The sequence below is a fragment of the Rhinopithecus bieti genome, unplaced genomic scaffold, assembly GCF_001698545.2.
Source record: "Rhinopithecus bieti isolate Rb0 unplaced genomic scaffold, ASM169854v2 scaffold_13710, whole genome shotgun sequence".
Lineage (NCBI taxonomy): Eukaryota > Metazoa > Chordata > Mammalia > Primates > Cercopithecidae > Rhinopithecus > Rhinopithecus bieti.
The window spans coordinates 2534659-2606747 of record NW_016807962.1 but is presented as its reverse complement, the minus strand read 5'-3'; positions in this window follow the sequence as shown (position 1 = coordinate 2606747).

Here is a 72089-nt window from a genome sequence, read left to right as displayed (position 1 = left end):
AGCAGATACAGGTGGAAAGCCTATGACATGCCAAGCACTGAGCTTGCTGTCTATCTTCACCCACTGATAGCACAGAGGCAGTCAGGCATAGGGAGAGACCATCCTAGGCTTGGAACAAGGATTTAATTCCTTACTCCACCAAAAACCTGCACGGCCCCCCAGGCAGGTCATTATTTCTCTCTGTGCTTTAGTTTCTTCCTTTGTAATAGGTAGAACCAGCTTGTCTCAAAGGTCCTTCTCAGGCGTCACTTGTATGGAAACAACAGGGAGGAAGGCCTTCTAATGGAGAATCAAGGGGGCCTTCCACCCCCATCAAGGAGGTAGCTCTGGGCTAAGCAGCCTCGGGTGAAATAAAACTCTGCTTTCAACTGAATTTGCCAGTTTTTCAGCCAAAAAATAATAATAATAAGTATCACAACTACAAGCTGCTCCAAGCCAAGCTGCCCTTAAACAGATAATCGGATTTGCATAATTGGGTGCTGCTAAGGTTTAAATAATTCATCAACATGGCAGGCTCTTTTTAATAGCCAAATAGAACTGCAGACTTTGGGAAAGGATCGATGGCAATCCATGTCCCAGGAATGTAAGCTGCATCCTCAGGGCAGTCAGACCTGCCGGGTGAGGTTTAGAGCCTGGACTCTCTGCTACCTGGTTCTCTCCTCTAACAAGGAGTTGAACAAGGTTTTGCTTTTCTTCTTCTGCAGTACTGACGTGTTAGGCAAAGCTTGTTCACAGAGTTGGGGCAAAGGGAAACCTCTGAGTCCCTTTGCAAAAAGACAAACTATCTAGAGAGATTTAGATTCCAGCAGAATTGTTTTGGCAAGACCCAAAGTGAGGGCCAATGGGAACCAACTTGGAAAGAGATAATTTCATGCTATCTAGAGATGCAATTTCTGGTCATCCCTTGATAGTTTGTGTTGCTTCACTTGTCAATGTTCCTCAGTCAAAAGGTCACCAGGAACATACTTGTAGTCAAACAAAGTTGACTTCAGCGTTCATAACAAAGGAAAACGCATACCATAGGGAAACCATAAGGAGTCTCAATGAGAGAGTGCTGGGAATGAATTATTATGGGATTTGAACCTCTGTTAGATGATTTATGAAGAGTTCCAGGAAGTGGGGTTTACTGCATTGAATACTGTCAGCAAGTGGGGGTAATGCTACGACTGGGTACCTTGATAAATCTTATGTAAAGGGATGGGGAATACAGCAAGTCTAAAACTGGAATAGCTAAAGAGGAACAGTCACTCATATTAGCTGGAAGAGGGAGTTGGCCCTTTTGTGATTTGCACAGTGACCTTGTTTTTGTCTATGTACAGACAAGATTATGAAGGGGTCTTGTGACCTCATGACCATCACACACAACAACATCAGACCTTGTCTGATACTGGTGTCTTCTGAGGTTGTTTATGTCTGACAGGAGAACACCATAGGTTATGTTCTAAGAACACTGACAAGGTCTGATTGTGAATTCCAGGCCAGATCCCGGATACCAGAGGCTGTTTTTCTCTGTCCCATCGTCATATAAGAAAAGCAGTTTTATCACTTTACCACCTATGGATGCTGACTCAGAATGTTCAGTGCCAGCTTTGTTGTCTTCCCCTGAAACTTGTTCCTTCTCCAATGCTCTCCCCACCTTGATCAATGATGTTACCATCCGCATGAGAACCCAGGTGAGGTAGCTAGGCAGTATCCTAGCCTATTTCCTCTCCTTTACCTTCTATATTTAATCCCATCACCAATCCTGTTGATTCTGTCTCAAGATTAAACTCAAACTTCTAGAGGTTTTGTTGTCCTTGTTGGATTTTAACTGCCCAGATCAGCAGGAGGCTGTGCAGATAAAAGCAATATAAGTGATGGGAAACAGAAGTGATGGCATGGCCTCTGTCCCCTTCTCCACCAGTGCCTTGGATAAGTCTGGTGTCCCAGAAGAGCAAAAACATAGGAGAGAAGCCAAAGAAGATGTCAGTGCTCAGGCTGTGTGGAAATTAGGGTCCAAGCAGTCTGGCTTTGTTATCCTGGTCATTGTGGTGGCACAGAATCAGGAGAGAATCTTCATTCCCCGACGCTACCAAAGGCTGCCATGTTCCTCTGCTGTTCTCTTTGTGCAGGGCTGCTAGAAGGTAAGGGCATGCCAAGAGAGTTGAAATCTCAAAAAGAGCATGGAAAACAGTAGGAAAGATTTTTGTAGTGGAAGCCAGAGCAGATAAACAAGGGCAGAATTTTTATGAGCATCTATAAGCCAGGGGAGCAACTCTATCTGAAGGATTCAAATCCACAAAATATGAATATAAATATTAATATGATTCTGTTGATAGCTATAGGCTGGTAAAATGCTTGAAACATTTAGATTTCACAAAGTCTGTACCCTCACAGTGTTAGAGCCCTAGACCAGTGATTCTCAAACTTTCTATAGTGAAGGAAGAGTTGTCAGTGGTGATACTGTTGTTATTAATTCCCAATTCATCATGGACCATTGCATGGATGACTGCATGTGACTACGACATGGTTCATGCCACCTGAAACTCATCACCCACTTTCAAGAGCAACCAAACTTGTCTGCACCCTGTTCAACAAGGAGAGTCCTTGAGTAGCATGATTGGATGTCTCAGCAATGGCAAATTGCTATAAAAGATTTTGAACACCTACTGCAGCTCATTTTCTGAACTTATTACTCCTCCCAAGAGGTAGAGTTAGTGATGGGGTAGGGCGGGGCAGATGCTTTCAGTTCACAGACCAGCACCAGCCTGTGGACCATACTTTCCCTAACACTGTCCTTGACCACCAAAGGTCAAAGTGATCATTTAACAGTCACTTAGTCTCATTCCCACTTTGCAAGAGTGAAGCATTTGACTTAATTAATTCCTCAACCCAATAAAGGCCAAGATAGGCTTATTCCCTAAGGAAAATCAACAAGATGTGATGATCAAGGTGCATCTCCTATGCAAGATGGTATATGTATTAGATTTCTATGGCTCCTGTGACAAATAAATACAAACTCCGTGGCTTAAAACAACACAAATTAATTTTCTTCCAGTTCTGGAGGCCGGAAGTCCAAAATCATTTTGGTCTCAAGGGGCTAAAATCAAGGTGCTGGTAGAGCTGATTTCTTCTGGAAGCTCCAGGAGAGAATCCATTCCTTGCCTCCTCCTTTCATCTTCTAGAGGTTGCAGCACTCCTTGGTTTCCAGCCATATCACTCCCAAGCTCTGCTGCCATCATCTCATGACTTTCTCCAGCCTTTAACCTTCTTGGCTCCCTTTTACAAGGACCCTTTTGATTATAATTAGGGCCTACCATGTAAGGTAGGAGGCAGAGGTTGCAGTGAGTCGAGATTGTACCACTGCACTCCAGCCTGGGTGACAGAGCAAGACTCCATCTCAGAAAAAAAAAAAAGGAAGAGGAGTGATTTATCCCGTTGGTAGAGGGTGTGACATCCATTGGTCCCTGCGTGTCAGGTGGGATAAGTGGCCACATGCCACTTGCTCACAAGGCAGCACAGTGCTGCATTCCTGTACCCTCTGGGCCCAAGTTGGGTATGAGGCAACCACCAAGGGGCTGGGTGCATAGGAGGCTGCCCTGAAAATCTACCTCTCACTGTAAGCTGGTCCTAGACTTGGGGAGGCATAGAAAGCCCATTCTGGTCTCATGTCCCATTTGCCTACTCCATTCCCCCTTTTTCCAGCAAGAAAACTCATATATTATCCCCTGCTGACTCTGCTGTCTCTTTTGTAATTGATTTAAAACAGGAGGGTACAAGGTGTGATTATACATCACCCTCAACATCCCAAAGAAAGAAATTTGGAGGAAGGGGGTAGTGAGCTTACTGTCAGTAGGGATGTGCAAGTAGAGACTGAATTAGTATATATTGGCTTTTTTAAAAAAATGATGGATTAAATGGTATTGAGTTTCTCTAAAATGCTAACATTCTATAATTTTTTATGAGACTACCAATAGAAAAATCTTAGATAGTACACAGTATTTAAACTGGCACAAATACAGTAGCAGTTTTGGTCAAAGAATGATTTTCATGATTATATATACCCTGCAGCCCATGTATTATAATAAATAGCACATCAACATGTTTTTTTTTTCTACTGATTCTGGCAGGACCATTATCAAGAGAAGAAAGGCTCTAATGACAATTCCCTATATTTCTCTAAAAAGGCCTTTCATGTCTGGCCTCAAAGCAGACAGGGTGGAGGCAGCTCTGGCTGTGGATCTTTGTGTGGTCATCCTCCGGTGTGCTGTTCATCGTCTCTGCTCTGCTTGGTCCGAGGCTGGAGAAATGCCTTCTGCCATGAACCTTGGCTGGAAGCAGAGGCGGGGCGCAGGGGGAGATTTCACAGAGATAAAAGACAGACAGCAGGAGATGGGTGTGAAGCCACAATGACAAGGATCCCCTGAATGGTAGCAGGAAGGAAGCCCTGGGTCACCAATGTCCTTTGTGGGAAAATGAGAAAGACAGAGCACTACGTCCAGGGAAAGCAGAGTCATATTTTTTTTCTACTGGGCTTTTGGCCCTTTAAATACACATTCATCTTTATCCTCAGAGCAACCCTGTGAAATAGGATGGTGACCCCATTTTATAGATGGACGAGTTGAGATACAGAAAAGATGAAATGATAAGTCATAGGTCCCCACAAAGAAATGTCTGAACTGGAGTTTGAACACAAGTCTGTGAGGAGCTAAAGCCAGTCCTGTTTTCACTGACTCAGGCTTGGCATAGAAGATTTTAAAGAAAATGTACTTTCCATGTTGCGGTAGGTTGAATAATGGCCAGCCCAAAGACATCCACATCCTAATCCCTGGACCTGTGAATTTTACCTTATGTAACAAAAGGGACATTGAGGATGACCAAGTTAAAGATTTTAAGATGGGGACATTTAGTAGAGATGTGGTTTCACCGTGTTAGCCAGGATGGTCTCGATCTCCTGACCTCGTGATCCACCCATCTCAGCCTCCCAAAGTGCTGGGATTACCGGCGTGAGCCACTGCGCCCGGTCATCACTCCTCTTCCTAAAGTTTGGAGCCAGCAACAGGCTAGAGACAGGCAGAAGCTTTTTCATCTAAACTTCTGAGAGTTCCTGTTATGCATGTCAGAGTAAGTAGCACAGTAAGGGAGGATGAAGTTCCACCTTCTGTGATTGTCTTAAACCTTCCTTTATTGAGCCAAAATCTGCTTCCATTCCAATCTATCCACTCTTCCCAGCTGAGCTCTCAGTTGCCATACAAGACAAGAAGTCAAGAACTATCAGCGCCACCACGGGCTTCATATCCCAGTAAAGCTCAGTTCAAACCCCGGCCCTTGCCACTGGCTTATCATGTCTTCCTGAGCAAATTACTCTACTTTCCTGAGTCTCCACTTCCTCATCAGTAAAATGGGGTGATGTTGGACCCTCCTTCATGAGGGTTATGCCAATTCACTGAGATAACCTATGTGAGGCATTTAGCCAGGCATATGGTAATAATTTCATAACAGTAGTTGCCAGTGTTACTGCCACATGGAATTAGTAAAAACATTGTAATTCAATACACAAAGAGCTTTGCCTACTCTGTGGGACTCCTCCTGGTGGCTGCTCTGAGAAATGCAGGAGGAAGGCCCGGTGCGGTGGCTCACGCCCGTAATCCCAGCACTTTGGGAGGCCAAGGCAGGCGGATCACTGAGTCAGGGGTTCGAGACCAGCCTGGCCAACATAGTGAAATACCATCTCTACTAAAAATACAACAATTAGCCAGGGATGGTGGTGTGTGCCTTTAATCCCAGCTATTCGGGAGGCTGAGCCAGGAGAATCCCTTGAACCCGGGAGGTGGAGGTTGCAGTGAGCCGAGGTCACACGACTGCATTCCAGCCTGGGTGACAGAGTGAGACTCTGTCTCAAAAAACAAAAAAGAAAGAAAGAAAAGAAGAGCAAGAGGAAATACAGGACCCAAACTCCATCCTTTACCATCTACCTTGCTGGGGGAGATGTCACCAAACAGAACCACAGCACGCGTTCCTGTGTTCACACACTGTCATTTGTAGAACATGTTAACTCATTTATCAAATGCTTTTTTTTTTTAACTGTTTACTCTGCTTCAAACTCTGCTAGGACCTGAAGCCACGAAGGTTAGACCTTCACAGATTCTTGCAGAACCCACAGACCTGGCAAAAACTTCAGTGTGTATCATATAGAATAGGCCTGGCTGGGCACGGTGGCTCATGCCTGTAATTCCAGCACTTTGGAAGGCCAAGGCGGGTGGATCATGAGGTCAGGAGTTCAAAACCAGCCTGGCCAAGAGGGTGAAACCCTGTCTCTGCTAACACTAGGAAAATTAGCCAGGCACGGTGGCAGGCGCCTGTAATCCTAGCTACTTGGGAGGCTGATGCAGGAGAATTGCTTGAACCTGGGTGGCAGAGGTTGCAGTGAGCCAAGATCGTGCCACTGAACTCCAGCCTGGGTGACAGAGTGAGACTCTGTCTCAACAACAACAACAACAACAAAGCATAGGCCCTCAAGAGTCTCAGGAGGAACATCACTTACAGATGGTAGTCCCTGGAATATTCCCTGGATGATTTTTTTTCCCAGATTTACTGAGGTATGACAGACAGATGAAAATTGTACATATTTATGGTGTACACTGTGATGCTTTGAACATGTATGCATTGTGAAATGATGACCACAATCAACCTAATTAACATATCCATCACCTCACATATTTATGTGTGTGTGTGTGTGTGTGTGTGTGTGTGTGTGTGTGTGTGTGTATGTGTTGAGAACATTTAAGATCTATTGTCTATTTTTGGATAAAGACAATGTGGGTTGGTAGTGGTGGCTCATGCCTGTAATCCCAGCACTTTGGGAGGCTGAGGCAGGTGGATCACCTGAGGTCAGGAGTTCAAGACGAGCCTGGCCAACATGGTGAAACCCTGTCTCTACTGAAAATACAAAATTTAGCCAATTTTGATGGCAGGCGCCTGTAATCCCAGCTATTTGGGAGGCTGAAGCAGGAGAATCACTTCAATCCAGGAGGTGGAGATTGCAGTGAGCGGAGATCATGCCACTGCACTCCAGCCTGGGTGACAGAGTGAGACTTGGTCTCAAAAAAGAGAATATGTGGTACATATACACCATGGAATACTATACAGCCATAAAAAGGAACGAGATCATGTCGTTTGCAGGGATATGAATGAAGTTGGAAGCCGTCATCCTCAGCAAACTAACACAGGAACCAAAAACAAACACTGCACGTTCTCACTCATAAGTGGGAGCTGAACAATGAGAACACATGGATACAGGGAGGGGAACGACACGCACCAGGGCCTTGGGTGGGGGCAAGGGGAGGGAGAGCATCAGGACAAATAGCTTATGCATGCGGGGCTTAGTACCTAGGTGATGGGTTAATAGGTGCAGCAAACCACCGTGGCACACATTTACCTATGTAACAAACCTGCACATTCCGCACACGTATCCAGGAACTTAAAGTAAAATTAAAAATTTTTTTTAAAAACACTGATTCTCTATTTTCAAGTATATAATATATGGTGACTATATTAACTGTAAGCACCACACAGATCTCCAGAATGTATTCATCGTGTCTAACTGAAAATTTATATCCTACTGTCAATACCTCCCCACTTTCCTCCACCCCCAGACCCTGGAAATCATCACTCTACTCTCTGCTTCTAGGAGTCTGACTTTTTTAGATTCCACACATAAGTGAGATCATAAGATATTTGTCTTTCTGTGTCTGGCCTATTTTGTTTAGCATAGTGTCTTCCAGGTTTATACATGTTGTTGCAAATGACAGGATTGCCTTCTTTTTAAAGGCCGTTATATATATATTTCACACTTTCACATTTTCTTTATCCATTCATCCATCATTGCTAGACACTTATGTTGATTCCATATCTTGGCTAGGAGTGGGAATTTGAACTGAGCTTTGAAAGCTAGCTAGAACTTGGATGTGTGCTATATCAGTTATTTATGCCACAAATAGTGCTGTGCTGTGTAACAAGCCAGTCCAAAACTCAGTCACTTAAAAAAAAAATAAGCATGTATCTTTGCTCATAAATCTATACCTTGATTGGGTGGCTACATTGATCTTGGCTGTCATTTTCATATATCTTGGTGTTGGCCGACAGTCAGACAGTCTAGGATGGCCTTGACTGGGATGTTCTGAGTAACACAACACTTATCCACCTGCTTTTCAATCTCCAGCAGGATCGTGTGGAGATGGTCTCCAGGGAATCACAGAGGAACAAAAGTGACAGCAAGCTGCAACGTGCAAGCATTTTTCAAGATTCTGCTTGTGTCACGTTTGCTAATATCCTGTTGCCATCCAAAATTATTTGGCCAAGCCCAGCATCAAAAGAGAAGACCCTGCAAAGTTGCAGAGCACAGGGAAAGGAAAAGAATGGAGGCTGTCAATAAAATCAGTCTGCACAGGAGGAATCAAGAGAACAGCCAGGGAAGGCTGAATGAGAAATGAGGGTAGGGAGAAAGAGCTCTTCCTCTCCTATCTCCACCAGAGCACACATCAACCAACACAATAGTGGCCATTTCCTGAGCATCCGTAGTGTTCCAAGCATGGCACCAGACACCCAGCAACATTATCTCATTTCAGCTACACAATACCCTACAAGTAAATATTCCCCTTTCACAGATGAGAAATCGAGGTGCAGACAAAATAAATTGCAAGCTTAAGGAATGGAAGAGTCAGGATTGAAACCCTGGCCTGCCTGGCACAGTGGTTCATGCGTGTAATCCCAGCACTTTGGGAGGTCGAGGCGGGCAGGTCCCTTGAGCCTAGGAGTCCAAGATCAGCCTGAGCATTTTTTGTAGAGACCCAGACTCTACAAAAAATACAAAAATTAGCTGGGTGTAGTCCCAGCTTCTTGGGAGGCTTGCTTGAACCCAGGAAGCAGAAGTTGCAGTGAGCCAAGATCACATCACTGCACTTCAGCCTACGCAATGGAGAGAGAATCAGGGAAAAAAAGAAGGGAGGGAAGGAGGGAGGGAGGGAAATTAAAAAAAGAAAAGAAAAAAGAAGAAACCTGTCCTGACAGACAGACACAAAACTTCGGCCACCTCCCACTACCTTTCACACCATTAGGAACGGATGGGGAGATTAAAGATTGGACCCAGATGTCAAGACTAAACGCTTACCCTTTTTTCCACCTTTCATAGAGGCTTATCACCTTATATCAAGCCTCGCTTTATTCCAGAGCTTGCTTTCCTCACCACGACCACAATCCTCCCTGTATTCATTCCCTTCACTTAGGCATCCTTATTTGAGCTTAATTAGGTTTGCGCTAAGTTCATGAGTTTCTGTAAACTTAATGGGCTCTAAAGAGAAAATAGAGATCTTTCTCACCAGGTGTTTATCTCCTTCCCAAGTTGTCCCCATTGCGCTTTCAGGTTCATTTTAAGTTCCATCTGGTTAATGGGTGCAGGTGAGATTGAGCAAGGAACTGCATGCCCTCCCCACCACGCCCCAACTTTGCCCCACCCACAGCACACCCAGATGTTCTCTACTCCCCTGGCAACAACATGGGAATGAAATGAGAGACTTTTAGAGACCAGCCTAGGCCCCAAATGAGTCAAATCTATCTCACAATATCTCATCCTGGATATCTTTGCAGAGGGCAGGAAGAACATGATGTTTCTTGAGTAACTACTATGTGCTAAGCACTGCACTTGCACTCCCAGTCATTCCATTAAGCGGGGTCATAGTGCATGGGTTCTGGAGTCAGTTCACCTATCCAGACTGCTCATGAAGGATGCCTCTGAGCCTCAGTTTTCTCATCTGAAGCTCAAGGTAAACATAGTACTCCCCACCTCAAAAGTCACTGTGGGGATTAAATGCATTTATATTTGTAAAGCACTTAGAACAGTTTCTGGTTCAAGAGAGGACTCAATAAATGTCTGTCACCATTATTATGACTATTATTTCTATTATCCCCATGACAATTCTGGAAAATGGACATATGCCTCATTAAAAGCTAAGAAAACAAACTTTTAGAGGTAAAGAAATAACCCAAAGAGAAAAGTAATCATTAACAGTAAAGTTTGAACTTTCTCTGCCAGCGAAGTCCCTTCTCTGTCCACCATGTTACATCCACCTCCCTCTTAATGGAACAGGCAAGCATAAAGGAAGTGGAAGTAGTCTTTACTGGAACAAGCCAAATCCTTTCTAAGGCAAAGGCAGAAAAGAGCTCCCAGGAAGTGGCCTATGGAAGGCAGAGATGCTGACAGTCTTTATCCTCTGTCCCCAGGGAGGCCACTCAGTGCCCAATTTCAGGACATGTGAGTCCCCTTTCTCCTCAGTGTGAGCATAAATAAAACGGATCACTAACCTGGAATGCTCTTCATAAGCAGAGGTGTAGCCAGTTCTTCCTGAGGCTCAGGGAAGGTTTTGTGGATAAGGGACCATTGGCGTGGGCTTTAACGGATGTGGAAAGTTCACAGGAAAATGGGGAAGAACAGAGAGCCCCAAAGCAGCAAATGCAAAGGACCAGAAACATGAGAGTTTTGGGCTTATCCCCAAGTGGATAAAGAAACTGGCTAGTCCAGAGAGAAAATAAAATGATAAGGGCTGTGGAAATGGTGGGCAATTTTGAAGGACTAGTGCCAAGAAAAGGCATTTGGGCTTCATTCTGCACACAGCAGGGAGCCATTTGGGATTTTTAAGTAGAGAGGTGACATTATCACAGCTGGGATTTAGAAAGTTCAGTCCATGGAGATTGACTTGAGGAGGCTGATATTAACAGGAAAATTAACTTGGGGGCACCTCTTACAGGGAGGTAGCAAACCCAGCACTTCACACCTGTGATCCCGCTGAGCTTTCCCAATGATATTAGAACAGGAGTCCACAAACTATGGCCCATGGGCCAAATGCTGCCTGCTGTCTGCTTTTGTAAATAATAATTTTTTAAAATATAGCCACCATCCATTTGTTTATGTAGTGTCTATAGTTACATTCATAGTACAACAGCAGAGCTGAATAATTGCAACAAAGATTATCTGGCCTGTAAATCCTAAAATATTTATGAACTGGTCCTGTACGGAAAAAGTGTTTGCAATACTTTTATTAGAGGGAACTACTATCCCCATTCAATGCATGAGAAAACTGAGGCTTTCAGAGGGGAAGTGACTTGTCCAAGATCACACAGCTTAAAAGTCGAAGCAGTGAAATGGACGAGGAAGCCTGTAATGATCCTACGGCAAAACCAGGCAGGCATCTGGGATGCCCGACCCCTAATCCATTGCAACAGCCCATTTGGCAGCATCCTCTTCCCTACCACACCACCCACCACTGCAGCCAGCCAGGAGGACTCAGGCGCCTCTTTGTCAGCCAGAGCCCTTGCTCTAGTCCCCAAACCAGCATCAAATGACTAATTTAAAACTTAATGCTTCCACCATGTCCATCCAGGCTGCCGCTTCTTCAGCTTATCACATCCTATTCAAATCCAAAATAAATTATTTCAGCTCTGCAGCCTTTGGATGAAGAAAAAAATGAAATTAAAAATAAAAAAGGAAGGAGGAAAAGCTTTGGAGGGACAGCCTGCCTCCATCACTCACCCACAGTTCCAGGCCTCTTTTCTAAGCCCATGCTGATAACCTCCAGGGGATACTGAGCCCTGGAGGCTGTGAGGACAGAACCACACATTTTTTAGACCCTAGGTTTTCCATAGGTGACAGAACATCGAGATGCAAAGGTTTTAGGCAAGAAGTTGTACTATATCTCCCTCCAGTTAGGTAGAGTACTGGAGAATTCTGTGGGTCAGAATCCCATGTCTTTAGGGAGTAGAATTGCTGGGGAGGGAAAGGGGTCATGCAGATTGATAATCATTCACTTATTCTTTAAGTATTTCTTATTCACCTGCTGTACATATGCCAGGTGATGGGCTTTAACAGAGGAACCCCGCTGTATGCCCATTCTCATCAAACCACTGGGCCCATTGCATTTCACAATTTGCAAGGCCCTTTCTGCTCCCTCTTAACTAGAGCCTCCAATAATTCTCTGAGGCAAGGTGGGGATAATATTACTAAAAGCTACATTTTATAGATGAGGAAACTGAGACTCAAAGAGGTAAAATGACCTACCCAAAGCCACACGGTAGGTAGGTAGCAGATCTTGTCAAATTTGTCTCACATCAGAGATCCTGGCAGAATAATGTTAGTGGTTTAAAACCTGGCTAGGCTTACCTGGGTTCGCTGGTTGTATAATCTTGGGAAACTTTTTTTAACCTTGTTAAACCTCACTTTGCTCATCTCTGAAATGGGAAAAATAATATCAATCTCATGAGGTCATTATGGGGACGAAAATAAACAATTTTTTAAAGTTGGTGCAATGCCTGCTACATGGAAAGTTTTCACTGAAAAACTGCTTGGTCTGTTATTGATGTTGCTATTGTTGTTGGATAAGAATGATAGGAGGGTGAAGGGGAGGAACAAGACAAGGGGGAAGAGGGAGAGGGGAAGGGAAAGGACAATGATGGTTATTTGGCACCACAGCCTGACTGCAAATGGTCTTTTCGCACAGCCCTTACTCCCGGTAAGTTAAAAAAAATAAAAAGACACATGTTGTGGTCTTTTTCCACGAACTTAGACAAACCCTCCCACCTCTCTAGTTTTCCCACCGCAAGTGAAGGAGATGGACAAGAAAATCTCCATGACCCCTTCCCCTCATTCCTGGTAAACTTGCTGGGAATTTAAGTGTCCATAACTAAGAGAGGAGAGACCCAGGCCCCAGGTGGAAGAAGACCAGAGAGGAGGCTTCGGCAAGGCAGATGCCTTGTAAATTGAATGCCTCCACTGCAGTAAAAGAGACACTCCCCTCTAGCCCCAGGGAAGCCTGGTGGTTTCTCTTCTGCATTCTCTGATTCAAGAGGGATGGCTGTCAATAGGGAAAGCTGGAGAGACAGATCCAAATGTGCTGCAAGTGTCCTCAGCATCTTACAGTGACTTTAGGAGTTTAACAGTCAAAGAGCATCCTTGGGAGATTTGAGGGAATCACTAGAATTTCAGGAGATTTTTCAGGAGCACACATGGTAGAAGCTGGCTTATTGGACCCCAGCAGCAGCCAAGGACGTCTTCTCCACTCTGGCTCTTGCTTTGAGCTGCTGTGATCTTCACTCCCACATGGGTGGGCCAGGCTCAGAGACCTCTGTAATCAGATGGGACAATCCAGGTGGAAAGAATGCCTAAGACCCAACTAGGGGCTTTTGCCATTGCAGCGTGTCTGGGGAGGTCTGCAGATGGAAACCAAGACTCAATGCAATGACAGGTTGATATCCAGCACTTATACAATGAGGATAAGAGGTCAAATGTATCCACCTCTCCAGCCTCACTTTCCTTATGCCTTAAGCGCTCAGCACTGCTCCTGGTGCATATTAATTGATCCCTAAGTTGTAGCTTTTGCATTATTTCATTTCCCAACTCCCTCAGGATGCCCTGAAAGTCCTGGGAGGCATCCTTCTTCTGAAGACATGCCCTCAGGATAGGCCCTCCCTACAGCCTGATGTCCAAGCAGAATAGCCACCATCTCCTCCTCTCAGGGGGACGATGGGCGTGACTGAGGCCTCCTGGCTGGGTAAATCCCAGCTGCCTCCAGCTTTGCCTCTGCGGATTGTAGAAAGGAAAAAAGGCCTTTTGGAGTCTGACCGCCCAGGGTTAGATCTCAGTTCTACCATCCCTGTTCTGTATGACTTTGAGCAAGTTCATGAAACTCTCGAAGCTCAGCCCCTTTCTCTGCACAATGGGGATAACAAACCCCACAAAACAGGCTTGTTGTAAGGATTGAAAACCACAGATTGGTTAGTTATTGGGGGGTTTTGTTTCTATTTTTAATTTTTTGCTTATCATGTGTGAGGTAGTATGCTAAAGGATCAAATGTATTCGTTCATTTAATACCTGCCTCACCTCATGAGCGAGATCCCTTTGTCTTTATTTTACATGGCAAGATTACTGAGGCCCCGTGGGAACCAGTGACTTGCCCTGGGTCACTTGGCTAGGGAGGGACATGTCAAGCCCAGCTTTGGAAACAAACCTCAGCTCAGACACTCTGCTCTTTGGCTTTCTGTTTGAACGCACTTTCTTCATGCCAGGCCTGAAATGGTAGGGATTATCATCACTGCCTTACAACCAGGGCCTCTGGAGCCCAGAGAGGTGAAGGGCCAACTCAGAACCACACGAAGCAACTCCTGTGTGTCCTTGCTGGAGGCGGAGCAGTCTGGCTGACCCCAGTGCCTGGGTTCAGCCATGACCTCCACCTGCCTCTCCTTGTAATGCTCAGTTATGCGAAAAGTAAGGAAGAAAAAACTTCACTGAATGTTTAGCAGAGATGAAACTGATTGAACACATGGCATTGGCATTAAATTGTGGATCCAGCAGGGCTGGCGGTCCCCTCCTCCCCCTGCCACACTCTGGCCCCCTTGCCTGCCTCTGCGCCATCCTCGGACAGCTTGTCAGGAAAGGCTTTTCTGCATTTGGGGCGACTTGCTAATGGGCTGATTATGCAGCTGGTGTGACCGAAGAGGCAGTAAGGAAGCACCTCAGCTCAACCTCCAAACCTCTACCAGGAACTTTCACACCAGGCCAGGCATGGGCTGGGCCCTCCAGTAGCAGGTGAGATGGGGGTCTGGGTGACCTTCTCTCACCTGTACCATTTTGCAATTGGCACTCTCACATAAGGCAGGCAGCCTGGTATTGGGAAAGGACCTAAGCTTAAGCTCTAAGAGGCCCAAATCTAAACCCCAGCTCTGACACTTTACTAGCTGTGTGGCCTTAGACAAGTGGCTTACCTTCTCTGAGCCTTGGTTTTCTCCTCTGTAATGCAAGACTAATCATGGTACCTAATATATAAGGCTCTTACAAAACACAAGTGGGTTTATGAACAAAGATTTGAACTTGATTTCAGGCATCTTGAGTCTAATGGGTTGGTAAAGATGTAGAGAGGCTGGGCACTATGGCTCATACCTATAATCTCAGCAATTTGGGAGGCCAAGGCAGGCAGATCACCTGAAGTCAGGAGTTCAAGACCAGCCTGACCAACATGGACAAACTCTGTCTCTACTAAAAATACAAAATTAGCTGGGCGTGGTGGCGCATGCCTGTAGTCCCAGCTGCTAGCGAGGCCGAAGCAGGAGAATCGCTTGAACCCGGGAGGCAGAGGTTGCAGTGAGCTAAGATCACGCCATTGCACTCCAGCATGAGCAACAATAGTGAAACTTTGTCTCAAAAAAAAAAGCAATTAAAAATTTTAAAAAGGCTGGGTGCGGTGGCTCATGCCTATAATCCCAGCACTTTGGGAGGCCAAGGCAGGTGGATCACTTGAACTTAGGAGTTCAAGACCAGCATGGGCAACATGGTGAAACCTTGTCTCTACTAAAAATACAAAAATTAGCCAGGCATGGTGATGCATGCTTGTAGTCCCAGCCATTTGGGAGGCTGAGGCAGGAGAATTGCTTGAACCCAGGAGGTGGAGGTTGCAGTGAGTCGAGATGGTGCCGCTGCACTCCAGCCTGGGCCATAGAGTGAAATTCTGTCTTAAATAAATAAACAAATAAAACAATAAAATGGTAGCTCTGAAGGAAATTGAGAGTGGAAAAAGCTGAATTGATGGGTGATGTCCTCAGCTTTCCTTTCTGATGGCCAAGACATTGGCCTCTGTGGCCAAAAGGAGGGAAGAGGGAAGAAGCTGCGTACAGGTAAGGAGCCGGCTTTCACTAGATGCTTACTCCAAGCCGAGCATTCTGTGGACGTTACCACTGGACATTCAATCCCCTCAGCAGCCACAGGAAGCAGGTTTAATCATCTCCATTTTGCAGATGAGGCAAGTAAACATCAGAGAAGAGGACTGTTCTGGTGAGACAACATCATTAGACCATAACACCACGATTCAAACCCAAGTCTACCGACTAAATCCTAGCCTTCTCCACACTCCGTCTCGTGACCCCATGGGCCACCAAACCAGCTGCCTTCAGGACCCCAGGGTGGGAACCCAATTCTGAGACAGATACCTGCTGTCTTGGATGCCTGCGGACAGGCCAGGAAAGGGATATTCAGGGTGGAGGTGAGGACAAAGGGGCCAGGCAGGAAAAAGGGGCCCCTGTTGCCTATAGAGGAGAGGAGAAAAGGGACAGTGAATGTAACCGTTAGAGACCCATGGGAAGGGAGTCAGCAAACTGAGTCTATTCCCCTCTCTGAGCCTCACATTCCTCTTCTTACACCAGGTGCTCACAATAGCTGTCTCATCAGCATTAAATGAGATGGTGCCCGGTGCTCTGCACAGAGCCAGGTACACAGACGGCACTCAGTCATTGTCAGCTGTCCTCCATGGCAGCAGGCCACCTCCTTGAGAGCACCCACCTCGAGGAGCTCCGTGTGTGCAGTGCGTGGGAGTCTGAGAGTCGTGTGTGAGCATGGGACACCATTGCCCTCACATGTGTTAAGGTGAAAGTATCATCTACTCTCAGGATACCTTAGGGCATAAAAGAAAAAGCACAAAGGGGGCTAGGAAGAGAAAAGGGGAAGTTGAGAGACTCACAGGACAAGAAATGGAAAACATCTGCCAACTCACTGCACCTCTCTCCCTGACCCTGTCTCTGTGTGTGTGTTCGTATGTTTGTCTTTCTCGCCCCACCCTTTTCTCTTTCTTTCTCTTTGAGTCTCTCTCACTGTCTCTTCTTCCTGTTTCTCTGTCTCTTTGTCTCTCCATCTCTCCCTCACCCTCCTGCCCTCTTTCTCTGTCTCTCTCTTGCTATTTCTCTGTCTCTCTGTCTCTATGTCTGTCTCCATCTCTGTCTCTCTCTCCCCCCCCACCCTCTCTCTCACCACTCACACACACACACACTAACCCTCACATCCACTCAGCACACAGTCTCCTTTGTACATCCACATGCACAGCCCTCATGCTTATAGGTACAGTCTCTTAAACACTCCTTGATCTCTCCAAATATTCACACTCCCGCCCCACATATCATCAAACCCACAAATCACTCAATTACCTGTCCACTTTTGGGAGCACCAGTCCATCTACACCCCATCATTCTCTTGCACCGCACATAATGGAGCACCTGCAGGGGCTCAGGTGCCATGCTGGGAGGACAGCAGTGATGGAACTCACAGTCTGCTCATATGAAAACAAGCAGCACTTCTTCCTGGCCCCCGATGTTTCCTCCCAATGATAAGGGTGCAATTAGTGTAACTCCTGGCTTCTCTATTCCTTGTCTCTGTCTGCCCAGGGGACCTGCAGAGACTCTTGATAGCTGATTTGTGAATTGGAGAAGAGACACTGAGCACACTCATATCAGCTCAGATCAGCTCAGCCTTCCTTCTTGAGAACAAGCTTACGCTGAGAGTGCAGTTCTCCTGTGCCCCTTCCTGCCCAAAATCCTGCCTGAGTGGACTGCCATGTTGAAAGGCATGTCCCCCACACCACTGAGTTGCCTCTGAGATACCAACAACATACACATCAATCCATCCATCCATCCAAACAATTTATGCCTCCCCACCACCTTACACACACACACACATATCTCGTTTGTCATCTAAACCCACTCTCATGAACAATCCATTCCACTTATTTAGCCTCATACCAATACATATGTCTGCCATCCTCCATGCACCCAAGCCCACACACCTCTCTCTACATTCCCTTCCCTACATACCTTCCCATGCCCTCCCCAACAAGACTATCCCCCTGGGAGCTCACTGCAAGTCATCCCACTGCCAGTGCAGGCAAAACCAGGTCATGTCACAAAGGAATTTTGCCCAACCCTCGAGATTTTTTACTCTGCTCACAGATAACTAACAGGACCATCTTCCCAGCTAATCGGGAAAGAAATCTGGTGGGTTCAATTGCTGCTGATATGCATTTAAATGGCTGCATCTAAGAGGGAAATCTAAATGAGAGCTGAAGGGAGGCTGGGACACTGGGGGAAATCATGCTGTAATAACTGTGTGAGGCGAAGCAAATCAACAGAAAGCTGTACACTCGCTTGGGGAGAGAGAGAAGACTACTGTAACGCGTGTGCTCAGAAACTTATTGGAATCTTTGCACTTTTAATATAATGGCATTAGTGTCATGGTTCTTTATGTATAACTTCACCCGCCACACGTAATAAATGAAGCACTATCTCCCAGTGCGTTCAGTGCTTGGATGTGGGTACAGGGAGAGGTTATGTACTCAATGATCTCTTTCTGAGTCTGAGTGATAGCGTGCAGCCCTGAAGTGCAGAGTCAGACTGCACTAGAAGACAGAACAGATCTAGTTCAAAGCCTGACTCTGCACTTATACACTAGGTGACCTTGGGTCAATTACTTAAGTCTGGAAATGTCCACGTCCTCACTGGTAAAATTGAGACAATGACACATACACCCCAGGGCTGAACTAAGGATTTAATAAGTTACATAAAAACACTCAGCTAATAATATACACTTTATTTAATAAATGTCAGTATTAGGCTTGGGTTTGAATCCTGCCTCCAATATTTAATAACTAAAAGTCATTGAGTTCATTGCCTAACCTCCCTGCTCCTCAGTTTCCTCACTGTAAGATGGAGATAACAGTTTTTTCTCAATGAATGCATACAAAGTGCTTAGAACAGCATCTGCACTTTGCACATGCACAATTCATGGTTCATTTTCATCATCATCACCACCATAAGTCAAAAGTGCTGAAGTTTACTGAGCATCTAATATATGGTGCCTGAGGGATAGAAGAAAGGGAACTGTTGATTCAATTCTGCATCTCATTTATTAGGCAATTCTAACCATAATTCAACCTTTGAGAGTTAAAATTGAATCTTGTCTCAGTAGTGTCACCTCCTCCTCTAAGCATGGCGTGACCTCAGAACCAAAGTCTTGCATTGGACTTAAGACCCACAGCGTGCATCAGGAAAGTATCTGGGAAAAATCCTTCTAGGCAGAAGGAACAGCAGTGCAAAGGTCACAGGAAGGAAGAGAAAAGCATTTCTTTGCATCTGGAGTGTAATGCACAGGCAGGAAGCAGCAGGACATGAGGCAGAGGCAAGCAACAGGCCAGATCACAAAAGGTCTTAGAGGCAGTCCTCAGGAATGAAAACCCATGGTGGGTGAATTGAGGGGAGAAGTGCTGGGACCTGATTTACATTTTTTTATTGATATGTAATAGTTGTACAAATTTATGGGACACATGATACTTTGATACATGTATAGAATGTGTAGTGATCAAATCAGAGTACTTAGGATATCCATCACCTCTAACATTTATCATTTCTTTGTTGTGAGAGCATTTCAAATCTTCTTTTCTAGTTATTTTGAAATATATGGTACATCGTTGTTAACTATAGCCATCCTACTGTGCTTTTGAATCCTGGAAATGAGAACTATGTCATTAGGTGATTTCATAGTGCTGTGAACATCACAGAGGGAACTCACACAAGCCAAGATGGTATAACCTACTACACACCTAGGCTACATGGCATGGCCTATTGCTCCTAGGCTACAAACCTGTATACCATGTTACTGTGCTGAATACTGTAGGCAATTACAACAAAATGGTATTTGTATATCTAAACATAGAAAAGGTACAGTAAAAAATATGGCATAAAAGATAAATAATGGTATACCTGTCGAGGGCACTTAACATGAATGAAGCTCACAGGACTGGAAGTTGCTCTGAGTGAGTCAGTGAGTCAGTGGTGATTGAACGCAAAGGCCTAGGACATTACTGCACACTACTGTAGACTTTATAAACACTGTTCACTTAAGCTATGCTAAATTTATTAAAATATCTTTTTCTTTCTAAGAAAATACATTTTTTTCTTAGAAAATATATTTCTTTTTTTTTTTTTTTTTTTTTTTTTTTTTTTTTTTTTTTTTTTTTTTTTTTTGAGACGGCAGTCTCGGCTCTGGTCGCCCAGCTGGGAATGCAGACCCGATCTTGCTCCACTGCAAGTGCTCCCGCCTCCCGGGTTTACGCCATTCTCCTGCCCTCAGGCCTTCCCGAGGTAGCTGGGGACTACAGCGCCGCCCACCTTCGGGCCGGGGCTTAGTTTTGTATTTTTAGTAGAGGACGGGGTTTCACTGGTTAAGGGCCAGGGATGGTCTCGATCTCCTGACCTCGTGATCCCGGGCCCGTCTCGGCCTCCCAAGAGTGAGTGCTGGGATTACAGGCTTGAGGCAACCCGCCCGGCCAGAAAATATATTTTCTGAGGTTACCTTTATTAGTCTACACACATTTTCAATTTTTTTAACTTTTTGACTCTTTTGTAATAACACTTAGCTTAAAACAAAAACACTTCGTATGGCTGTATAAAAAATATTTTCTTTCTTTATACCCTGATTCTCTAAGCTTTTTTCTACTTTTAAAATTTATTTATTTTTACTTTTACACTTTTCTGTTAAAAACTAAGACACAAACACACACATTAGTCTAGGCCTACACAGGGTCAGGATCATTAGCCTCACTATCTTCCACCTCCGTATTCCCTCTGGAAGGTCTTAGGGGAAATAACATGCATGGAGCCATCATCTCCTATAACAATGCCTTCTTCTGGAATACCTCCTGAAGGACCTGCCTGAAGCTGTTTTACAGTTAACTTTATTTCAATAAGTAGAAGGGGTACAATCTAAAATAACAATAAAAAGCTAGGATAGTAAACATATCAACCAGTTACAGTCATTTATTTTCATTATCAAGTATTATGTACTATATGTAACTGCATGTGCTATACTTTTATATAAGTTTGCTTACACCATCATCACCACAAACATGTGAGTAATGCCTTGCACTACAACATTATGGCTACATCCATCGTTAATCAAAACATTGTTATGTGGTGCATGACTGTGTTTTAAAAGCAGAGTTAATAGGATGTACTGATCAAACATGAGATAGAGACATGAGAGTGGCTGCTAAGGTTTGAATGGTTTTCCTCCAAAATTCAGGTGTTGCCAATGTGAAGGCATTAAGAAGTGGAGCCTTGAAGAGATAATTAAGTCATGAGTTCTCCCTTGTTAATGAGATTAAGGCCCTTACATAATAGAAGAGGCTTCATGCTGCATGCAGGTAACTCGCTAGCTTGCCCTTCCACCTTCTTCCATGTGAGAGCACAGCAAGAAGGCCCTCACCACATCTAATGCCAGTGCCTTGATCTTGGACTTCACAGCCTCCAGAGCTGTGACAAATAAATGTCTTTTTTTTTTATAAATTACGCAATCTCAGGTATTCTGTTGTAGCAGTACAAAATGGACTAACACAGTGGCCGAAAGCATTTAATGAAAACAAGTGGATTTGAAGTATGCCTTCCAGCTGTTTGCTTGGGTTGTTTGCTGGTTGCAGTGCAATAAGACTCCTCCCTGCTCTCCACAATCCTTCAGGAAAAGTTCTGCATGCCACAATCTTATGTGTATGTTTGCACAGGCAAAAACTAAGGAGAAAGAGCTATCATCTCCATGCATGACAGGGATGCTTCTTAAATATAAAAAAGCAAAAAGAACTCCAAGAACAAGAATTTGTGGGAGACAAGAAATCTAAGCCAGAAGTGGTGGTAAAAATATAAGTTCCTGAGATATCTGCACAATCTTGAGGAGATGTTTGAACTCCTATAAAGTCTGTAATGAGAATCTAAGCCAAATGTATCTACATATCAAGGGATCAAGAAATCTCAGCTCACACCTGCAATGTGTGTATGTATATAAAAGACTACAGAGAAGGAAATATGCCAAACTATTAAGAGGTGGTTGTACAATTATGGACTATCTCCTTTTTTATCCTCGTTTTTCTCTAAGTTTTCTAAATTGGTAACAGCAACTATATTTTATAATCGGAAGAAATGTATTAGAAGTAAAAATCACGAAGTGGAATTCCATAAATAACTGAACTCCTGGCATGCATCAAGTATATAAAAGGACAAGGCAGGCTTCTCCTTGTTCCAGGCAATACATTTCTAATAGTGCAGCTTAAGGTGGCCAGTAGCATATAACAGAGTCGGGGACACTATCAATGCAAATATCTGTGTATCATTGACAGGTACAGAGTCTTAGTTGTATTTCCCTGCCATACAAAGCCTATGCTGCTGGTGTTTAGACATCAGCACAGGATTTTCAGTTATCCCCATGATGTTTAACTTTGTAGGATTCAATCTCAAATCATAAGCTGCTGACATCTTTTGTGCATCCTGAGCCCATCTTCCAAAACATTCCCTGACCCTTCCAGAATCCTATCTCTGGAAAACTAGATATCCATGCCATCCGCATCTCCTTTTCTTCATTCGGTTATAATGTCTAACACTCACTAAGCACATTCCATGGGTCAGTGTTTTAAGAGTTTTACATGTATTAGCTCATTTAATCCTCACAACAACCCTACAAGATAGGTGCTTTCATCATCCCTATTTGACAATGAAGAAAATGAAGCATCCAGTGGTTAAACATCTTATCTAATATCTCAAAAAAAAAAGTGTCAGGGGCAGGATTTGGTTCCATGTTCTATCCAGCCTCTCACAGGGTTTTTAAGGGCCAGGATCTCTGATAAGACACAGGAATAAGCACCTCCCTTCAGACAGCTTAGTGGATCCTGCGGTTAAATGTAGTTGAACACTATAGGCATTTGCTGGCTCTCCTACTGTGGGACCTTGAGTAAGCTACTTACTCTGTTCTTTGGTTTCCTCATCTGTAAAAGAACACTGAAAATAATGTCTACCTTACGGAGTTGTTGGGAGGGTTAAGTGAGCTAACACAAGTAAGGTACTTAGAAGAGTACCTTGCATGTAATTAGTATTCAGTTAATGTTAACTATTAATTATTATTATTATAGTAGGATATACAGAGGTACAAAGGGAGAAATAAATACTCATTGCTCTTAAAAGCAGTCAAGAGGACTTTAGATGCCAAGCGCAGAGGCTCACAACTATAATTCTAGCACTTTGGGAGGTCGAGGCGGGCTGATCACCTGAGGTCAGGAGTTCGAGACCAGCCTGGCCAACATGGCAAAACCCCGTGTCTACTAAAAATACAAAAATTAGCCAGGTATTGTGTCATGCATCTGAAATCCCAGCTATTTGGGAGGCTGAGGCAGAAGAATCGCCTGAATCTCGGCAGGCAGAGGTTGCAGCGAGCCGTGATCACCCACTTCACTATAGCCTGGGCAAAAGAGCGAAACTCCGTCTCAAAAAAAAAAAGAGGATTTTAGAGAGGTGCAGAAATCTGAGTATCGAAGGAGATGGCCTTTTCTATAAGTAAGCAATGCGGGAGAGCTTGGGCTTTGCAGGCAATGGGCCAGGAGGAGCCAGTGCCTGGAGGCATGAGGGAATAATACAGTGGTTATGTCCTCACTCCCCATGGGCATTTAACCATATGGTACTGTTTTCTTTCCACTCAGGAAATGGGAGCAGCCTCCACTGCTTACCTGTACAAACCACCTTAATTTGTGGCCTCTGGGGTGGAAGGTAATGGAAGACTTTCCAGGTTTTCTAGCTCTGTTAGCGCTGGAAGAGCACAAACTTTGGCTTCAAAGAGAAAAGGCATTTGAAAGGCTTATGAAAAGGCTTATGAGCCTTCTTGTACATCAAACGTGCCTTACAAAGCAACATTTTGATGAGTTAAGTGCAAATGAATCAGAAACACAAGGATTAAATTTCCCTTGAAATACACATAGGTCTAAAGATTAAGGGGAAATTGCCTGGCAAAACGTGTTTTGGGTTAAACACTGGAAAGTAGTTCACACTGGTTCCTGTCTGTTACTCCCCCTCTATTATTAGTGTAAGTAACAACAACAATAATAGTAGCAACATTGCTTGATATAATTTTAGCTCTTTCATGGCCTATGGGACTCTTCTGTGTAGGTATATAACAAATTAAAATACAATGATAGAAGTAGAAACCCATACAAGGAGCTAGCATCTGAAGCAGAGACTGGCTATCTTTCCTTTAAACCAGCTTCACTTTCCTCCTTGGCTCACAGTTGGACTACATCTCCTAGGCTGTGTTTCAGCCAATTGACTATGGCCAAAAGCAGGGAATGCCCCTTCCAGGCCTGGCCTATAAAAATCCGCCATGTGTTCCTCTGTTCTCTCTTTCTCCACCTGCCAGCTGGACACTGATGCTCAAGGCAATCTTGGAGGTCACATGTTGAAGATGACAGCATCTTTGCCAATCCCACTGCCAGTGGACTTTATGTGAACACAAAATAAACTTCTATTATGTGAATCCACTGAGATCTCAGGACTTCTCTGTTACAGCAGGTAGTGTCACCGTAACCTAGATAGATAAATAAAAGCCCACATGGGTAGGAAGAAATTTGGATCATAAATCAAGACAACTGAGTTCTATTCTCTGCCTCAAATATGCCTTGTGGTGCTCTGGGCAAGTCCGTGTTCTCACCCTTAGGGTCTCAGTTTATTCACTGGTCAAATGAGATATTAGATTAGGCAATTGCTGAAGTCTAGCTCCAGTGTTTAAAATTAAATGATTCTAAATAACAACTTGCAACTTGAGTTCTATTTTAGTCAACAAAGGTTTTAAAAAAAACCTACTAATTGCCAGGCACTGGGGCTACAGAGTTAAATAAATCCAGGCATTTAGAATATAAGCTTGAAGATAAATGACTGTAAGAAAATAGCAAAAGTAAATCAATAAAAGAATCAATCAATCACAAAGAGCAACAGGCTGTGCTTGAAGGAGGGTGAAGATGTAACTAAAAGCCACTAGGAGACAATGACATTTGAACTAGGCTTGGAGGACAGAAGCCTAGCAAGGTGGGGGGGCCTACTCCAGACAGACCCAGAGATACCATAGCTGAGAGGGTCCTTATTTCACATATAGGAAACTAAGACCCAGAGGAGTTCTTATTGGCTGCAAACTAGGAGGTCATTAACCAATCTCCCAGAGTCTCAGTCCTTGTCTAGATTCCTTAAAAAGTAAAGACCTCCAGGAGATGATATATGAGATTCAAAAGCCTGGGTCTAGGTCACCCAACTGACGCTTCTGTCCTTTCTGGCCGCCCACCAAATGGCCATTTATTCACAAAACCATCCTCACCACCCTCCTACTGACAAAGTCACAGTCTTCCTGTGCATTTTATTTGACACAGGCATGGGACTTTACAATTGCTCCCTGTTCCTTTCATATTTTTAAAAATCCAAACCCATAGTTTTAGTCTGACCATGATCCAACAGCCTGTTCTTCCTTCAGGTCTCACAGCACCCCTACATTGGACCATAATACCATCAATAACCTCATCAGTCATTAATGCAAATAATAGGCAGGGCAGGCCCAAAGACAAGGGGTTTTCCTCCAGGTGAGCATGTCTGGTACGTATCAGAGAATGCACCCTTAAGGTAAGCAAGGCATCTCTCTGAAGCATGAGGTCAGAGGAGGTGTATTAGTTATCTATGGTTCATGTAAGAAATTACCACCAACTCAGTGGCTTTATGCAACACAAATTTATCTGTCTTAAAGGGTTTTTGTTTTGTTTTGTTTTGTTTTATTTTGTTTTGTTTTTTGTTTGTTCGTTTGTTTTGGAGACAGTGTCTCACTCTGTAGCCCAGGCTGGAGTGCAGGGGCACAATCTCAGCTCACTGCAACCTCCACCTCCTGGGTTTAAGCGATTTTCCTGCCTGAGTCTCCCAAGTAGTTGGGATTATAGGCACCCACCACCTCGCCTGGATAATTTTTGTAGTTTTAGTAGAGACAGGGTCTCATCATGTTGCCCAGGCTGGTCCAGTACTCCTGACCTCAGGTGATCTGCCCGCCTCAGCCTCCCAAAGTGCTGGGATTACAGGCGTGAGCCACCATGCCAAGTTCTTTGTCTTAAAGTTCTGCAGGTTAAAAGTCCAACATGGATCTCACTGGGCTACAACCAAGGTGTTGTTGAGGCTGCATTCTTTCTGGGGGCTCCAGGAGAGGATATGTGTCCTTGCTTCTAGGGGCTACCTGCTTACTTTGTTGTATCCTTGGTGCCTCAAAAAACACCAGGTGTATAGATGTTCCTCCCAAAACTCCTAGAGGCCACCTCCATTGCTTGACTCATGGCCACGTTCCTCCATATTCAAAACCAACAATGTCAGGTCAAGACCTTCTCACACTGCATCACTCTGACCTCCTCTTCTTCTTCCATCTTCCACTTCTAAGAATGCTTGTGATTGCATGGAGTCCACTAGGATAATCTTGGATTATCTTCCTATGTTAAAGTCAGTCAATTAGCATCCTTAATTCCATCTGCCACCTTAATTCCCCTTTGCCATGTAATTTAACATATTCACAGATTCCAGGAATTAGGATATGACATATTTGGGGGATAATTATTATGCTACTATAGGTGGGATGATGTCAATTCATTATTTCACTCTTTATTAAGCACCTGTTCTGTGCCATACTCACTGTGCACCAGGCTCACTGCACCAGAGTCTGAGAAGACAGTGAGTAATAACTTTCCTGCCTTTGTAGATAGAACTCACAGTCTAGTGAGGAAGGCACTGAAGAGGGCACCAGCTAAGAGTAATGGATAATGGGCTGATGTTTAGGAAAATCTCTCTGAACAGGATGCCTCTGTATCTGTTTGCCTTGCTTCATACCTAAAGCCTCAGATTAACAGTCAGGAAGAAATCCCTGAAATGGTTAATTTCTCTATCAAAAAAAAAAAAAAAAGAAAAAAGAAAGAAGAAACTGGGTTAATTTTTAATGAACCTGCCATGGCTCTGAATGATCACCACTTCATTTTCCAGTTTTCCTTTATTGAGGCTTGGTCTGAACTCTTGCTTGGGTGAAACAACTACTATATACCAAAGGCACTGAGACTGCAATGAGATGAAGATTGGTGCCTGCCCTGGAAGGTTGTAGAGCCTAGTGGGAGGTGAAGACAGGTCTTCAGGCAATCACAAGAGTGCAGTAGATAAAATCTTTACTTGTCAATGTGGGGTCATGGGTAGCAGAACATGGTGGCCCAGAGTTCTGTGGAAAATATAACATGAATGAGAAGCCACAGCCGGGAGAGAGGTCAGTCAGTGTCTTAGGCAGGCGTGTCTGAGAAGGGTGACTCTCAGAAGAGTGAGGCTGAGGACTTTTTCCACTTCAATCTACCATGTTAAGAAGGAGAAGAAGGGCAGAGCAAGGGTCACCTAGCATCAGGAGCACATCTGCTTTGAAATGCCAAGAGGTCCACACAAGAGAGTCTGAGTCCAGAGGTAGGGACTAGATTCCAAAGATGAAAATAGCTTGTGGGAACAAGCCAAGCAGAGTCAGAAGGGTACTAGGAATGGAATTCTTGGAGCCAGTCCCTGGAAGGTATTTCTGCCCTGCAATATGAGCCTTATGATGAGGTTCAACCAGGAGAGGTCTTCTTTGTCTTCCATGGGTATGTAATTGCTGCCAGATGTGGGGAAAGGTGCTGGCTCAGTATCAAGGTAGCCCTATGGGTTCTGCTAAAACTTTTTCTGGCTCAAATTCATCTCTCTCCCTGAGATTTCATCCATATATCACTGGATTTCCAGACATCACATTTTCACCAGGTAGTGATGACACATCAAGAAATCAGAGGCCATTGCCATCAAGGCCATCACAGGTGATCAAGCACTGCTTCTTCATATTGCCACCTTCCAATTTAAAATCTGGAGTAAATGTGAGCACTTGAGTCATGGGCCCATGACTTTGCTGCAAGGGAGACTGGCAAAGCAAGCAAGTCCAGCATCTGTCATAGCATTGGACTTCTGGTCCTACAGTGTGGGACTCGCAAAACAGAGAAGAGAGAAGCCTCAATCCATGGGCTGCCATAGAAGTAAAACACATTTTTTTTTTTTTGAGACAGAGTATTATTGTGTTGCCCAGGGTGGAGTGCAGTGGCACGATCTCGGTTCACTAAAACCTCCACCTCCTGTGTTCAAGCAATTCTCCTGCCTCAGCCTCCTGAATAGCTGGGATTACAGGTACCTGCCACTATGCCCGACTAATTTTTTGTATTTTTTAGTTGAAACTGAGTTTCACCATGTTGGCCAGGCTGGTCTCAAACTCCTGACCTCAGGTGATCCTCCCGCCTCGGCCTCCCAAAGTGCTGGGATTACAGGCGTGAGCCACCGCGTCTGGCCCAGCAGAAGGACATGCTTTCAAGAGCAAGTCACTGAATATCCAATCTTTCTAAAGTGACTTAAACAGTGAGAAAAATAAATTGTCTCACATAACAAGATATCCACAGGTAGATGACTCCAGGGTTGGTCTAGAGGGTCAATTATATCATCAAGAACTTGGCTTCCAATTTGGTGCTTTGTTTTTCCCATTATATCGGCTTGGTCAATAGGCTTGACCCTTCATGGTTGCAAGGCAGCCACCACATGCAAAGCATCACATCGTCTAGGATCAGATCATTTACTATGATTGATTGATGGTATAATTGCCCCAATTCTTCATTGCTTTCTGCATTTTCTCTCTTTACCATGAGAGTTTGTATTTTTTTGTCACCTAAGAGGCAGAGTATATTTCCCCACCTCTCAAATCAAGGTTGGACTTATGACTTACCTTGGCCAGTTAAATATAGACAAAGTAACAATGTGCTAGCTCTAAGGCTTGGCCTCAAAAGAGAATGTGTATCTCTACTTTTCAACCTCTGAAATTATCATGAGAACATGCCTAGGCTTTCCCTGATGGAGGATGAGAGACATGTGGCTCCATCACTCCAGTATCTCTTCATGAAAGTCAGCCAACCTCAGGCATGTGAGTGTGCCTAGAGAAACCAGGCCAGAAGAACCACACAGCTGAGCTCCAGCTAAACTGACAATAACTGACTCGTGAGCTAAATAAAAGTTTGTTGCATGAAGCCACTAAGGTTTGTTACACAGCATTATTATGGCACTAGATAATTGGCATATTATACACATGCCATGCTGCAAGGAAGGCTGGGAAAACAATATCTGATCTTTTCAGCCTCAATAATGAGAAAGAATAATAGCTACCGGACAGGCAACCAACAAAGTCTACCACAGCAGCCAAGAGGAATGACAAATATCCACAAGGCCAGGAAAAGGCAAAGACAATGCCAAATGCTTCTGGGTCATTCTTCAAAAGGGACTGGCCAGTAGATGAAGGATTAGGTGGGGAACAAGAAGGAAGTAGCCAAGTCCTTATGCAGACAAGATTTATCAGGTCTTTCTGCTTGAGTTGTGATGAAGAACACATCAGGGACTGCATTATCAGCAACACAATTGCAGAATCATGGGATAACTCGCTGTGATACAGAATTAATGAGCTTCTGCAAATAGTCGGTACTAAGTCACTTCTCCCAAGTCACTTCAGCAGAGTTTGGACATTCACATTTTAATACATGGCCCACCTTTGAAATGAGTCCCCATGTCCGTCAAATCCCCTAAGAGTGCTCACACAATTCACTTTAGGCAATTGTCCAAACCAAATGCCACAGCAAAAGGTAGAATTAACTGTTTCTTGGCTGGGTCTTCCACAATCCCTTGCATTTCTTCTGCATTCTCTATTTACAAACAATCTCCATGAGTCCTTGAAACCCTTATCTCTACCCCAAAGGTGGACCTTTCAACTCTAATCTCAGATGAAAATACTGAACGTCAGAAGGTTGCCTTTTGCCTGAGCTCACAAGCAAGATGGGGAAAGCTCTTACCTTTTCTTCCTGGCATTTCCCAATATCTTTTCCTATCACTTAATTCAAGTCTCTGCTCAACGACCACCTCCTCAAAGATTCCTGAACCACCCTCCCTAAACTGTGACCCTTGTGTCTTTCCCTCGCCCCTTTTATTTTTTTTAAATGGAGTTTTGCTCTGTCACCCAGGCTGGAGTGTAGTGGTGCAATCTTGGCTCACTGCAACCTCCATCTCCCGAGTTCAAGCAATTCTCCTGCCTCAGTCTCCCAAGTAGCTGGGACTACAGGCATGCTCTACCACGTCCAGCTAATTTTTGTACTTTTAATAGAGACAGGGGTTTCGCCATTTTGGCCAGGCTGGTCTTGAACTTCTGACTTCAGGTGATCCACCCACCTCGGCCTTCCAAAGTGCTGGGATTACAGGTGTGAGCCACCACGCCCAGCCACCCTGCTTTATTTTTGTTAATAACTCTTATCCTTACCTGAAACAGTATCCCACATTTCTCTATTTATTTTTAGACAGTCTCCTCTATAAGGATGCAAGCTCTCTGAGGGCAGGAATTTTGTTTTGCTCACAGCTGTATGCTCAGTGCCTATGACAGTTATTGGTACATGTAGGAGGTCAATAGATAGGCATTGAATGAGTGCATGAATGAATGATTGAATGAATGAAGATGATAATCAATTTGATCTTCCATTCCACATCTGTGGAAGCACAAAGCCCTCCAGAGTCATCCTAATTCTGGCCTTTGGCTAGAATTGTGGAATTTTCTCTATTCATGGGGCATCTCCCTTCTGCTCATGTTCTACTTCTATTCCACACCACTTAGGCCCAACAGGAAACTCAAATCCTTACAGTTGTCACCAGAAACTTTTCATGCACACAACTTTTTCTTAGGCATAGTCAACTTTACTGAGCAGAGAAGGAATTTACATCATATGAATATAAACAATTTCATAACAAACATTAGACATCACTATTTTTAGTATGTCCTCAGGTCTTGCCATCATCAAAGAATTTTCACCAACCACTTCTCGTAATCTCCAGTTCCTCTCACCACCTCAAGCTCTGTCTCCGCTCACTTCCCCTTCTCCTTACTTCCCCCCCTTCCTCTCCCCTCTTCTCTCTTTTCCTCTCCTCTTCCCTCCGGTATCAGTCTGTTCTCACGCTGCTAATAAAAACATACCCAAGACTGAGTACTTTATAAAGGAAAAATATTTAGGACTCACATTTCCACATGACTGGAGAGGCCTCACAATCATGGCAGAAGGTGAAGGAGAAGCAAAGGTATGTCTTACATGGCAGCAGGCAAGAGAGCTTGTGCAGGGGCTCTCCCGTTTATAAAACCATCAGATCTCATGAGATGTACTCACTATGACGAGAACAGTATGGGGGGAAGCCACCCCCGTGATTCAATTATCTCCACCTGGCCCCATCCTTGACATGTGAGGATGATTACAATTCAAGATGAGATTTGGGTGGGGACACAGCCAAACCATATCATCTCTCATCTCTCCTTTCCCAGAAAAACAGAGCACTTTATGCATCTCTTTCGAATGCTTTACTTCCTGTGGTCTCCTCGAAGGTATTTGAAAATTTTGTATTGATTTATATATAAGCTAATCAATATTTCCAGAATTTGAATAATATCTAAATTCCCTTTAAGGGAAAGTGATTCTCACAACCAGCCCAATTCTCCCAGGTCTTCAGATCTGGGCTTTGAAAATATTAACTTTATTTAAGAAAGTGAAGTACCAGTCTATGCAAATGTCTTTCAATGGTAAATTACCACTGCTAAAGAAGCTTTGTCTATAAAACCTGTAAAAAGAGAAGAAAACTAAAACCAAAAGATAAATAAGTTCTTGTAATTCAAGGAGCCTCAAGAACATATGTTTAGACCCCAAAGTTTCATGACTCCAGTTTAGGAAACACTATAAATAACCTAAGGCCACCTGTTCCAACTTCCTTGTCATACAGATGAGGTAACTGAGACCCAGAGGGGAATGTGGCTTGCTCCAGGTCACACAGCAATGCAAACTGGGACCTGCAACTTCCAGCTCTTGGTTCTTCTTGAATCTACTTTCTACCTTGAATTATCTTGATAGCTATTGTTAAAGAGGAAATTATCCAATGACATTTGTTAAAGCATGATAAGGAGGACTTTATTCAGGACCATTGCTATAGGTATGGGGAACATTGCAATGGGATTTTGCAGTGAAGGAGAAAATTGGGCTGAACGCCTAATACAGCATGGGTGAGCGGGAATGTATGGCTGAGGAGCAAGGTGGGAATCAGTGGATGGAAAATTACTACGAGGAGGCATCAGGGATAAAGGGGGATTCTGGCTCAACTGACCTAACAGAATTCTTGGTGAAGACAGGCCAGGGTAATCACACATCACCTGAGGGATGATGGAGGGCGAGGAACCTGATCAGATATTAAGGGCAACCAGGTATCAAGGGGAAGATATTCTTGCTACACTGACTTAGCAGAATTCTTACTAAAACTGTATTTTACAAGGAGGTACACAGATGGGCCTTGGGAAAAGTTTAGGAGCCTGACTAAATTCGGTCAGACAAAGAACCTTTGTCACTATCTACCTAATCACATTCTTTGATAAAATTATCAATCTTCTACTTCATTTTCTTCAAGTTGGCTATCCACCTAATAACATTCTTTGATAAAATTCTCTATCTTCAACTTCATTTTCTTCAGGTTGGCTTGGTTTATTTGAAGGAAGTAGATATAAAATCTCCCCACCAAAAGCAACTATTTGCCTGAGGAATTTAATTCCCCAAGCTCAGTAGAGTACCAGGTGTCCAAAGCCTTCAAGAATTCATAGCCACTTCTTATTGTTGATGAAGTGGCAGGTGAGCAAACTGGTACAAAAATAGATGTTTCTATCTACCTCTGTCTGTGAGGTAACAGACAAACGTCCCTCTAAAGAACTCCTTCACAGGACCCTCCAACCTAAAACCTTTCCCACAGCCAAACAAATGTCTTTACTCTCACCTCCTTTAGTCATTCATTTAATCCTTCAACACGCATTAGTTGTGGGCATAATACAAGCCAAGGTCCTCCTGAGTCAGGAAAATGAGTCTCAGAGAGAGAAACTGACTTACTCAAGATTGCAGAGTCCAGAAATAACTACAATAAAATGACTCATTTTATTTTAATTTCCCAGATAAGAATCTGGGAAGCAGTGTGTTTTACAGTGAAGATCTCATGTGAAACTGGTCAATGGAACTGAAGGGAGACATACACTTTAAAATAATAAACAAGAAACCATTTATAAGGAAAGAAACATTGAAGGGCAGAAAGTAATGAATCACCATTGCAAGTTGGCACAAAAGAAAATTAGTTCATAAAATGCAGTTGGATAAATAATAGGTTATTTCATCATGTAAATATATCCCAAAATAACTTTATTGAAACGAAAACATCTATCGCAGCCTAAACTATTCATCACACTAACGTATATCTAGAATCCTAACAAATTTATGAAAATGTTATATTCCATAATCTTCCTGATCCAATGCAAATAAATAGTTGTGCTTCGACTGTCTTGTTATGAAATGATTAATCACAGCTGCCAAAAGCAGCCAAGAAGCTAATTTTGATTTCTTATGTTGTGGGTGGCATTTGGAGGAATCTCTGAGGACTTTTCTCTGAGTCTTGGACCTTCTAGAATGAATATCTCATTCCTCTGTCTTCCCCAATCTGCGCCAACCTAGGAAAGAATCATCGTTATCTCTTTTAAACTGGGTAAAGCTTTTTCCTGTTAAAGAAAATCCAGAGCTTCTTATTGGACAGAAGACATCAGGACCAGGAAGGAGGGAAATTAATATTCCTTCTGTTATTTTATTTTATTCCCACTACAGTCCAAGAGAAGAACTATAATTAAGATGACAGATGAGGAAACTGAGGCTTGAATTTCCCCCCAAATCAGCTAGAGACTGGCTTTACAGGAGGATGACCTACTTGTGAAGATTTGCCCAGACTTTCCCAGTTTGGGCTTTGAAAGTCCCACATCCTAGAAAACCCCATTACCCCCGGGCCGTTGGGACAGCTGGTCACCATACCAGCAATTCTAATGTGGGTTTACCTGATTTCAAAGCCCTGTGTTTTTATATGTGTACATGACCTTCCCTAGGAAAGGTCAGAGGCAACATTCTGGAGGCAAGAACTCTTCCAGACTGGAGACAAAGGATAGGGTTTGGATTTAAGTACAGCTTCTAATCCTAGAAGCTGTGTGCGCCTGGGTGAGGCAGTTGAATATCAGGCTTTCTGTTTCTTCAACTACAAAACAGAGGAGAGAGAAAGTGGAGATTAGACTAAATTATCCCTACACTTTATTTCAGCTCCAACATCTTGTCATTCTAATTGGATTCTACCTGCCCCATATAAACCATCCGGTAAGGAAAGAGTGAAGGCAATAAAAGCTCTTCCATCTCCATGTAAAATCCTGTCCAATTACCTTTATAATTAGAAAAATAATTTTTTTTACTTTAGAAATCCTGTTCCATTTTTCCATTTTTTTGAAGAGTTTGTTTTGGGAGAGAATCTGGCTCCTGTAGAAAAAAACAAAGTTTCTGGCTGAAACTGTGAATTTTGTAACTGCAAGCTCTTTCAAAGGCAAGAAGGCAGACAGTGAAAGGATGGTTGCTAAGGAAACAATTGTATTTAAATTATCAGCTCACAATAGACCCAGCAAAGATATTGATTGGATGTGAGAGGGTAAAATTATTTTCTTCAAACTAGAGAAAAACTGAGGGTCTGACTAAGGTCCCAGGGTGGGAAGAGACTTGTGGTGTGATGGTACTGTTTTTCTTTGTTTAATTGGAGATGCTAAGAATGGAAGAAAAGATGCTTGCTTTGTATTCTCTTTAATAGTCTCTCCCTTAAGTTCACTGAAACTGGGAGAAATGAATACACAAAGAAGGGAAATTTGTTGTGCTCACTAAGAAAACTAATGGTTTTCCAACAGTCCTGGCCAGCACATAGGAGAAACTAATTATAGCAGAAATGTTCACATACTACTTTCTACACAAGACAGGATTTGTCTAAGTAATTCCCTGGGTTAGCCCATTTAGCCTCATGATAACCCATGCTGTTATTATTATTAGTATTTCCATTTTACAGACAAGGAAACTGAGAAGGATTAAACAAGCTGTTCGAGGTCGCACAACTGGTAAGTGCAGAGCTGGGATTTAAATCCAGACAGCCTGACACCAGAATCTACACTCTCATCTCTGCATCTACCTGCCTTTCCAAGACTTTCAGGCCACATAAGCATAAAAACCCTATATTTGGATAAACTTCAGGGAAAAAAATGTCTTCAGCCAAAGGCATAAAATGGAGGTAGAAAGATATGTATTACCCAAGCCTGTGGAGGAAATCAGGATTTGATTAAGAAATAACTAATAATATTTAAGGACTGTTGACAAAATTAACACATTGTATCTAGATGTGATTCTAGTCTCTTTAAATCTTGTAGTAGCGGAATATCATCTTTATCTACTGTTGGACTTAGGGGCTATTTGGTGGCAAAGAAACAGATGTGCTCCCTGATTTAGCTCAGAGGAAGAAAGTGTTCATCAGGCTGCAGGAATCTGGGGCAGGAAGGTACCAGGAACCAAGGTCACCAGCCCCTCCTGGCCACATGGTTTCTGCTTCTCCCTGTGCCTGCCCTCTGTCAGCCAAGTTCCTCTGTTTCCCAGGATCCAACATGATTGGCAGCTCCATGTCTTGTAAGATTCATCCTGCAGTGCCCACCACTGGTTCTCTTTGTTCAATTTGTCTCAAGAAAGAGTTGTCATAGGTAAGCCAAGGAAGACCATAGGTTAAGCCAAGGATCGGAAAACCATAATTATGATCCAAACACCTGTGAAGGCTTAGTTAGGGGTGAGGGATGGAAGGGGAAAGATGCTGTGTGCACCCTTTAATTGGCTGATATTTAATATGTATGTTCAGGAGTATTAATACTTGCTTCTCTCCCTGCAATAGTAGTGAGTCAAACGAGGATACCTGCAACACTAATCTTAGATTTGATGTGTGTATTTTTTAAGCAATTATTTCTGATCATTTTAAGTCCTCATGGGCAATAAATAAAGAAAAAAAACATAAAAAATAAGCGGGGTATCAATTACTCCTCAAACTACCAATAAAGATCCAATATGTCAACAGATCCTAGCTTACGAAACAGAAAATTTGATATATTATGAAAAATTTTATAGGTAACCAACAGGAGAACTCATTGCTTCTGGGAGCAAGATACGGAAAACAACGTAATGTTCATTAAAAGGGAACAGTTGGAGGCCAGGCGCAGTGGCTCACATCTGTAGCCCCAGCACTTTGGAAGGCCGTGGTGGGTGGATTACTTGAGTCCAAGAGTTCAAGATTAATCTGGGCAACATGGCAAAACCCTGTCCCTACAAAAAATACAGAAATTAGCTGGGCATGACAGCATACACCTGTAGTCCTAGCTACCTGGAAGGCTTAGGCAGGAGAATCACTTAAACAAAAAAGGTTGGGGGAGGTGGTTAAATAAGTTAAGATATATCCACATGATAAAATATCATCCAGCCATTAAAAATAAGGTGGTAGATCCCAAGGTATGTGCTCAGACCATTTTCCAGGGTGTGATATGTGAAAAGTAAAAGTGCACAACAGTATGTTTCAGAGAAAAGGCAGAACTTATAAAAATGTGTTGTTTGAACAGCGTTCCCCAGAAGCATGCAGAAGAAACAACTCACAGAAGTTGCTTCTGGAGATTTTGCAACAGGGGGTTAGGGTGAGAAGCTTACTTTTCACTGCTTCAATTTTTTATTGTTAACATGTATCATCTCTTAAAAGTAAATTTTCTGCGACATAGATGATAAAGATATATTCATGTAGGCCTATATATGCACACACACATATGAGTATATACACACACATGTAGATGATGTAGATATAGACAGATGTGGATACAGATAGATAGAGATAGAGATATACCCCAAGTGTTCCTGGAATGTCCCTTTTCCTTATAGATCCCTTGGGAAGGTCAAGCATCTCTGGGACCCTCTGGTCTTACCTCCAGCCTTCTGCTCAGATCTTATATCTGCTTGTGTAAAGCCTTTTGTGGTTTACAAAAGGTTTGCAAACCTATACCAACCCTATTGGATCCCTATACCAACCCTTTGGGAGGAGAAATGTGGGTGTCGTTCTTCCATTTTACAGATGAGAGGACAGGTAGATTCTGATTCAACCATAAGACTGGAGAGTCTAGGTCTTCCGCTTCCCATTCCTGTGCTCTTTCCACTTGATGAGGCTACCAATGGAGCCAGCTCTGCATGTGACTCGTCCATGCAGGCTCAGCCACCACCACCCCTCCAAATGTGTCACAGATACCTCCTCTCTACTCCAACAGCACCCTAGCCCCGCCGCGGGCCCTGTCCTCCCTAACTCCAGCGCTTAACCACACAGGTAGAAACTGTCTACTGGCTTGTCTGATCTTCCATGCTTCTCTAAATGTGAGCCCCACAGTCAATCATTCCTCATTCCCCTGTCTACCTCCTGCCCAGTGCCATGCTTGGCACATAGAAAATGCTCAGTAAATGTTTGTCAAATAAATGATTCAGGGAATGATCATTCTAGAGCTGGTGGCTTCATAGTATTTGAGTTATTGCATTTTTTTTCTATCTCTAAAGAAAAGCTCCCAGACGACCCCTCAGCTGTGTTCAGATATTGTAAATAATTGATCATAAAGATGAAACGCATAGCCTGGACAGAGACCAGGGAACCTGTCAATATCATGGGAATAAATCTCTGCTCACAGCGGCCCAACGCCTGAGCTGGCTTTCCAAGGCCATTAAACTATCACTGCAGCTCGGGCATTAGTTGGAATAAAGTGTTTGTGTTTGTTTGTTATCATTTCTTAGTAAAACTAATTAAGGAACTAATTGATTGTTTTGTTGTTCTACTAATTAACTCCATATGGTGCCCATTTCCATGGAGATAGACTATGAGTTATGGGAAGGACTCTGATTTAACATGCCGTTTCTGGGTTTGGGGACAATCCTTTAGAATTAAGGACCCTTTCCAATCTCATTTCCCTTCATTGCTGCAGCCATGTTCTTGGCCTTTCCAGCTCCTTGAGGGTGGGGAGATGGGGCCTGCCAAGACCAGCCAGGAAAGAGCTCTGAAGAGCCAAGAGAACCCAAGGCTAGAATGGGTCATCAAGAAAGCCCCAAGCTAAGACAACAGCAATTATTGCAGAAGCTGCCACTTTGAACACCTGCTATGTAGCTGCCATCACACTGAACACTGTACATGCATTATCCCAAAACCTGCCAATGACCAACACCCACATTAGTGGTCCCATTTTGCAGAAAAAGAAACTGAGTCCTCAGAGTAATTTGCCTATGGTTATCCCACCAATTTGTTTGTTCATTCCTTTGTTCATTCATTCATTCATTCAACAAATATTTATTCAGCACCCACCACATGGCAAACACAGTTCCAACCTCTGGAAATAGCTCTGAATCACACAAATTCAATCCTTCCTCTCACAAAGCTTATATTCTAGAAGGGAGAGATAAGTAATAAATAAGAAAACAAATAAATAAGATTATTTTAGATAATGACAAGGGAGATAATAAATGTCCAGGTGGTGAGAGAGAGAATACAATGCGGGTGCTATTTGAAATCAGTTGGTTAGAGAAAATCTCTGTGAGCAGGTGATATTGGAGCTAGAATCTTGATAATAAGAAGGAATCATCCATGTGAATATCTCAGGCAAGAACCTTCTAGACAAAGAGAATAGCAAGAGAAAGCTGAAGCAGGAAGGAGCTTCTGTGCCCCAGGAAGCAGAGGGAGCCCAGAGGAAAAGAATCAGAGGGAAGAGGAAAGGAGAGGTGAGGTCAAATACGGACAAAGCCAGGCCACATCTTGGTAGAGTTTGGGTTGTCTTTCACATGGAGGATTTGGTCCACCTGACTCTGGAGCTCATATTGTTCTCATCACCCTGTGCTACTCTCAGTTACAAGTCTGGATGATCCCACAAACACACACAAGGCACTCAACCCCAATGAGGTCCTGAGCGGGTCCTTGTTAGAGCCACTTTCCAAGGCTCCTGACCTGTGATCCCAGATCCTCCATAATCAAAGAGATTAGTCTTCGGATGCTTGACTCAGGAATGGGAGTACCATTTATCTAAGGTCAGGCCCCAAAGCTCAAGTCAATGTTTCTTGAAGACCCAGGTCACAGTATTCAGTAAATATTCACTCCCCTCTCCTTTCTATGGTGGTAGGATATTGGCCAGACCAGTGATTTGCTTTGGCCCAGGGAAGCCAGCTCATGTTATGCAAGTAAGAACCTTACATGTCCTATTTAGATTGCCCAGGCCCTTGTGCTCATGTGACCTCTCATGAGGTGACTTCCCAGGTAGCTCCTGTCCTTCAACCTGATCCTCAAACAATCCCCCAGTCTGGAGCCACACCCAGCTGGCCACAGCCTGAAACAGAGACACTCAGCCTGGATCACCTGAACCACCCACAGTCAATCCACAGACCTGGAAACCTAAGAACAAAGGCAATTTGCTGTAAGCTACTAAGATTTAGGGATGTTTGTTATGCGATAGTATTGTGGTAATAGCTAATTTGTATGCCTACTATGTGCCAGCCCTTGACTAGATGTTGGGATGCAGAAATGAGCAGTCAGGTTAAGAAACTGTCTCCGCCCTTGAGGAATTGACAGTCTACTATGATATGACTCATTTTTTTTTAAAGTCATTATTAACTCAATTCAGAAACACTGGACTTTCACACTGATTAGATACTCTGATTGGCAGTCGCATAATTAAAAATTTGAAAGGGACAAGATGAACTAATTATAACTTAATATGTACAAAGGCTTCTAGCAGTAGGCAGACTAATAAAGTGAAGTCACAGCATGGTAGAAGAATGCAGTTTCTGAAGCCAGACCTACTGGCTTCAAATCCTTTTCCTGCTGTTTAGTAGCTGGTTGACTTTAGAAAAGAGACTCAGCCTCTCTGAGCTCCAGTTTCTACATCTCTGTAATACAGAAAATGATGCCCACTTCCCATGAAATTGTCAAGATTATACAAGAAAGTATATGTAACATGTCCAACATGGTGTCTATTAGGACAAGCTCTCTTTTAGCTATAGGTTCTTTTCTTTTTCTTTCTTTTTTTTTTTTTTTTTTCAATTTGATTGTGGTAAGAACACTTAATATGAGATCTACCCTCTTAACAGACTTTCAAGTGGGCAATACAGCATTGTTACCTATAGGCATAATGTTGTGCCACAGATCTCTAGAACTTATTCATCTTGCACACCTGAGATCAGTAGTAACTCCCCAGTTTCCCCTACCCCCTGCTGCTGGCAGCCACATTCTACTTTCTGCTTCTATGATTTTGACTATTATATCTATCTCCCTCTTTGTTTTTTGGTTGTTTTCTTTTTAGACAGAATCTCACTCTGTCACCCAGGCTGGAGTGCAGTGGTGCAATCTCGGCTCACTGCAACCTCTGCCTCCTGGGTTCAAGCAATCCTCCTGCCTCAGCCTCCCAAGTAGCTGAGACTACAGGCCTGCACCATCACACCTGGTTAGTTTTTGTATTTTTAGTAGAGATGGGGGTTCACCATGTTGACCAGGCTGGTCTCAAACTCCTGACTTCAAGTGACCTTCCCTTGTCGGCCCCTCAAAGTTCTGGGATTACAGGCGTGAGCTACCTTGCCTGGCCCTGCCTATCTCATATAAGTGGAATCATGCAGTGTTTGTCCTTGTGTGCCTGGCTTGTTTCACTTGGCATAATGTCCTCAAGGTCCATTCATATTGTCACATATGACAGGATTTCCTTCTTTTTTAAGGCTAAATAGTTTTTCATTGTATGTATATGCCACATTGTCTTTATCCAGTCATTCATAGATGGACATTTAGGTTGTTTCTACAACATCTTGGTTATTATAAATAGCACTGCTGCCAAGAATACACACTGGGGAGAAGATATTCTCTTTCACAAATGGTGTTGGAAAAACCAGATATCTACATGCAAAAGTTTCAGATTGGATCTTCTCTTACGCCATACCCCAAAATCAACCCAAAATGGATTAAACACTTAAACCTAAGACCTGAAACTCCTAAAACTCCTAGAAGAAAACACAAGAGAAGTTCCATATCATTGTTCTTGGCAATTACTTCACGGGTAGGACACCAAAAACACAGGCCACAAAAGCAAAAATAGGCAAATGTGACTACATCAGACTAAAAAGTGTCTGCACGGAAAAGGAAGCAATCGACAGAGTGAAAAGGCAAAGTATGCAATGAAGGAAAACATTTGCAAACAATATATCTCATAAGGTGTTAATTTCTAGAATATATAAGGAATTTCTACAACTCAATAGCCAAAGAATCCCCAAAATCTAACGTTTTGTATACACCAAAATAGCTACATTTGTAATGTTCCCAACACAAAGAAAAATAAACATTTGAGGTGATAGATATGTCAAGTATCCTGATCTCATTCTTACACATTGTATACAGGTATCAAAATATCACAGGTACTCCCAAAATATGTACAGCAATTACATATTAATTTTTAATGGGCTAAGAGTTGAATAGACATTTCTTCAAAGAAAGCATACAAATGGCCAACACATGTGAAAAGGTAGTCAATTTCACTAATTTTCAGGGAAGTGCAAATCAAAACTTCAGTGAGATATTGCCTCACATCTGTCAGGATGGTTATCATCAAAAACACAAAAGGCATCAAGTATTGGTAAGGGTATGAAGAAAAAGGGAACTTTTGTACATTGTTGGTGGGAATATAAAATGATGTCCCGTGCCATGGAAAACAGTATGGAGATTCTTCAAAAAATTAAATATAGAGCTACCATATGATCCAGCAGTCTCACTTCTGGGTATTCATCCAGAAGAATTGAAATCAGGCCAGGCAGGTGACTCATGCCTGTAATCCCAGTATTTTGGGAAGCTGAGGCAGCAGGATCACTTGAGACCAGGAGTTCAAGACCAGCCTGGGCGACAGAGTGAGACCACGTCTCTCAAAAGAAAAAAAAGAAAGAAAGAATTGAAATCAAGATCTTGAAAAGACATCTGACTTCAATCCTGTCTTTGCCACCCACTCTGCAAAGTCAACCCTTTCCCCCATCTAGGCTTCAGTGTCTTCATATATAAAATGAGAATATGGGGCCAGGAAATTCCAGAAGATCCCCATGAATTGTAAAAAGCAGCAAATTTGCTGTCTCCTGCATCACTCCAGATTCCAACAACCATGGATGCTTCCTAAGAACCATGAGAGCTTACGATGGGAAGGGGCTCCTCCTCTCCACCTTTCCTCCCCACGAGTGCTCAGGACATCTTCCTGCTCACCCCGTTTCTCAAATGCTCCCTCTGAGTTTTTCCTCCAGTCCCTGTCTCTAACCTTTCCAACTGTTTATTTCCTCTGATGTTGTCTGAAGCTCCAGGATAATTGTTGCAGGAGAAGCAATCAGCTCAGCCTTCGACAAGTCATCGAGATGACAGCCAAGCAGGGGTATCAGGCTGTCAATTTCCGGGCCCTTCTAAGTGTTGCAACAATTCTGGTGAATTACATGCAATAGAAAATCACTTTGGGTGCTCATTAGGCAGGAGACAGGAGTGATGATGAATGCTTGGAAGTGAAGGCAGAAGCAGGCTTTCCCAGAGCCAAAAGCCTACCTTCTGGCATCTTCTAGGGATGGCTCACTTAACCCTTGCTGATCTGGAGGAAGTCTAAGGAGACAAATGCTCCAGGCTTTGGTCAATTCACTGAGGATTTATAGAGTGCCCATTGTCCATATTTGGTCCTATATTGCTCAGTCCAATGAGAGAAAGGCATTAAAAAATACCACAAAACATACAACAGATAAAGGACTGTGGGAGTAAGGAAGAGAGAGAGAGACTGATTCTGACCAGGGGGTTGAGGGCAGCTTCATGGAAGAGATGGTATTTTAGTGGGGTCTTGAAGAATGAGTAGACCATCAAAATACACCCTTCCCTTGCCATTGATGATGATGATCATGATGATGGCCAACACTTATATGACATTTACATAATTCTATTATATCCAAGTCTTGTAACTAAATGCTTTGCATATATATAACATTATGTAACAATTCACAATAACCCTTAGGTAGATATTATTACTATCCCCATTTTATAGATGAAGAAACTGAGGCACAGAGAGTTTAAGTAATTACCTGAAGAATTACACCCAAAAACTGTCTAAGCAGAAATACATAAGAAGTGTACGGATGAGTGATTTGAAGCAGACATGGGATGGTTCTCGTATCATTTTAGGAAAAAATGAGAGGTGATTAATCAACAGTAGGAACATCAGTGAGGAAGAGCTGGGTTCAATTCCAGGCTCCACCACGTACTACTCAGGTGATTAGTTAGGTGGCTCGGGGGAATTACTTATATGTCCTGAGGCTCAAGCTCCTTAAAGGAGTTACCATGGTCCCTGGCATCCAGTAGCAACATCCAGAAATGATGGCAGCTGGAAATCAGCAACAGAAAACTAGATCTGCATTCATTCCAACATTTGTAGCACACATTGAGCACCTGCTGTGGGCCCGGCACCAGGTAAAGTGTTGTGGGGAGAAAGACAAATGAGGCCAAATCCTTGCTCTTGTGGGAAATGCAGTGTGGTAGGGAATGCTTGTAAGTATTAATCTATGTGCTTGCTCCTAGACTCTGGGGTCACGGAACTCTTTCAATTGTACCCCAAGGGACTCTTCTTTTCCCAGCTCCCCAGGCTGCTTGTGAAGGTATAAGTCATCTATTGTGGAATGTAAAACAAAGGTTGTTGTGAATGCTTTCAAATTCACAGAGTCAGAGAGAGTTCTTGTGATTGCAGAAACCAAGTAAAGGGCATAAGAATGAAAAAAGGGAGAAAAAAATTTGAAAAGGGACCCCGGGGACCAAAAAGGGTGAGGTGGAGATTTGTTTCGAGGAATAAAATGACCTTGAACCTAAGTGTCAGGGTATACAGGAATGCAAACTGCCTCAGCAGCATCTGAAGGGGACCCCATCAGCCAGAGGTCAAGCTCTTCAACCTTTGGTCATTCAGCCTTCCATGGTGGTTGTCTGTGCCCTGCAGACTGTGCCTCCCACTGGTTCATTCTATGAAAACCATCCATGGTCCCAGGGTCTTTGACACTTTCAAGGACCCTAGAGGAGAGAATAGAGGTATTGGACACCTTATCGATGATTGTGGCCTGAAGGAAAATCCTCAACCTCTGACCAATATGGCACTAGAAGGAACCAGTTTGAAATGGTCTCATTTCACTGCCTGGGGAAAGGAGTCAGAGAAATGAAGGCTTTGGAGATGCTGGTGCTGAGATAGAACCCGTCCACTGTCCCAGATTACAAAGGAGATTAAGGTCAGTTCTACCAGTGGAGACAAGTGGAGGTTCAGAAAAGCTTAACAGATAAGGTTGACCTTTAAGTTAAGTCCTGGTCCTAACCACCATGTCTTGGGGTGGAGCAGGGCAGTCATGTTGCCAACAGTAGCAAGACTGAGGCTTCAACTGAAGGGCCTGGATAAGCATGAGGTAACAAAATGGAAACATGACTTGGGACAGAAAACAGGACCCCTCAGATCTGGGACAGAATGGAGGGTGGGGGACAAGAACTCAATGATGAGTCCAGAGCATGAGGCTGGAGCCCCTCTGGCCTCCAGTCAGGAACAGTCCTAGTCCCAGTGGCAAGATGAAGTTACAGAGGGGTTCAAGTGCTCAATCTGGGGATAGGGTGCAGACTGAGGCAGGGTCTAGAAGCCAGGCTGCACCCAACACATAAAGATGGATGTAAAATGTTTGCATTTTGACCCAAAGGTCCACTGCCTAAGCCCCCAAATGGAAGAAATACAGGTTAAGAGAAGTTTCTATGAAAAAGATTTAAAAGTAAGAAACAACTGCAAGCTCTGTACAAGCCAGCCCTAAATTAAACATAGAGTTTTTACAGTTGTCCCAAATACATGACAGTCAGATGTACAGTCAGAATTTAACTGAGGCATCTTCTAAAGCTGGCAAAGGGAATGGAAAACAAAGATGCATGGCCAGTGACCCAATAAAAAGTACTGAGGCTATGAAGTCAGACAAATACGGGTTCAAATCCTGGCTAGGGTGTTTAGTAGCTATTCAACCTTCAGGAAGCTCTTTTGCTTTGCCAAGCCCTAATCTTATCCACTGTTTTTTCGAAAGATTCGAGAAAACAGATGTGACGCAATTGACAGAATGCCTGGCATAAAATAGGTGCTCAAAATATGGCAGACTTCAATGATATGAAAGTGATGATGGTGGTGGTGGTGGTGGTGGTGGTGGTGGTGGTGGTGGTGGTGATGACAAATGAAATGACAATGTTGCCCTTTAATTAAGCCAGGCTGTGATGACACTCTTACCAGACCCCATGAGGTGGGGTACTCTTAAAATCTTAAGAGCTGGCGAATAAGCATCCAGGTGTATAGTGAAAGAATCATCGCAGCCATGGGCCTCTAACGAGAGAAAACTTTATTTCATAGTCAATTGAAGCTGGAACTCTGGGTGGACAATAAAAATAGCTGTCATTTGCAGGGCTCTCTCTAGGGGCTGCAAGATGTGTGGGGCTTTCACATTCATCAACCCATTTCAGCCCGACAGCACTCTGTGAGAGAGGCAGGGATGGACAGCACTCTGTGAGAGAGGCAGGGATGGACAGCACTCTGTGAGAGAGGCAGGGATGGCGTTCCCTCCCAGCAGAGGGAAACAGCCCATGCAAAGACTCTGAGAGGGAGAAGATAGATACCTGGAGAGTGGAAAACAAAGAGCAGAAGGGGCAGGAGGACACTGAACACAGTAAATGGGACTCAACACCTATAAAACTTCTGGAACAGTGCCTAGCACACAGCAAGTGCTAGCACACAGCAAGTGCTCAGTAAACTCGGACTCTTTGTCATCACTGTCACCAGAATCAAGAGGGAGAGGTGCTGCTGCTGGAGGTAAACAGCTCCCTGTCATGGGAGGCATCCCACTGTGGTGGTCATCAGACCTTTCAGGGAGCTGCAGAAGAGTCCACTGAAGCACTGACTGGGGCAAGCCTTGGCTCTACCAGGTCTGGGAACCATGTTGACCATTGCTCCCTGTGAGCTGGGGACCTGAGAAGACGGGGACACAGGAGGCATGGAAATATCTGGGGTGCCCTGAAAGTCTTCTGTTTAGATGGACCCCACTCCCCCCGCTGCAGGCATCTGGCCATTACCAACTGCTTGGGCTACAGGTAAATTTCGCCAGAGGCACCCAGCTGTCCCTAGGCATAAATGCCCCGGAAAGGCAGCCTTTCCCTTTGTGCCTTAATTTCATTTGAACTTGTCCTACCTCCTTTGTTCTCCCATTTTAATGATTCCATTCTCTCCACCACCCCCCTCGACAGCCACCCTGGATCAGCCCCCACAGCAGGGAACCCTTTAATTGGCATCGAGGTTGCCAATGCTCAGCTGCGCAGGTGGAGAGACATTTAGTGGTGTTTGTTCTGTGTAGGGGGAAGAAGGGGGAGTTCTTCAAAACCAAGTAGCTACAGTAGCTTGTTCAACACGATTTGAAGGTGATAAATTGGACCTGATTTTTTTGTCATTTTTTTCCCCTGCCGGCTCTTCTGACAAGTGGCCACTGCTGAGATTGCCGAAGGAGACAGAATTGCTTTCCCCAGCAGCAACTGCCTTCCTGCTGCCTCCCTTCCTTCCCTCCCTTCTTTCCTTCAGGGGCCACACACCACCCACTACAAGGCTAGCCTCAGGGCAGTGCCCGACAGACCTAGGGCAGCATCTCTGAGGATCCATGTGGCCAGGCTGCTGAGCTCTGTTAAGAAATATCTGGGCCGGGCGCGGTGGCTCAAGCCTGTAATCCCAGCACTTTGGGAGGCCGAGACGGGTGGATCACGAGGTCAGGAGATCGAGACCCTCCTGGCTAACACGGTGAAACCTCGTCTCTACTAAAAAATACAAAACTAGCCGGGCGAGGTGGCGGGCGCCTGTAGCCCCAGCTACTCGGGAGGCTGAGGCAGGAGAATGGCTTAAACCCGGGAGGCGGAGCTTGCAGTGAGCTGAGATCTGGCCACTGTACTCCAGCCTGGGCGACAGAGCGAGACTCTGTCTCAATATCTGGAGGCCGGGCTCAGTGGTTCATGCCTGTAATCCCAGCACTTTGGGAGGTTGAGGCGGGCAGATTGCTTGCGTTTACAAGTTCAAGACCAACCTGACCAGGATGGTGAAACCCTGTCTCTACTAAAAACACAAAAATTAGCCAGACATGGTGGCGTGTGCCTGTAGTCCCAACTACTCGGGAGGCTGAGGCATGAGAATCACTTGAAACCAGGAGGCAGAGGTTGTAGTGAGCCGAGGTCGTGCCACTGCACTCCAGCCTGGGTGACAAAACGAGACCCTATCTCAAAAAAATAAATAAATAAAAATAAAAAAGAAATATCTGGAAAGAAGGCCAGGTGTATACATTCACTGGAGCGTGAGAATTGGGCCCAGAAGCTCAGGCTCTGAGAACCCTCTCCTCCCTCCTCCGGTCCCTTCCTTACTCAACACCCCATGTAATTTATTTATTCCACAAGCATCTATTAAATACCTACTATATGCCAGAGCACCATATGTCAGTGAGCAAAACAAAAAATTTCCTGCCCCAGTGGATAAGAGGGAGGATACACACAATTCTCAGTACGTTTAATAAATCAACACATTACATGTATTCAGAGGGTGTTGAGGGCTAAAGGAAAAACAAGCACAGGAGGAAAAGGGTGATTGAGAGTGTGAGGTAGGAGTGGGGAGTTTGCAATTTTTGGTAAGGTGAACAAGGTAGCCCTTACTGAAACAGTGTTGTAGGGGTGGTGCCCTGAATGCATGCACTCACTCACTCAAGACACCATTCATTCACTCCTTCATCCATGCAGGTATCCATTCATTCACTCAATCACTCATTCCTCACTTACTCATTCACTATTCATTGCCCCATTTTCTTGCTCACTCATTCATACATTCATTCATGAGTTCACTCACCCACCGGTGTCTCAGGTACTGAGCCCTTTTCATTTCTTCCCACAAACATGTCTCATGCCTGCCTCTCTTCTGGGCCTTTGCCTCAGTTGTTCTCATCGTCTGAAATGTTACCTCTGCTCTTCTCCAACTACAGTGCTTGGTTTAGAATCACCCTGTCCGGGAAGCCTCTCTGACTCGTGGTCTAAGTTAGGGCTCAGCTCAGGGTTTCCATACTCATCCTGTTTATCTATATCACAACGTTGTTCCAGCAGCCAGTATCTTAGCCTGACTCCCCCACGAGATTATAAGCTCCTTGAATTTTTGGACTGCATCTTATCCCCACAACTGACATTGTAGTTGGCACACCACAGATATTTAGTAAATACTTGTAAAGTTAATCAATTTTCAGGAACAGTCTGTGCAGAGAATTGGAAGGAGAATCACTGACCAGCCAGATGCACATACTACTGGGAAGAGAAAGACATAGTTTGCGTTGAGCACCTCTATGCACCTGTATACATAGAACTGATTAAGCTCACACTGACCCTATAAGGCAGGCATTTTAACTCAACTTTTAGATGAGGACATCGAGGCACAGAAAAGTTAAATGCATTGCCAAAGATCCCATGGACAAGAGGTGGCCCAGCTGGAATTTCTCCCAAGTCTGTCTGAATCCCTCAACCTGTTCTTGCCACACCCCTGAACTGGCTCCCTAATGGTAAGTAAAGTCCACCTGGCCAATTTGAGAATGAGCCTAGACCTCTGGAGACACATCCATGAGGTCCTGCCCCCACTCCCAACCCCCTTCCCATCTTAGCTACCTGCTGCTGGCTAATAGAAGATTATTCTCCTGACTCTGCATTTAAATGGGGCCAGACCTCCCCAAGACCACAGAGCCCTGGCCTCAGACCTTTTAACTGGTAATTACTCTGCAGCCACAGTGTGAGATCATCCATTAACCTGAGGCCAAAGTGTGCCCTGCTAATCAGCCAGTTCCGATTCCATCAAGCAGCTGGGCTGATTACAGACCTTAATCACAGAGGGATGGGCACAATCAGACTGTCTAGCCCTCCTTCTAGCCTGAAGGGGAAAGAAAGTTTTATTACAGAGGGGCTGACATTTGGCAGCCTCTGCAAGGAGAGGTTGCCATGGGTTGCCACAGGCGATGTCTCAGCCAAGACCCGCTTAATAACCATGCAAGACCAAAGAAGGAGGAGGAGCTTGGGCCAAGCAGACAGGATGGAGCCTGACACAAAGCTCAAACGTAAGAAAAGGAAGGGAACTTTCTGAGCACTTACTATGGGCCAAGCAGTGCTCTAGGTCCTTCACTTCTGTCACTTTCATCTTCAAATAATGTTGCAAGGGAGGTATTCTTGAGCCCCCCATTTACAATGGGGAAGCTGAGGTTGAAGGAAGGTAAGAAACCATTCAAGGTCAGACTGCTGGTAAGTGGCAGAGCCAAGACTCGAAGGTGAATCTTTCTGGTTTTAAAGTCTGTGCTCTTTCTGCCACTCCCAGATATCTAACTTTTAGCCTGTGTGATTTCTCTGTGTTAGGGACAAAAAAACAGTTGATACGTAGGTGGAGATTAATGTACAATGCCCATTCTAGCCTCATTTGCATTTGAAGAGAACTGTGATTAACCTGAAGAAGATGCTCAACGACAGTGGAATTTTAGGCACCACGTTACATTACCAGGGGAGCTGTCAGCCAGGAGTCTTTGGGTCTCTTAAAATAATCCCTGTCCTCCCTCTCCATTTTCTTTAATCACTGTGACCGTGAAAGAACAGCAAGGAGAGCTTGAGACACTGTAGATATTTCTGCCACATTCTTTGGAAAAAGAAAATAAATAAGAAGGAAGGTGTCCTTGGGAACAAAGGTAAGAGATGTCTACCTCAGAGCAAGATGGCCCAGTCCTGGGAAGGGTTCTTCAACCTCTCAAGAAGGAAGCCATCTTAAGAGAGGCAGTGCTACTCCATGCTCGACAGGAGATGAGCAGGTAATCCCATTCCATTCCTCACACGGAATGACGTTCTGAGATCCTAAAAGGTATGAAAGGACAAAATGCCAAAGGCTTCAGAAAGGTGACTCCAGCAGCTTGTCCAGGACCAAGAAGATTTCTTACTTTCCCCATAATCCCCCTTGTCTCATCTACCTACTATAACACATACACCCGCCCCCTAGGTTTGCTCATTTCTCCATTCCTGTGGTACCACTGTCAAAGTCACCATCATCTCCCACCTAGATTGACACAAGGGCCTCAGGAGTGGTTTCCCTCCATCTACCCTCAACAGGATCTCTACAATCTGTTCTTGCTACAACAGCAAAAGTGTTCTTTCCAAAGAAAAAATCAGTTCATCACTCCCCTGTGTACAATCCTAAAATAAAATCAAAACTCCTTGCCAAAGTCTGCACAGTCCTGTGTGCTCAGGCCACAGAGGCTTCTCTGACGTTGCCCCCCAGCTACAAACCAGCAGCACTCCCCACCTTTCAGTTCTTGAGTGTACTCACTTTCCCTCCTGGTAATGGCCCCCCTACCCCTGCCCCCAACTCTCTCCATGCCCCCACATTGATGACCCCAAGAGACATCTCCCTAGAGACATCACTCCATCTAGAATTGCCCAGCACAGTCACTCCCTGTCACATTGCCCTAGTTTATCTACTGTTTCATAGCATTTGTCTCTGAAATTGTCATCTTCTTTCATTCATCTTCCCATTAAAATGTTAGCATCCAGGAGGGTGGAGAGTTTGTCTGACTTGTACAATGCTGTAGATTCACAGCAGCTACATATATAGTTGATACTCAATACATATTTTTGGAATGATTAATGCTGCAGTTAGGGTCACAGGATGGGTAAAGCATGGGTCCCTCCGAGAAGAAGGAACAGAGGTATAATGAATAGCAGGATCAGGTTCATTGTCTGAAATTTGGGATCTAGCTTCTTCATTCAGAGTGTGAGGATATGGAAAACCACAGTGAGACAACTACTTCCAAATAATCCTTCTCTACCAGCTTCCTGTCCAATAATCTCTACCTTCTAAAATTTCTCATATCTATCCACTTCCTCCATCGCTTCTATTATACCAGTCTAGACAGGCACCATAGTTGACCCAAACTTCTCTGCAACCTCCTTGTGGGCCCTCCTGCCTCATTACTACTCCTTCCACACAGTCCTCCACCAGGCAGCCATAGCCAGCCTCTAGTTCTTACCAAGGCTGCTCAAGAACCTTCAGTGGCTCCCAGGTACCTATAGAATAGTTCACACTCCTCCACACATCCTCGAAAGGCCTCCAAAATCTGGCCTCTGGAAAGTCCTTCTACCTCATCTCTCCCCTTCCACCTGCTCCAACCACATTCCTGTTCCTGTCCCACTGAACTTCTCTAATTTCCTCAAGTTCATCAGCCTCCTCCTGGCTTTTGTAGATTCTCTTTCCACTGGTACTTACATCCTGAACTCAGGTCTTAGCTTAAATGTTGCTTCCTTGAAGCCACTTCTAGGAGAGTAGATTTAGACACTTCTCCTTTCTTGGGGGTTCTCCCTGTAATCCCAGCACTTTGGGAGGCTGATGTGGGTGGATCGTGAGGTCAGGAGATCGAGACCATCCTGGCTAACACAGTGAAACCCCGTCTCTACTGAAAATACAAAAAATTAGCCAGGCCTGGTGGTGGGCGCCTGTAGTCCCAGCTACTCGGGAGGCTGAGACAGGAGAATGGCGTGACCCGGGAGGCGGAGCTTGCAGTAAACCGAGATTGCACCACTGCACTCCAGCCTGGGCGACAGAGCAAGGCTCCATCTCAAAAGAAAAAAAAAAGAGAGAGAGAGATGGGGATTCTCCATGTAACCCAGGCTGGAGTGCAGTGGCTATTCACAGGAACTGTCATAGTGTACTACGGCCTCGAACCCCTGGCCTCAAGTAATCCCCTGCCTCAGCCTCTCGAGTAGCTGGGATTATAGGCATGCAGCACCCACCTGGCTAGACAGTTTTTTTTAACAGCCATAGAAAGCAAATTGAAACAGAAGTTAAGAACACAGTTTTAGTGTTATATTTGAATCTCAGCTGTGTCTTTCTAGCTGTGTGACCTTGAGTGAATCACTTTATCTCTCTCAGCCTCTGTTTTACCACCTGTGAAAAAAGCTGATGATATCCTCTTTACAACATTGTGAAAACTGAGATAAGCTTAAGCAGTGCACCTGGCCACAGTAAGTGCTCAATAGTTGAACACTGTTGCTGGTGAATGGGTTACAAGCTTTAAGCTTGCTCTGTCCCTCCTGGCTGTGTGGCCTTGGATAGGTAGCTTTCCTTCTCTGAGCCTTTCCCACTCCCCTCATCTCCAGAATCTCCACTAGAGTACTGCCTTCCCATACATGTCACATGGGTCACCAACTTCCCCAGTGAACCTTCCATAAGCCCAAGAAGACCCTGAGGTTGAGACTGCATGACTAAATCACAGAATCCATCCACATCTTCTGCCACGTAGCAAAATGTCCCTAAGATGCCCACAGCATTAGCATGTATTGGCAAGCTCAGGGTGAAGGAGCTCTCTGATCTAACTTTAATATCTTAACTCCAAATCCCATTAATTCAGGTCAACAAACATTCACCAAGCACCTACTCTGTGCCAGGTGCTATAGTGAGGAATCAGAATGAACAAAACATGGTCCTAACAACCCAGCGGCTAGTTGGGGGGATTAATCCAAAACCGCATTTTACCCTTTTATCTGGGCTCCTTGAAGATCTGCTGCATCAGAAGCCCAGCTGGAAACCAGAGGTTGTGCTCAAACATGGCAATTGGAGGAGTTTAACAAAGTGTCTTATTTACAAAAGCTACGACAAGGCTGCAGCAAACCAGAGGGTCAGGGCAGTATTCCAGAGCCACCACTTCTAGATGAGGGCTGGGGGTAGAATGGAGACAGACAGCAGTTGCCAAATCCAGACAAGGTGGCTGTAGTTTAGAAGGGGCCTGTCTGAAGATGGAGAAAAGGGAAGGAAAATTAGTCTGACCTCTGTCTCCTTCCACCCTTTGATCTTCTGCTGCTGCTTTCCATTGGCTGAATCCAACAGGAATTTAAAATGCAAGGAAATGCATTGATGTGCTCTATAAGAGTTGACCTCCCAGGACACAGAGCAGTAGGGAGGAGGATGGAAAGAGGATCTAGAGGAGCAAACAGAGCTCACCCAGCACACCTGCCCACTACAGAGAACTGGACATGACCTTGGAAAAGGTATGACCTTCACCCCTTCCACTCATGAAATTCCCTCCTATTAGCCTGGGTTGTTATTTCCAGGAATGTGTCACAGTGGGGGAGTTCAAGTCACAAAGTGCAGTTATTGAAACACGCTGAGTGTCTCCAAGGCCCTATTGAAATTCTCTCCCTCTCCCCAACTCTCCTGGTAGCATTGCAGGATTACTGCAGCTCATATTCATCTGTTTCCAAAAGATTAAACCATCCCCTGGAAAACGCCACTGTTTCCCGAAGGAGAAGAGCCCATTTATGCTCATTCCTGCAAGAAACTGACTTTTCAGAAAAAAAAAAAAAAAATACAGGTTGATTTCTTCCCTGACTTGGGAGGAAGCAGTATTTTTTTTTTTAATTGGGGTTGGTGGGAGTGCACGACTGTGTGTATGCAAAGGAATTTTCTCACCAGTGTCAACCCACTCACAGAGTTATACAAAGCTAACAACAATAATAGCAATAATAATGGCATATTTATTTATTTATTGAACACTTACTCTATACTTCACACTATCTTGTCAAGTATTATACATGAATTATCTGATTTGATGGTCACATCTGCATTTTGTGTCTCCTACTAGTAATCCCATTTTATAGGTGAGAAACAGACCCAAAGAGGTTAAGCAACTTATGAAAGATGACACAACCACAAACAGGCAGAGTTTGGATTGGACTCAAGTCTAGGTCTCTCACTACAGCAGTGATTCTCAACTGGGTGTTATTTTGCCCTCAGAAGACATGTGGCAATGTCTGGAGATACTGTACATTATCACAACTGGGGTGGGGGAGGGCAGTGCTAATAGCATCTATTGGGTAGAGCCCAGGGGTATTTCTAAACCTCCTACAATGCACAAGACAACTCCCCACAACAAAGAATTTTCTGGCCAAAAATGCCAACAGCACTGAGGTTGAGGAAACTCTGCTCTATCTAAAGTCTCCCACTACCTCCTCGCTATGGTGTGGATACGGTTTGTTTGTGCCCAGCTAAGCTCATGTTGAAATTTGGTACCCTGCGCGGTGGTGTGGTGAGGTGGGGTGTAGTGGGCAGTCTTTGAATAATGGGGGTGGATTCCTCATGAATGGCTTGGTGCCACTTTGATGTTAGTGAATTATCACTATGGCAAGGCTAGATTAGTTCTTAAGGAAATGGATTAGTTCCCCTGAGAGTGAGTTTTTAGAAAGCTGGGACACCCATCAGGTTTTGTGTCCTCTTCACATATGTCTGCTTCCCCTTTGACCTTCTTGCATGTTCTGATGCAGCATGAAAGTCCTCAACAAAAGCCACGGCCATGCCCTTAAACTTCTCAGCCTGCAGAACTGTGAGCTGAATAAGCTTCTGTTCTTTATAAATTACCCAACCTCAGGTATTCTGTTATAACAACATAAAATGGACTAAGACACTCCTACTGCACCCATCCAGTCATAGCTGCTCCTTAGCTAGAGAAAAGTTCAACAGGAGAATGGGGTCCTGGATCATGCAATGCCTGGGATAACCCTTGTTGAAAGGTTCATCTTTGGCCTAAGAACATTGGGAAACCCTGAAGAATTCTCAACAGAGAAGCCATGCAGTGAATTTGAATTTAAAGAAGATAACTCTGGCGGTTGTGTGGAAAGTGAATGGGAAGGCATCAAGGGAGACTAGTGGGAAGTCTATTGAGATAATCCAGACAAAAGATGATGATAGACTGGATGGGATGGTGACAGGTGAGACAGAGATAGGCAGGTGAATTTAGGATCTATTTAGGAGAAGGCAAACTTACCAGGACTTGGTGAAAAGAAGTGTGAGTGACAAGTTGAAAATGTAACCATTCACTTTGGTTTTATAAGCTCACACCCTTGCTCTTTCTATCTTTATTTCTGTCTTTAACTCTATCTATTGATATTTTCCATAAATATCTGTCTACCTAACAAGCAACTGGGTGTTTCTGAGGAACCAGCATCTACACAGTTACTGAGAAGAAGTTGAAGCCCATTCTTAAGGCTGCCAGGGACGGTTGTGCAGGATGTCTGCAATACGAATGGTGCTCCCTAAGATTGAACAGATTACGTAGCAACCTGTACATTCTGGTATGTTAGACTCTCTGGCCTTAGCTCTTGACTCTGGATTGACCATTCCCCAGCTTTGGGAGCAAAACAATCAAAAGCAAGTTCAGTCAAAACAAGAGAAGACTCAAGTGAACTTGGGAAGCTACTACCTACAGCTCTCTAGCAAGGCTCTCCTGTGCACAGGGAGGAGAGAAAGTCAGTGTGGTACCCACAAGACTGGAGCCCGTGAGCCAAAGTGATGGGGAGGCATATTTCAGCTCGGTAAAAGAACTGCTTAACAATGAAAACTGTTGAAGCATTAAATGGTCTACTTTGTAAAGAAATGAGCTGCTTATCACCAGAAGAATCCAAGTTCAAGTATGACAACCTCTAGCCAGAGATACAGCAGAGGGATCCCAGCATCTACTAAGTAGGATGTTAGACTAGACGCCATCAAGGACACCTTCTGCTCTGAGAGTGGGGAGTGCTAACAAGGCATGCTGATATCTCCATGTTAGCCTTTATAAAGACCAAATGAATTTCTCCAACAAATTCTTAGAGTGTCTGCAGCACCAACTGAGAAAAATTACACCGACACTTCTGACCACATCACTTACTAAAAAACACTCCCTGCAGGGCAAGGAAAATCTTCCAGGCATTTTTTTTGAAATGTATCAGTGATTTGCTTGCAGCAACTGACAGAACTTCAATAAATACTCCCTCAATGTAAACTTGCTTTCTTTCTCTTCCCTCTAACAAGCACTTTCTCAGCTTCCACCCACCTAAACACCTTCATATTCTTTCCTTCCATTTGAGTAGGAGTCGAAGAGAAGAGATCAGACATGATTAAGGAGATGGAGCAGGGATACCCACACCCACTCCTTGAGGTGAGTCATGAACTATCCTGAAGATCGTAACACAGATTCTCCCCAACCCAGAACATTTTCTTGAGTTCCAGACCCACAGAGCCAATTGCTTGTGAAGTACCTCCTCTAGGATGTTGCACAGGTATCTCAGATTCACCAGGTCCTGAGTGCAGCTCACCACCTTCTCAAAGGCATTCCTGCCCCAGAGTTCCAGATTTCAGAGAACATCATTTAAGCTGGACACATAATCTTTCAGGATTATCTTTGACTCTTATCTCTTCTTCACTCCCCATAACCACTCACCCGTGCCTTAGTTTGAGTTACCCAGAAGCAGACGCTGAGCCAAGGATTTAAATACAAATAGTTTTTGAGGGGATTTCAGAAAACCCAGGATAAGGGAGTAGGAACATGAGATAGGGAAGAGAATGAAGTCAGCCCGTGATACACATCACGTATCAAGCCATCTGTGCTGTGGGCAATTGAAGCATAATTCCACCTGGAAACTTGAGGAAATGGTGTAGAAAAAAAGCATCAGAATGATAACATCATTTATTGGTTGAGGGTACTCCTGGGGGGTGTTAATTCCCTGGCACTTACATCCTGTCTTACCCACAGGCAGTTTCCTGGCTTCAGAGAGAGACTTTAGGCAAAGAGATGCAGACATTGCAGCTGTAAGTAAGCTGGGAAGTGGTGGAACTCATGGGAGGCAGGCAGGGCATCCACAGAGTCAGCTACACCATCAAGCCCTGTGGTGTCTATTGCCTAAATGACTCTCTGATCATCCATATTCTCCCATTCTAGATTCTTCTGTCTCTGTCCAGGTCACCATCTAACTTTTGCAGTCATCACTGATTGGTCTTCTTACTTCCAGCCTGGCATCCTACAATCCTTCTCCAAACTGCAGTCTAAGTGAGGTGGCATGCATAATGGTTACAGTGCAAGCTCTCATTTTGGACTCGTCTCCTTCTAGATACATGACTTCAGGCAAAACACACCTCTGCACTTACTTAGTTGTTGTTGTTTTTCCAAGAAAAAACTAGACATGGAAATTGTACCTATCTCATAGGATTACCGAAAACATTAAATGAGTTGATACATGTAAAAGGCTTAGAACAGCACCTGGCACATGTGGGTGTCCAATAAATATTAGCTATTATAATTTCTGTAACAAAAACTTGATCGTGTTTCCCCTTCAAAGCTCCCCTCTGGGAACCAGACTCTGGAAGGGTAAGCTTTGGTGATTGCTGAAATGTTCAGAAGATAGGGAATGCTAGTGATGCTCTTGGAGGACAGATCTTTATCCAAGGATCTAAGATCAAAGAGATTATTGATGCAATGAGTGCCTCGGAGGAAGAGGTCAGACAAAGACGACTATTTCATGAGTTTGCTCATCATGGGGGCTGAATCTTCTAAGAATCCAGGGACACAGAAGATTCCTACAACTAGTCCTCCCCAATCAAAGGAGAACTTGTGGTCCAAAGGGTAAAATTAAATAAGGAAAGCATTCTGTGTCCTGCCAGTACAGTAGATCTAGTCCTGCAAGTAATGCAGAGACAAACTGATACATGATTAAAACCTGTCTCCACTACTAACTTATGATGTATCCTTGGGGTGGTGACTTCTCTCTCCAAATCTCAGTTTCCCAATCTATAAGATGAAAACAGTACAACCCACCTTAATAGAAATGTTGGGAGGATTAAATATTGTCACATACACCAAAACCCCATCATATCATAGGCTCTCAATAAAAGTTAGATTTCTCCTTTCTCTTCACCTATAATTACCAGCTCTCCCAGCCTTGATCTTCGCATGAGTCCGATGGAAATTACAGCATAATCTTAGATATTTCAAATGCCCCATCTCACATCCCCTCAATCCATCTTTTTACTCTAGTCCCTGCTTTTGCAACCACCTGTGTAGTTACAAGTATCTCTGGGTGCAGTCTGACTGCACCAGCTCTCTCTCAACTTGCACCCATGACCTCAAGAGAACTTTCTCATGACCAACTAAACTGAGGCCTGGTACTATTTCTTCAAAACAAATAGTAATGAATGGCGGTTGCACTACAGCCTTCCCCAGGGTAACCCTGAAGGACAGAAGTCAGGGGATTCTTCACAGCTAGCAGAATTTTGAGGAGTACGTTTGGTTGCTCACCTTGTATGGAGAGAGAAAGGGGCTGAGGTATGACTATAGATAGATTCCTGGAAATGACAAATGGCTTGGCTGGTGGATCAGAGGCCTGGAAAGACCATAGTCAAAGATTAGGAACAGGGAAACTTGGAGAAGAAGCATGTGAATGTAGCTATGAATGTGCATACAATACACGCAGATCTTTGTGTCTCACTCTATTTCATGCAAAAGATCATCCAAGCAGAGGAAGCATTCAACAGTTAGATAGATAGGATGAGCCAACCAGAGGATGTCAGCCAGTGTCCTTCCTTGACCACCTGAGCCTGAGTGTTGTGCAAGGGGCCCATGAACAGACCAACCATGATAGCACAGATGGAAGTTATGCATAGTCTTAGCAGCACGGGCTCCTTCTCACTAAGGCTAATCTAACTACTGCCACTGATGAATGCCAAAACTAACAGCAGTAGAGACTGAAAATAGCCTTCAAAATGGCACCATGAGGAGATCATCTAACCACTTCATGGCAGATTAACTACACTAAGCTTATCTTATTGAACATAGGGCAGAAATTGTCTGTATAAGAATAGATACCCACTCTAGCTATGGGTTTATCCTCTTTCTGCTTTGCCTGTAGCCAACACCATCAATTATGGACTTAAAGAATATGTAACTGCTAAAATGCTATCTACATAATATCATCTTGGACTAAGAGACTCATGAAAGAGCTGTAACAATGAGTACAACACTTCAGGACATTTGAACATGTAAATAATCTACTAAAGGCTTAATTAAAGGGGCCAACTCTGAAACGATGACCTGTAAGGCTAGGTATATGACCTGCAGGATGAGGTATATGAAGCTGGGTCACTGATAGCTAGAATTTACAGGTCCGAGAATCAAGAGTACAAGTAGGATTAGTCTCTCTGACTCTGATTCCATGACATGCTCATGATATTTATGCTCCCATTCCTGCATCCTGGTATCCATGGGATGGAGGAGGGAAACTTATTCTGAAGAGAGGGGAAAACAATCCACCAATATTGTCAGGGATAGTTGACCCTGATACTTCTGCTATGTAATGGTGGCAGAAAGAAGCACATCTGGAACCCAGGGGACACACTGGGCGGTGTGTGTGTGTGTGTGTCGGGATGGTATCATCTCTTGGTGATTTCATAGTGTGTAGTCACTGTAAACAGCAGCTGAAACAACCACAACTGACAACAGTAAGGCAATTAAGAGGTCTGACTTTTCAGGAGTAAGGTTTATGTTTCAGCACAAGGTAAGAAACCTAGATCTGCTGAAATATTTGCCAAACATAATGGAAATCTAGAATGGTTTCTTGAGGTAAGAAATGATAAAGATCAATTATGGCCTTAGGACCTGCTGTAAGAGCAGGAATTGTAATTTGATCTACTAATCTATCTATTTTTTTTTTTTTTTTTTTTTGAGAATATTTTGAGATGGAATCTTGCTTTGTCACCCAGACTGGAGTGCAGTCGTGCAATCTTGGCTCACTGCAGCCTCCACCTCCCAGGTTCAAGCAATTCTCCCGCCTCAGCCTCCCAAGTAGCTGGGACTACAGGTGTGCACCACCATGCCTGGCTAATTTTTGTATTTTTAGTAGAAACAGGGTTTCACCATGTTGACAAGGCTAGTCTCGAACTCCTGACTTCAGATGACCCATCCACCTTGGTCTCCCAAAGTGCTGGAATTACAGGCATGAGCCACTGTGCCAGGCCAATCTACTAACCTGTCTATATAGATTGTTTTGCAGAGATTGCAGCCAACTACGGCCTGCAGACTGATAGACTGAAGTTCACGTTGAGCACAGCAGATGCAAAGGGTGAACTGTGTCAGACTTTTTTTTATGACCTGTTTTATTTCCTCTTGATGTGCTTTTTTGCCCCAGCTGTTGCAGTGGCAACCTACAGTCAGTTATATACTGACAGAAACTTAGCTACATTATCTCTTGCTTTGCACCGCAGGCTTTCTCTGCCCCCATAAAATGCTTTGGAAGCCCATTCAGCCATTATTGTGCATGCATGTTAGTCAGGGTTCCTCAGAGAAACAGAACCAATACAAGATACATAGACATATAAAAGGAGATTTATTATATTAAGAAATTGGCTCACATTATTATGGAGGCTGAGAGGTCCCACAAAAGGCTGTCTACAAGCTGGAGGCCCAGGAGACAAACAGTGTAGTTCTACCCAAAGTCCAAAGACCTGAGAACCAGAAAAGTCAATGGTAAGTCCCAGTCTAAGGGCAGAAGATCAAAGTTCTAGCTCAAGCAGTCAGGCAGAGAGAGAAAACTCTTCCTTCCTCCACTCTTTTGTTCTATTCAAGATATAGCTGATGGATTAGATGATCCCCACAGGCATAGGGGAGGGCCATTGGCTTTACTCAATCTACCCATTCAAATGCTAATCACTTACGGAAACACCCTCACAAACACAAAGAAATAATGTTTAGCCAGATATCTGGGACCTGTGACTCAGTCAAGTTGACACAAAAAAATTAACATTCACAAGGCACAAACCTGGAAGTGTGAGGAAATTGTCAACTATGGACCAAAAGGGGACAGAAACCAGAACACAAATATTCCTCCTTCTGTATTTTCAGTAGACAATTTTGATGCCTATTCTACATGACTTCTCAGAAGATCTCCAGTAGAATTGAGCTCTAGTTGCCCCAGGTGCAGTTGTGCAATCTTGGCTCACTGCAACCTCCACCTCCCAGGTGCTAACCAGGTCAGTAACACACCCTTGAATGGGCCTCTCTCACCTTCCTTATTTCATTATTTTCAGCCCTTCTCCATCCTCTATTCCTCGGGAATCATGCTCCAAAATAAACTACCTCTCTGCAAACTGGCTTAGAAAAATGACCTGCCCTCCCTGAATCTCAGTTTCCTCTTCTGTAAAATGGGAATAATAATGACCCCTCCCTCCCAAGGTTGCTATAAGCATTAACTGTGAAGTGCTGCACCTGATGCCAATGGACAGTGAGGGCTCTGAGAGGTGAAAGAATTGAGATAACGGACAAAACAATGTTTGACAACTTCTTTAACAATTAAAGTGGCTCATTTTCTTCTTATTCCACTTTTCCTTCTACTTTAGTCCCACTAAGTACCCTTCATGCAAATATACCAATTGGTACATTTTTCTCTCCAATGACAACTGGGGGCTCTGGCATTCCTCTGCTGAGGGAGTGGGGGGATGAGGATTCAATTATTCATCAGGTGTTTTCCAAGGGAGGACCCTCAAATGAAGATTCAGTTGCAGATGCAGCCCAGGAAAAAGCTGGAGAAGAGTTCCCCAAAGACTGGGTCCAGCAGCAACTTCTTTTGTTTTCAGAGTCACCTGGTTGTGCCTCTGAATTCCTTAGGGATAGAATTTTGTGTTTCATTGGTTCTGGCATCTCTTTATCCAGAGCCTTGGATGCTACATTCACAAGGGGCTCATGAATAATGCATGTGACCTAAAAAACTCCAAGCGGGTAAATTAAAGATGAACGTGAAAAACCTAGATGCTCAAGCTGAATTCAGCTGTGACCACGGCAGGCAGTTCTGCTATACATGATCCATCTAGTGATCCTCCATGCTCTGCCTCAGATGCATGCCCCGCCTTCCCTAGGTTCTGCAATGTAGAGTCGTCTCCATTGGCCTGCCAGCTTCTGCAATGCCTCAGTTCTGACCTTGTTTTTCAGCAGCCTGCAAACGTTACCCTTCTTATGCTCCATTTCCTCTACAGCTTATTAGGAAATTAAACTTAAGCCTAACAACTACTTCATGCAATGCAGGTAATGATGAATGATGCAATGTCACCAGACTACAGTTTTGTGAGTTTTCCTAAAGGCTATTCTTGGACAAAGTTGTCATCAGGCACCACCGAGGTAGGAAAAAGAAGAGGGCGCTATTTATACTATCAACCTGCTGGTCTTGCAAGAGCTCACACAGTATGGGGATACAAGGGAGGCCTCGTCTTAGTCTGTTCTCCCTGTTGTCATTTCCTGGCTGAATAACCCAGATCAAGGGCTTCTCCTCTCTGGTTTCAGTTTTCCATTTCAAAGATAGAAGAACTGAGGCCCAGAGTAGAGAAATGATTCTCCCAGCCAGTAAGTGTTACACAGTCAACCAATAATGGAGCCAGAAAGAGAACCAGAACTTGTTTTTTCTCTCCCAGTGTAACCTTTTTCCCACCACTCTAAAATGCCCACCACTCTGTTCCCAAGTGAGCCATCCAGGGAAAAGGAGGGAGGGAAATATATTTGCAGGTGATTTAAAGCCGGGATGCTTCCAGGACGCCCCGCTCCCTCTGGGTAATTTATGGATGTGTGAACAGGATGATGGGCTCATTGCTTACACCGTGTAATTCAAAAAATGCAGCTGCCCTAGAAAGATGGGTGAGAGGTATAAAAATATGTACATTTGATGGAGCATATATATGTGTTTGTAAATACAGTCTGTTATTGCTCAGTGTTATTATATATCCATCATCTTTCTTTGGGTTATTGGAAACATAAAAATCTTAAAGCACTAAAAACGCAAAGAACGATAAGTCACCCAGGAAAGTACATCTTCTCGGGGATGATTTTATGTTGGGAACAGTTTGTGCCTTCGGAAAATAAAGTCCTTGCACTGCCAGGGAGGGAAAAAAAGACGGAAGGTGGGGTGGGAAGATGGTACCTATAAGCCCATCGGCAGAAACAGGTCCTTGAAATGGCAGGACAGCCAGTGGAACAAGGGGAAAAAGCAGTGGACCAGGAATCCAACCCAGTCTAGGTTCCACCATTTGCAGCTGTCTGAATTTGGATGAGTCATGACCTTGATGCCTATTTCCTCACCTATAAACTTGGGATGAGAATCCCCACTGGAGCACAGTGGGGTTCCACAAATATTAGTTCCCTCCTCCTCAAACTACCCTGTTCTGAGCAGGCGTCAAATGTGGCTGCACAGAAAATCACATTGATGTATCAGCTCCCAGCCCAAGCATCCAAACCACAAAGTGGAAGCATAAACTAAATTCCAAGCAGCAGACATAGTCAATAGCACAGATGTGATTTTTAAGTGAAATTAACGATTTTTCGAATATAGATTTCCTTTCCAGGCCTTTCCCTCCTCAACTTCGGAGATTCATGCTTCTACATGCGTTTGGTAATGTTGCTGAAGCCTGAGATTCTGTTGTAAGTCAAATGTTAAGGAAGCCTCCAGGGGAGCATGGAGGTGGGAGGCTAGTGACGTGGGGTCACGTGTGGAGAGGGTCCTTTTACAGTCACAATGGAGACACAATTGCACAGTTGGAGAGCAACCAGCTGGAGTGAACTGGTGGTCAGGAGTCCTGGGGTTTCATTCAAGCCCTACCCCTAACTCACTCTGTGCCCAGCCACATATCCCTGACCCTGTTCTGGGCTTCAGTTTGTGCATCTGAAAATAAGGGGGTTGGAATGGAAGTTCTTGGAGGTCCCCTTTAGGACTTCACTTTCAACACGAGGTTGGGATGATACACATAATCTTTCATTTGCCTCTGAATCCCCAGCACGTAAAAAAGTAGAAAAGGGTTGGGTACATAGTAGAGGTTCAGTAAATGTTTGTTTCATTAATTAATTTTGCTGGTGTTCTTCAGAAATTCACGTAAGTGGCTTCAAGGGTAATAGATCGATTGCACTAATGGCCCCAGATAATGGCGTCCCTGTGTCCTCAGCCTTTGCTGTTTGCTCCCACTTGTAGGCTGGACTTGGCCAGGTGACTTGTTTCCACCAACAGGAGAGTAGTGACCTGATGCAAGCAGAGGCTGGAAAACACACTTGTATTTTTCCACCTCTCTCGCTTGGATGCAGTCACTGCCATGGCCTGGCTGCTGGAGGATGTGAGAGGGATGTGGAGGAAAGACGAGTCATCACAGCCACAGCCATGCCAGACCAGACAGCAAGCTGACACACCAGCTGCCCACAGACATGCAAGCAAGCCCAGCATCACCCAGTCAACACTAGAAACACATGAGAAGTAATGTGCTGTTGGTTATGCTGCAGCAGCTAACTAAAATACTAGGTATTGGGCGATTTTAACTAAAAGTCAGATACCTGGAAAAGAATGCAACAGACAGGCCTCAGAAGGAGCAGCGAACAAGCAGAGACACCACTGGGGCCAAGGTGGACTTTGACTGTCAACTCTGAAGTCTGAATCTTTGCTCTCAACCTCTCAATTTGCAGAGGGTTGGCTGTTCTCTTGCGTCTGCTTACTCCTTACCTCTCATGCCTCCTCCTGCCAACTTCCACATCCCCTACCCAGATATAGGTTTCTTCCTCTCTCATTCCATCAGCTTACACCGTGGGAAAAGGACCCATCATCCTCATCCTGGCCTTTCTCTCTACATAAGCGCCTTTCTATCTCTGCCCTGCCACTAACTGCCTGAGTCAGAGTCAATGCCACAGCCTCACTCCACTCCTGTACTCACCGCTCAACTACATTTACAAATGGGATACCACAGGGATACTGTCTGTGTATACGCATTTGTAGATATGTATATATGTATATACACATATGTATATGTATATGTGTATATGAATACATATCTACATATGCATACACACATACACACACACACACACATATACACAAAAAGAGAGGAGACAGAGAGGGAGAAGATACTCAAGCCTCAGAACAAGGATTAAACTAGATAGCCTATAGGAGCCCAAGATTCTTAAATGCTCTCCTCGGAGGGAAGCACAGAGGGGAATAGCGGCTTTGCCAAGTTCACCCTGCAAGACTTGAATTCAGTTGTTCTGCATCTTCCCCCAACATCTTTTCCAATACACTGTATTACGTTTTCTCATGATCCCATTCCTAGTGAAATGTGGGAACAGCTTCAAATAAAGCCACAGCATTTATGCAAGAGAACCACCCATAGCCCCTCGCATATTCCCTGGTGGGCCTGCCTGGGGCTCACAGGCTGGAATGAGTTCCAGTCGGTGTCATATTATTTACTAGATCTTTCGCGCAGCTTCCAACGTCAGGTCTGCTAGTGATAATAAACTCCATTCCGACACAGCAACAGCTCAGAAATTTCTTGTCACAATTTTCAGGACAAAATGAGAGCTCCTACAGGCATGGGAACTCTGAGACTGCTCAGAGAGGCCTATTTCAAGAAGTTCATCAATAGCAGAGGAAAGATGCAAAGGGAACAGGGGAATTTTTACACCCTGCAGAGGATCAACTGGGCCAATACACACTCCATGGGCTCAGTAAACAGAGAGACCAGATGGAATCTGAATCCAGATGACCAATTTTCACTGGTTCCCTACTCAGTAGCCAACCCTTGCTGGCCACTGAGGTTGCAAAAATTACTCAGTCTCTCAAGAAGACTCTCGCATTTGCTAACCATGTGACCTTGGGGAAGGTACTTTACTTCTGTCTCTGCCTACATGTTCCTCATCTGTAAAATGGGAATAAGAATTGTATTTGTCTCTAGGGATTCTTGTGGAGCTCAAAAATGAAAATTCATGTTAAGTGCTAGCCCAGGGCCTGGCACATATGGTAGACACTCAATAAAAGCCAACTACCAGTAAGATTTTTTTGTAGAAAAACATTTAGAACATGGAGGAGGATGGTATGAGAAGGGCAGGGAGACAGGGAAGCTTTTCTGAAAGAGGACATACACCTGAGCTAAATTTGGGGACAAGAGTAGACGGCAACCTGGCAGATATGGAGGAAGGGTATTCCAGGTAGATGGTGTTATTTTCATGTGTAAATAAGGAAAAACTGGTGTATGTAGTTGAATGATGAAGTTCAAAGTGGGGGCAAAGTGGCAAGAAGTAATGCCGAAAAGGCAAACAGAGTCCAGAATGTGAAAAATCTTGCATTTCCCATTAAGGAGCTTGGGATTGTTCCTTTAGGTATATGGGAGCCATAGAAGGATTTTGAGCTGAGAGATAGCATCGTAGATAGACATTCTTACTAAGATGAGAGTGACTCATACATCTTCAAATATGACCTGCCACTTTCTTAGGAATAGTTGCTACTTTATGAAGGCTAATTCCTTTGGTGATAACAACAATAAGTGACATTTAGAAAATACCATGTGAAAAGGACACTTTATTTTTATTAACTCCTTCAGACTTACAACAACCATCTGTGGTAGATTGATATCTTACCACCATACTCCTCTTTTTCTCCAATTTACAGATAGGAAAACTGTGGTACTGCAAAGATTAACTAACTAAGCAGTGGATCTGGATTTTTAAGCCCAGAAAATCTGGCTCCCAAGCCCATGAACCTCAGCGCTGCACCACAGTGCTCTTGATAAAAGAAGTCAGTCTTTAATGATGAGCCTCAGGCATGAACTAGACTCCTAACTGGCAATAAAGGATGCTTGATAATATGGCAGAAAAAACTCTGGGCTGAAGTAAATGAGGCCTGAATTCTAGACTCATCTTGACCTCTGAATCTCTGTGCAGCTTGGGGCAAGTTGCTTTCCATCCCTGGACCTACTCCCCATCTGAACCACAAACTCCTTCCAGCTTGATATGCTCTAGTTCTGGGGCTTTCTAGGAGTATGGGGAGTAAATGTTCATGATGTTAAATTATGCAAATGAGAACCAATTCTCAAAGTTTAGGCAGGAAAGTCTGGGATAGAGAGAAAAGGGAGCAGTCAGGATCCTCTAGAGACCGAATCCCAGGCCAATGTCACAAGAAATGAGTAAGTCACAGGCCAGGGGAAAAGCAAATATCTTCACCGGGACCCTAGCCTAATTATGTAACGACCAGCGTAGCTTCAGGACAATACTGAAGCAGAAAGATCTCTCAGAGGTTATGGTGTTAAGTCAATGGTTTTCGCACTTAGTTTAAGCTGTTTTTAAAATCTTTCATAGGGTGCAACATACAAAGCTGAGTTTTTAAAGCAACATTTTATTTGTGTGAATTTATTTTATATATACAAATTATAACCTTTACTTATTATAAAGTCAATCAGTAAGAACAAGGCTCTTTTGATTAAATAAAATGGATGCTCAGGTTGATACAAAACTGCAATTGTCATCCATAACCCCCTGACTTCACATCTTTTGTGTTTATCAAAACAGCCTGATAATTTTCATTAGTTTTGGTTGTACAATATCCTGAAAACACTATTTACACAGATGAGTGGCTGCAAATGCTGACAGGTTAAAAAAAATAAAAGGAGAAGAAGAAGAAAAGTAAAGGTGGTTATACAATCTTCTAATATTTTCAAAGTGACTCACAGGTTTCAAAAGGAAGCCAAAGAGATCTACTTGAATTATACAAACTACCCTGTTCCAGATCATATCCATGATGCAGAGGTGCATTCATTCACCCATTTATTCAGCAAATACCTCCTGAGTGCCTACGATGGGTTATGTACTGCTCTAAGTGCCGAGATATGGCAGTGAGGAAAACAAAAGCACTCCTCTCCTTTGAAGCTTAAAGCTTTGGCATGTGAGAGACAGAAAATCAGTAAAATAAATACACTAAGTAAAATCTATAGGATGATGGTGATGAGTGTTATGGGAACAAATAAAGCAGAAATGGGGACTTAGGGACTCCAGGGTCAAAAGTGAGTCAATTTGAAATAGGTCAAGGGACCTTCACTTAGAAGGTTTACGCAAAAGTCTGAAGGAGTGAGGGAGCCAGCCCTGAGGCTGGGGCAAGAGCAATCCAGCCAGTGCCAAGGCCCCAGAGAGACAGAGAGATGCCTGCTGGGCCAACCCGAGGAAGAGTAAGAAAGCTGAACAGATTGGGGAGGCTCAGCAAGAGGGAGAGCTGTAGAAAATGAGATCAGAAAGGAGGAGGGTCAATGCTAACAGGACAAATAAGGGGTGTCCTGAGACTAGACTGCAGGCTTTAGCCATGCAGAGGTTATGGGTCATGGATGACCTTGGTAAGTCCAGTTTTGATGGCGTAGTAAGAGCAGAAGCAAGTCCAGTTTTGATGGAGTAGTAAGAGCAGAAGCCTAACCAGGCATTTGCAAGAGGGCAATGGAGGAGAGGGATTGGGGTGGTGGTAAGAATGGGATCTTTCCAGGATTTTTGTTGTAAAGGGAAACAGAGAAATGAAATGGCAACTGAAGGGGGAGGTTGGATGGGGATGTTTGTTTGTTGTCTGTTTTAGCATGGGGTGAAATCTTAGCATGTTTGTACAGTGATGTCAAGGATCCAGGACAGAGAAAACATGTTACGATGTAGGCGGGAGAAGGAGAACTGCTAAGCAGTGCCCTTGGATGTGTGTGGAGACGCATCTATGGTTGGACGGTGCATCTGCAGTAACAGGAAGGAAGGCAAGGCAAAACACACTGAGGCAAAGCAGCAGTGGATGGTGGGGACCCACAGGAGCTCTCCTGGTTGCTTTTATTATCTCTGTGAAATGAGAAACTGGTCATCAGATAGAAGTGAGGGAGGGGGAGGAGGCACTGAAGGTTCAAGGAGTAAGGAGAAGTCATGAAAAAAAAATCATCTAGATGAGAGGGAGGGTGAATTGACCAGGGAAACGTATCATGGTTGCCAGGCAGCGTAACAGCCCACAGAAGATGAGGACTCGTGAATCAGAAGGGAGGCAGCCAGCCTGCTATGCACTCTTCTCTAGCCTGTTCTACTGCTCTGGGGCTGGTACCCAGTAGGCAGAGTATTGATTATGACAAGTGTGGTTCTGCCATATAACTCTGAGGAGGGAAGGAGGCAAGAGTGTGGACTCTGGAGGCAAGATACCTGGTTACAAATCCTAGCTGTGTGACCTTGAACAAGTTAGTTACCCTCTCTGGGCTTCAGTTCTTTCACCAGGTCCTTAAGCCAAGATTAAATGAGCTTGTGTACATACAGTATTTAGGATAGTACCTCACATATTAAAAGCTCTCAGTAAATGTTAACTTTTATTCTTCCCAGTACTGTTTGAAAGAGTCAGCAAATGGGTTTCTCCACCAGTCAAAATCCTCACTGTTTGGCAGAAAACCCTTGTGAAATGTATCTTGTAACATTAGGAGCTATTAAACAAAATCATGCTTTAAATCTCATCTTGCCCATTTCCACTGGATACACCTTCAACATTTCCAGCCTAATTTATCTTTTGTTTTTTTTTTTTTTTTTTGTAATGTTAAGGCTGAACATTAAGTTTCAATTTTCCTGCTGACACTTTATCAGCTGTCAGTCCTATGGCAACTAAACGTCAGTCAAGTAGCACCCAAAACGTACAATAACATGATATTATCACAACATGATGTGATGTTCACTGTACAACTATTACACTGTGAGGAGAGCAGGTGCCTGAGATGTACCCGAGCCTTGCCTGGAATTTCAGTTGCCCTCAGAAAAACATTATTTCTCAGCCCGTGAGTGCTACACTAGTATATATACTGAAAAACTTTCACAGGAGCAGACATGAACAGGAGCAATTTTTAAAGAGACATTGGCAGCTGTAATTTCACTAACCAAATATTCATTTACAAAGGTTCGAGTATGTTGACAAAGTAAATGACCTCCAGTGCAGGTCGGAGGTAAGTGGGGAAAATGTGAAATTTCTTTTGTGAGTGCTTCCATTTTCTCCATAGAATAGGCAGGCAATCATCAGAATCATTCGCTGAGAGCGTGGGTGGGGAAAAGGAGCAGAAGACAGAAGCCCTCATGGAAGCTGAGATAACACCCTAGGGGCCTACAAAATGTTTTAAAGTTCAGAAAACAACACAATGGAATGTGTATGTTATTTTGTACAGAGATTAAGAGCACCATTCCTGAACCAGCTGTGGGACCCTGGGCCTGTCATCTAAATTTTCTTAGCCTCAGATTCTTCAACTGAAAAATGGGGAATTATTAGAGTCCCTATTTTATAGGATGGGTGTGAGAATTAAATATGTCAATCCATGGGCAGCCTGTAGAACGTGGCCTGGAAACAGAATATGATCAAAGTGTTAGCTATGATTCTTACGGTGTTTTTTAAGGACTGAAATTATATCTTTACTCTGAGTTGGATTTCTGGAGCTCCCAAAACACCTCCTTGAGCTCTTAGGATTCCTCTGAAAATAGTTTGACAGCCAGTGATCAAATCTAACCCTCTTGTTGTAAACGAGAAAACTGGGACCTAATCAGATATGCACACCTATCCTAGTTACACAGCGAGGAACACAGATCTTATGAGGCTTGACCTCAGGGCTGTTCTGCACTGGGGCAGGTTTTTTGAGCCACCCCTAGCTCTGGCATCCCTGTGCCTGCCCCAAGAAGAGTAGCCAGAGAATCTTTTAACTGACACATCAGAAAGAAGAGGCAGTAATATCTTGGAGAAACTTCTGGGAAGCTGCGTTCTAAGGCTTTGACCTACCCTCAACCCTCACTCCCATGATCAGATAAATTGAGCTATGGGGGAGTTTGCTAGTCAGGCTCCAGGGGAAAAAAAATAAGCCCTGGGTGGGAAGGTTGGGAGGGGGAGACTGGGGGGTGGGTCTTTCCTGGAGACTCATTCAGAAACAAAATATTCAGGAAGGTTCCAGTGGACCAGCGAAGGGGAAAGGGAGGGAAAACACATTTAGTGGAATGTATTCAAGAAGTAGTTCATGAACCAGCAGCATCAGTATCCCATGGGGGACTGTTCAGACTGCAGACTCCCAGGTCCCGCCCCAGACTTGCTGAACCAGAATCTGCTTTTTGACCAAATCCCCAGGCAATTCCTATGTACCTTAAAATTTGAGAAGTAGCCGGTGCATCACGTCATTATCCCATTTCTTCTTCACAATGACTCTGCCTCTGGGCAGACCCTATTATTATCCCCATTTTACAGAAAAGGAAACTCGGGGGCTTAGAAAGGCTAACCTCCTGCTCATGACACATGGACAGTGCCCAGCACAGGGTGTGTCTGAACCCAGACTGTCCAACTCCAAAGCCTATGCTATTTCTATGACCTTGAGCTGCCACCTTCTTGACAGGACCAGACATTGCATGGGCTCAGTTTGGGAAGGCAGGGAGAAAGGAGAAACACTGGACAGGAATCCTATGGAAACTTCTCATAACACAGTACAGGAACCCAGGGGCACTACCTAATTCATTCACTTATTCATTCAGCAAACATTTCCCAAGAGCATGTGCTAGGAAGTGGGGCATAGAAAAGAACGTCTCTATGCTTGTGCTGAAGAAACTTAGATCCAGTTGGGAAGACAGGGGAGTAAACCAACCATTCCTATGTCCCACACAAACTCCCTCTTTGATATCTTGTCAGTCCTTCACTTCTTTTCCTTTTCCCCTTTCCTTCTCGTCCTCTTCTCCTGTTCTCTTCTTCCTCTTTTATGAGGACCCCACTGGACACCTCCAAAAAAGAAGCAGCAACAATTGTCACCCTTATGACAGCTAACATGGGGAACAAAGCCTGGTCAGAAACAGTGTTTCTAAGTCCTCTCTAAAGGCTAGGCATCTGGCATTCCTGTTGGTTTCAGAGAGCTGAGCCTCTAACTCTTGGCACCAGAAGGGTCATTACCAGATGAGTCTCTTCCAGCTGGTTTCAACATCCTTTATTTGGCTGAGACTTCCCTGCTCCCAGGAAGCAAGTGGAGGCCTGTTCCCAATGTAGAGCTCCCTACAGAAGCTCAGGTGCAAATGAGATCACTGGACCGACTCAGACCAGCCAACACAGAGTAAGGCTGGATTCTGAGTTCCAAAAACAATGACAATATCAGTTGGAGAGACACAGGGTGGGAGGATTTAGGGGTTGGAATAAAAGAGGTCAAATTTATGACAGCACTGAAAGTATTATTTTTGCAGCATAGCCTCCAGAGACAGCAAGAAAAATGAATCCAAAGAGAGCAGGGCCATGTTCAACCATAGAGTTAAGTGAAAAAGGCAGTTTACAAAGCAGAATGAGCCCACATAAAGGTACAGTGAGAACCTGTGTACATATGTGTGTATAAAACATGGAAACGTCTTCAAGAAAACAAGTGCTCATCTGTGTTGAGGATAGAGTGCCTTGGTACTAATTTAGAACAGGATGTGGCTCCAGGCAGGCAGGGGAAAGGATAGCTCTTCCCATTCACCACCATGACACAACATTAGCAGTGAACTTGACTTGGCAGACATCTGCCCATGGACTTTCCCTTTACTTTCAGCCTGTTGCTTAAGAAATTCCCATTTCTTTCTATAATTCTCTTCCCTGTGCTTTTTATGACTTCTAACAAGATCGTAAACTTCATCCCCATGCAACTCAAGCTTCTAACTTAACAGTTAGAC